Consider the following 54,800-nt stretch of genomic DNA (forward strand, 5'->3'; position numbering starts at 1 on the left):
CATTTGCCCGCAGTTCACTCACAGTCTCAGGCAGTTCTCCAACATTCGCTCACATAGTTCCAACTGCTGCATTCACACACCCCCTCAAGGAGTGGTTGTCCTGCCCTTGCTCATGTCTGCAGCTATCCTGTAACCATTTCCACATCATAATGGAGGCTAACTTGTCTGCCTTTTCACCAGGTGAAAACATACGTGAAATTCTGCAAGGGCAGCCATGCTCAGGTAACCTGCCTATCTGTATGTGGCACTTTTTTCTCGGGTTACTAGGGCACCTGTCAGGCCATCGGGCTTCTGTGGCACCCTGTGAATCTTCTCAGGTTTACATGGCACCCAGCAAGCTTTCCCAGGTATATCCAGCACCCAGTGAGCCATCTGCATGTCAGACAACTGTGACATGTGGTTACTATGTCTTCTCCAGAGCACATCACACCATCCACCCCTGGGTCCCATAGCCGCAGCAGCCAGGGGCTCTGCCTGTTTCTGCCACTTTACTCTTTCCCAAGCCAACCAATTCGACCTGGGTGTATGGGACATAGGTTGTGAATTGGGTCACCTGTGGGTTGCCTGCCAGTCTGCTTGGTCCCATAGGCTGCTCGTCTTCCACTTTCTGATGAGCAAAAGGTCACTCCAGGAGATGCACAGTCTCCCCCAACTTGCCATCAGGTTGGTCATCCCCAGTGTTGGAAGCAGGAGTGACCTGTTGCTGTACTTCAGGCTCCAGGGCAAGTAGCTGTGTTCCCAAGTCTGCTTTCTGTTGCAAATCTTCAGGCCATGTCGCTTCATGGGGTTTCCGGTCCATTTTGGCTCACAGTACAGTGAGCAACAGCCAGACCTGGTCAGCAGGAAAGCAGCCACTGGGGGCCACATGCTCAAGTGCAGCCACATTTCCTGCCACTCCCACTGGGCTTTCTGCTTCTTTACTTGCTTGGCATCCTACCCATGACACCAGTTACTGGCCTCTTTTACCTGCTTGGAATCCGACCGACAACTCTAACTGTCAGGCTAGGCCTCAGAGAACCTTCAAACCCATTGTACAGACTGGGTCACAGACCTGTCATATAAAGACTGGGTCACATAACTCTCATGTGCCAGGCTGGGTCACCAGCCCCACCCAGAGTTCACATGCAGTTCTGTTAATGGGGATGCCCTTCCATGACTTCCCTCCTGGACTGGACATTGGCACAAATCCACATACCCTGCAGTCTGACCAATTGTGAGCTTCAGCATAGGTGGCAGGCCAGGTCAGAAAGGCATTCACCATTGCTACAGGCAGGACCCTGAAAATGAGGAAGGTACAGAGATAAGACAAAAGGTTGAAAAGGCATGAGAAAAGGTAAGACTTTATCTAATGATAACATAGTTGCTGTTTGATAACATCGGCCAACAGCACGCATTGTTTGGGCACTTTCCAGGGTGGGCAGTGCCACACTTTTAACCTTTGACACTATCATTAGGTATAATATTATCGTAGCTGTGAGCCTCAACTGGAGGCCACACCAGTAACCTAATTTCTGTCCCCTTCTTAATGAGTGCCATGGGGGCTCTAGTTGTGAGGGAGGCTCCCATTTAGATAAAGAGTGGTTGAGTGTGATGCCAGAGGTAAGGTCTCCCCCAATGCAATGACAACAGCAAGACACCTGGGAGGGGGTGCCACTTTAGTTTCCAGTCTATCAAAGTGCCACCGGGTGGGACGTCCTGTGGCAAATGCAGAACCAGTCCCTCAACTGCTGGATGGAATGCAGTCCCCCTTCTTGTCCTTGCATGTTTAGAGCTGTGGTTATTGGTGTGTGTCCTGCAAGCCAGTCATCCACAGACTTGTGCACTGTGAGGCAGCATTTATGAGTCTTATGGCTTCAGTCACTTGGGAAAACATGCCCTTCTGGTCCTCTCTGGTGCCAACGTTTTCAGTGTAGTTTTCAACATCCCATTCCTACGTTCAATGAGTCCAGTGATGGTGTGGTTACAAGGCAGATGAAAAGTCCATGCTATGATGTGGGCCTCTGACGACTCTTATGCAACATGTCCAGTGAAATGACTCCTTTGATCCCTGTCTACAAGCCAGGACCCCAGATGTGTCTACCTGCCACAGAGTGACAGGTGGGTGGAACACCCAATATTCCCTGGCAGGTGTCTTGGGGACATGGTCTCAAATGACTCTGTGGAAAATCCTTGTCTTCAGCCTGAATATCTGAATGTTTTATGGGCAGAGCGGTCTCTTCTCTGTGTCCTATATTCTTTGTTGTCCCCAGTGTCTGGAATTTTGATGAGCCCAGTCAGCCACTTCAGAGGGTGTTAGCAAGTCTTATAGCAGAACAGCTGGGGCTGTAGGTAAGGCATCAGCCTCATGAGTGCACAGCAAGGTGGTTGAGGATTGAGCTGACAGTTGCCTTAAGACACCTGGGGTTGTGGCTTGAAGCAGATTCCTCATGTCCCTCCACAATTCCACACCCCAAAGAGTCTTTGAGTATTGTCCAGTTTTGTTGTTGTTTTTGTCGTGTTTTGTGGGTTTTTTTTGTTTTGTTTTGTTTTTGTTTTTGTACCACTGTGGCATCCAAGTCGTCAGACCATTCTAAACAGCATCAACTTGTGAGTCAGTGTGATCCTCACCACTTGAATTTCAGTGCACTGGCTTCTCAGTTTAGTTCTTCCTTCATACCAGATGATGCCAGAGCACAACAGGATGGCAGAGAAATGGCAGGTGAGTGGATTTCCCTGCTTCTACCATCTCCACACCAGATATCCTAGTGATGGGTGTCTACACCTTCCACCACAGAATGGAGAGGTGGAGCAAAATCTGCTAGTGTTGGGGTGGGGTCCAAATTCATGTATATAACCAGGCCCCAGCAGTGTGTATAGTTCTTCTGACAGCAGACAAGTTTTGTAAGAGTTTTAATGTCGTAATTGGAATGTCATTCCTGCAATCCACTAACATGAGCCCAGACACTCATCAGCTTCAAAAGCATGTCTTTAATCCAGCCACTCACTGGCATGGAGGTGCATACTTCCACCAGCAAGTTGATGTCAAAACTTCAGTCTGCTGCAGTGTCAGATAGTTGGCCAAGATCTGTTCTCAATAGGGCTGTGTATGGTTTTCCTACTTTTCTGTAGCGGTGTCCAGAATCCTAATGGGATGCAGTTCCCATTCTGCTTCTATCCTGGACCCCAATCAAATCCCTCTAGATAGACACTAGCATCCATTTTATATCCTACACCTGGCATCAACTTTTCTATGACCTGTACATGTTTGGCAAACAATTTAGCTTAATCAAGTGCCTCTTGTGGGCAGCATTCCTATCCTAGCTACCGACCCTCTTCACTATAGCATCGAGGGGTCTCGACATTTGTGCTAGTTTCATGTTTCCACACATGGATATCCCGATTTCCCAGCACCATTTCTTGAAGAGGCTGTCCTCTGCCCGTTTAATGTTCTTGTGATATTACTGAAGATCAGTTGGCTGTAAACATGTGGGTTGATTTCTAGGTTCTCTATTCAGTTCCATTGATCCACGTGTCTGCTTTTAAGCCAGTACCATGCTGTTCTGGTAGCCATAACTTTGTAGGATAACTTGAAGACCTGCTGGAGGACACAACAGCATCACAACAATTAAATTCTAGGGGGAAATTTAATCAAATAGGTGAAAATATGTATACTGAGCACTCTAAAGCATTGATGAAAAAAGAATGAAAATGACGGAAAAAAAAAAAACAACCAACCAAAAAACCTGTGTTCACAGATTGGAAGAATTAATGTAATTGTGAGTTTTATACTATGCCAAGCATTAAACACAATCTTTATCAAAATCGCACTTCAATTTTTTACACACAAATGAAAAGAAATTCTAAAATTTGTTTAAAACCACAGAAGACCTCAAATAGCCAAAGCAATTCTGAACTCAACAACAAAACTAAAGGCCATCCATGATTTTTACATTACAAAAAAGAATGAAAAGTTTTCTACTGAACCTTTTTGAGACTATGTTATAAGACTGTAAGTCACGTTCAACGTTACTGGGAAATATTGGTTTTACCTTTATTGCTTGTTTAGACAACCGTAATCATACTTTGCTGCAAACAGCAAGTCCTGATCTTTCTGCTGGTAACTGTCATTCTGATGTCAATTTGGTTTTCTTAGCCCTTTTGCGCACAGCTCAGGCATGATCCCTTGCACACCTCTCAGGAGGCAGCCTGGAGCCTGGACTGTGGTCTGCACCCACATTCATTCTCTGAGCCTGTGCTTCAGCTACACACCTGCAGGTCAGGAGGTGAGCCAGGTCTCCATGCAGATGCAGCGGCTTCCTCTCCACCTGCTCCTCTCCCTGCTGCTGTCTCCACTGGCTGCTTCCTAGAGGGTTCCCTTTCTGTCTTTAATTCTTCCAAGGAAGAGTTTCAATGTTGCTGGTGTATGAATTCAGCAGGGATGGAGAATTCCAGATTCTCACATCACCAGGACATGGCTGGGAGGGAAAGGGGTGCTGCCTGGTTGTTGGCACTTATGGTGTCCTGTGGACACAGCAAAAACAATTCCGATTCACAGGGACTGCGGTTATCACCTTTCTACCTTCTAGAATGTGATATATAAAGATATTTCATAACCCATCAACAGAAGGATTAAATGATCAATTAAAAATGGGCAAGGAATGGAATACACCTTAAAAGTGAATAAGAGAAATATCTGAAGAGCAAATGAAAAGATAGTCAATGTCATCAGTTATCAGGAAAATACAAATAAAAACACAAGGTAGCACTTCAGATCCACTAAAGTGGCCCCAATGTTTAAAGGAAATGAATAAGTATCCTCATGGATATGTAAACATTGGAAAAATTGCAGAGAGCTGGTGTTCAGGCAAAATGGTAGAACTACTGTGGCCACGATTCTGGCAGTTAAGTAAACAGTTTAATGCAGAATTCGCCATGACCCAGTAATTCCACTCCTATTTATATGCCAAGATAAGTGAAAAGAGGTGCCCAACAGAAATTTCCATGAATGATCACAGCAGCACTATTCACAGGAGCTAAAAAGTAAATAATTCCAAACTTTCACTCACATGTGTTGATAAAGAAATGTGGTAGAATTGGAAAGTATTCACCTATAGAAATGAATGAGGTACTGACACACGCTACAACAAGAATGAACTTTGAAAACATTACACCATGTAAAAGAAGCAGGCACAAAAGACCACATATTATATAATTCCATTTTTATGAAATATGCAGAATAGGTGCATCCATAGAGACAGAAATCATATTAGTGGTTTCTAGGGGCATTCAGAGACAGGAATGAAAAGTGACTGTGTGTAGGGTGTGGGCTTTACTGTTGAGGCAATGAAAATGTTCTGTAACTAGACACTGGTGATAGCTAACAAACCGTGTGAAAATATTGTGTCACTAGACTGTATAGTTTAATATGGTTAAAATGGTGAATGTAATTTTATATAAATTGTACCATCACATGCCTTAAAGAAAACATATATATTTTTTTTAAATTTTATTTTGTCGATATACATTGTGGCTGATTATTGCTCCCCATCACCAAAACCTCCCTCCCTTCTCCCTCCCCCCCAACAATGTCCTTTCTGTTTGCTTGTCGTATCAACTTCAAATAATTGTGGTTGTTATATCTTCTTCCCCCCCCCCCGGTTTGTGTGTGTGTGTGTGTGTGTGTGTGTGTGTGTGTGTGTGAATTTATATATTAATTTTTAGCTCCCACCAATAAGTGAGAACATGTGGTATTTCTCTTTCTGTGCCTGACTTGTTTCACTTAATATAATTCTCTCAAGGTCCATCCATGTTGTTGCAAATGGCAGTATTTCATTCGTTTTTATAGCTGAGTAGTATTCCATTGTGTAGATGTACCACATTTTCCGTATCCACTCATCCGATGATGGGCATTTGGGCTGGTTCCAACTCTTGGCTATTGTAAAGAGTGCTGCGATAAACGTTGGGAAACAGGTATACCTTCGACTTAATGATTTCCATGCCTCTGGGTATGTTCCCAACAGTGGGATAGCTGGGTCGTATGGTAGATCTATCTGCAATTGTTTGAGGAACCTCCATACCATTTTCCACAGAGGCTGCACCATTTTGCAGTCCCACCAACAATGTATGAGAGTTCCATTTTCTCCGCAGCCTCGCCAGCATTTATCGTTCATAGTCTTTTGGATTTTGGCCATCCTAACTGGGGTTAGATGGTATCTCAATGTGGTTTTGATTTGCATTTCCCGGATGCTGAGTGATGTTGAGCATTTTTTCATATGTCTGTTGGCCATTTGTATATCTTCCTTAGAGAAATGCCTACTTAGCTCTTTTGCCCATTTTTTAATTGGGTTGCTTGTTTTCTTCTTGTACAGTTGTTTGAGTTCCTTATATATTCTGGATATTAATCCTTTGTCAGATATATATTTTGCAAATATTTTCTCCCACTCTGTTGGTTGTCTTTTAACTCTTTTAATTGTTTCTTTTGCTGTGCAGAAGCTTTTTAGTTTGATATAATCCCATTTGTTTATTTTTCCTTTGGTTGCCCGTGTAAATTCAACTTGTTTTTACATTAATCGTTTTAAGGTAATAGAAACCACATTTTAAAGGAACCCACAAAGGAAATGAAAAAAATAATAATAAGAGTTCCTGAGAAAGACTTCTACTGAACAAGGACTGAAAGGAAACCCTGTTTATCTTCTGCACCTGCTCTTCAGTGGAAATTCCGTACTAAGTGTGCACTGAGCTCCTCCTACCACCAAGTCCACGCCTGTCTTCCAGCAGAGGTTTGTTTGTATCTGGGCTTGAACTGAGTTCCCCTCACTGTATTTCTTGCTCAGTAGTACATGGTGGTGTCCTGGGATCTCAGGCCACTCCTAGTTAAACAAGATTGGCTCCTGGAGGTTTCCCTCATGATGCTGACTTGGGATTTAAGAGTTGTGCTTCCACACACCTCATATCACACTGACCCACTCCAGTCCCCTTTCTGGAGGCTGGTGGATCCAGTGCCCATCACAGCTGGTTAATGAGAATCAAGAAATAGTGCAAGTGAGGAACAGGTTCTGTGAGGGCCTCACCAGGCACAGCTGTGTTTCCTGCAGCTGCGACTTGGACAGGAAACCTAGGGATAAGGAGCATCACCATCAGTCAAACACACTGGAAACCCCATGCCCAAGTCCCTTTCCTGAAGTCCCAGAGACACTCACAGCAGGGAATGGCCACCAGGCAGAGGAGCAGCCCCACGACATCCATGCTCTGATGTAGAGCTCCTGGTGGAAGGAGACTGGGTTTGCTTCTTCCAGGGCTGAGCGTTCAGCCTGACACTGGGGTCTGCTTTGCACGAGGGAGGTCTCACTGGTTATAAGTGTGGAGGTGAGAGGAGGGTGTCGACCTACCCTTCACTTGTGCAGAATGTTTTACCTTTTGCTGCTGAAAGGAAATTTGGAGGCAGAACTTCAAAGACTCTTCTTTGCCTCACTGCCTGGTCATCATCCGGTCTCCAGAAAAATATTAAGAGAAATGGAAATGGAGAATGCAGAGTTTGTCATCACAGAACATGTAGAAATGCTTCAAGTGATTTCTGGTTCCAGGAGAAGTCCGTGACCTTTTGATCCTCACATGCTCCATTCCCATGTCTGGTCTTTGAAACTGATGGTCAGTCAGTGGCCTCAGTCTCTCTGCACACACATCGCTTATGTGTGACTTCAATAAAACAGTTGTGCTTCTGGAGAATCTTGGAGTTGGTTCCCTTCAGAACAGGCAGACTTTCCTCAGATAGACAGATACGAGTATGTGCCTTTGTGGGGTGTGTGTGTATTTTAGAGAAACAGAGAGACAGAGAGACAGAGAGGCCTCTAGTACATCCTGCTTCTCAGAGACAGTTACCAAGGCAAACATGTAGACACGAATATCCCTCCACTTTTGGAACAACCACATGGGATTAGAAATATTACTGTGGAAATTTCTAGAAAACTCCATCTTCCTCAGTCTCATTCACAAATCATCTATTCACATTCCTGCCCCAACACTTCTAACGTCAGTCTTAACGGTCACATCAGACTCAGTCTTGAGGTTCATAATCTCATCACTTGCTTCTGCTCAGAGGTGACTCCTCGGTGGTGTTTTCTCCAGGGCAGATCCTCCTGCACCTGCAGACCTGTGACATGGACACGCTCTGTGCCCTGCCTCCCCTTACCCAATGTACTCTGGTGATTCATGTCCAAGATGATGACTATATCCCATCCCTTTCACCTGGGACTCAATGGATCACAGCAACTCTGAATGTCAGCTGGGCATATGGTGCCAGTGTCGGGGTTCTGGTCCATTTCTACTGTTTGGTGATGACACTGCATGACCCACGGCTTCTGTCTTTGGGATTCTAGTCCCACCATTTTTGGCACACTTTCTTTCTCAATTTGAAATTGTTTGTGTTTGCAGTTGATTATTTCTTTTAGCCCTTTTTATTTAAAAGGAACTGCAAGAAGTTGTAAGTTGTGAAATTGTATTAAAATAGATGTACAAATTGCTCCCTTATGACAGTACAAGTCATACAGCAGACGATCTTAGGTAAACACAATAGAAACAATGACTTTGAAATGGAGAAGGTGTACAAATAAAAAATAGAGACTATACATTACATCTGTGTAAATCATCAGATTCCAAATAAGAAAATGGTAAATTGATTGGAGTAAATGACCTGTTTTCTCAGAGTGTGGGGTTTAAGAAAAATTTAGACTCAAGTGTAGAATGGTGGAGTAGGTGTAAAGGCACAGATTTGCTCATTGAAATGGAAAATGCAGAAACCTACACACAAAAAAGAAAACAAACAAACAAACAAATAAGAAACAACAACAACAAAAACATGCTCACAGACTTGCTCTGCACCTGCTCCAGGTGCTGGGCCCTTTGGGCAGAGGGTCAGGAGTGCCACTCTAGATCAGTCCTGTGTCACCTTCTAGGGTTCTTGCTGCTTTCCCCAGACCAATGTTGTGGAGATTTTCCTCTGTGTTTTACTCTAATAGTGCCATAGTTTCAGGACTGAAATTTAATTATTATTCCACTTTGAGTTGATTTTTGTGTAAGGGTGCAATTTCATTCTTTTGCATGTGGATATCCAATTTTCCCAACAAAATTCTGGAAGACATTTTGCTCTTCTCATTATGTGTTCTTTCCACCTTTGTTAAAAATCACTTGAACATAAATGTTGGGTTTTATTTCTGGGCTCTCTGGACTATATGTCTGTATGTCTGTGTGTATGTCATCACTATACTGTTTTGATTATTTTAGCTTTATAATAGATTCTGAACCATGATTAACTCAGAGTTATCTCTGGGATGCAAAGACGGTTCAAAAGAAGCAAGTAAATAAATATGATAAATGTCATTACAGAATGAAGGGGAAAAACCTATAATCATCTCAACAGAGGCAGAAAAAGGATTTGACATCCTTCGATATCTTTTTAATAACAAAAATTTCAACAAATTAGTGATAGACATATTATCCTTCACTATATTAACGGTGACATAGGACAATCCCACAGCTAATGACATGCTTAACAGTGAAAGTCTGCCTTTGTTAAACATGATCAGAATAAGAACTTCTCTCACCACTTCCTTTCAACATAGAACTGGAAGTCTAGCCAGAACATTGAGGTAATAAAAATAAATAAATGTCATCCACTTATGAAAGGATAATAAAAACTGTATGTTTGCTGATAACATGATCTCATATATAAAAACCCTAAAGACTCTGCCTGTTAACTGTGAGAACCAACAAACACATTTAGTAATATTGCATCCTAAAAAATCAGCACATAGAAAGCAGTAGTGTTTCTATACACTAACAATAAACTATCTAAAAATAAATCAGTAAAACAATTCTATTTACAATAGCATCAGAAAAAATAATTAAATTCCTGGGAATAAATGTAACCAAATTGCTTAAAGATTTGAATATTGAAAACTCTAAAGCATTGATAAAAACTTGTAAGTAAAGGGCAGACACAAAAGTGCAGATCAAGGAAGCTACAGAGCACCTAACAGGATGAATCAAAGCAAAAGAAATGAAGCACAAACACGCACATGCACACGCGCACATATATACACGTACACACACATGCACACATGCACATATGTACACGTACACAAACATGCACATATGTACACGTACACACACATGCACACACGCACATATGTACACGTACACACACATGCACACACGCACATATGTACACGTACACACACATGCACACACGCACATATGTACACGTACACACACATGCACACATGCACATATGTACACGTACACACACTCATGTGCACGCACAAGCACACACACACACATACACACCCATGACCAAGATGTTAAGTGTTATAACATTAAATCCTCAGAACATACCTAACGTGGTCAGGCTAAGAAACGCTTACACATAAAAGAATAAAGGTAAGAATTACAGAGGATTTCTCGTAAGAATCAAAGCCAACAAAAATTGAGAGATTTGAAATGTTTAAAGTTTGGAAGCTTCAACCAACACCACCTGGGACTCTCAATTCAGCTAAATGATCCTCCAAGAGTGACAGAGACCAACAACTCCTCGTATCCACCTTCCATCCAGAAAGGAATAAATATTTGATATAAATTGAATAGCACAGCAACTATAGCCAATAAGAATAGATTATATATTTCAAAATAGGAAAGAGTGAATTTCAAATGTCTCACCACAAAAATAAAATGAGGTGATAAATACGTTGATCACTTTGACCTAATTATTCCACATTATATACGTTTATCAGAGCACCACATAGTTCCCCACAAATGAATACAATTATGATGTGTCATTTACGAAAACATTAATAACAAATGAGAAGGAGAAATAGCCTCTCTCAGACCACACAGTGGTGAAGGATCAAGGCGTCCCTCAGAATCACGAACGAGGTGAGCACAGCTGCCAGCACAGCTCCTATTGGACACCTTCAATGTGACAAGTGGATGTAAACAAGCAACAATCACGAGGACACACACACGCAGTCCTTGACCTTCGGGTGCGACATAAGGGGTCTGGTTTCAGGTCTTGCACATAAGAAGCTTGGACGTCATCGCTCCCATCCAGACAAGAAAATCACTGAACAGACAGAAAATCAGTGACTCTTCTTAAATATCTAAAAGAAGTGACGTTACAGGGTACACTACTGTCCCCAAATTGAAGATGCAATCAGGAAGACACAGAGGGTCACAGCTTGTCTGATCAGAAACTCATGAGCAGAAACCTGTGTGTGGTCCAGGATGAGGGAAGATACACCAGAGCTGTAGATGAAGGATTGCTGGAGACTCAGGGTGGGGAAATCTGAGAGTTGGGTCCGTCCCAAGGGGACAGTCTTAGAGATCCCAACCTTTTAAACTCCACCTCAGCGGTGCGATGAGGTTCTCAATGAAAATACCATAAAAGAACCCTCATGCTCCCTGCAGAGAAAGGGGGAAGGAGCCATTCTGAGATTCACCAGAGCAGGACGCTCATCAGAAGGTCACCTCAGGAGAAACTAATTTAGCTGATCCCAAGAGGTGATTACTTCTTCAGAGCATAATTGACCACAGAGAAGAGAAACACCCAACTCTGTCCCCTTCCCTGAGAGCCTTCCAGTCTCGCCTAAGAGCCTCATGAAGGGAGAAGCGCCTGTGAACGTCACAGCCAGGACACGGCTCACTAAAGGACAGAACTCGTCATAGGACTGTGCAGTGCTTCCCTACCACCCACACTACCCACACCCTACACACAACGTTGTGATCTGACAAGTTGTGACCTCTGTGTCCTCCTGACTGCATCTTCAATTCGGGGGACAGGAGTTCACCCTGTGAACTCACTTCTTTTACAGATATAAGAAGAGTTACTGATTTTCTGCATACTAACAGGGAAAAACCAAAACACCACATGCACCTTAGACACTATTTAAGAAGTCTCTGAAAACCTAGTCCACAGAGGAGACACAAACAAGGACACCAGGGGACATTTTATCCAGTCCGTAGCTAGCCTTGTCATCCTCTTTACAGTGACTTTACAGTGACTTTTGCAGAGACACAGTTTCTAATTAATAGCTCCAGCCTGTCAATGTTTCTTTCCTGCGTTGTGCTGTTGTCTCACCTCCATTGCATGTGGTATTTTCTCTTTTTATGAAACATTCGTAAGCCGTAGGTGCCTGCTCAGCACCACGTGAGGTCCCTACCTTCAATGATCAGCCTCATTACTGGGCCCCTCATCTGCACCTGCACAGGAGACTTGGTAAGAATTGAGCAGGGACCTTGACTCAGGGAGCTGAGTGTCTAGGGACAGATCTAGTGAGAATTTAAACAGTGGTAGACAGAGGATGGTATTAGGGCAAGTGTCCGTGATGTCTGAGGGACAGCAGAGAGTGGGCAGGGAGCAGGGCTCTGTCCAGCTGCTTCTCAATATCCTCAGGGAATCGCCCCAGGGAACCTGAGATACACAAGTTAGGACACAGTTCCCAGGGCTGCTTTGAGAGGCCCCACCCAGAATGCAGCCCAGCAGGGCCCTGGTGGGAATTTCTCTCTGTGCTTGTCACCCTGAAACCTCCACAGAGAAGTGTAAGAGCTGTGTCTGGCCCCCAGGCAGCTGCTTCTCCATCCAGGACACTGGAGGATGGACAGAGAGTGGGACAAATAATGAACATCAGTGTCCATGGTGTGGATGAGGAACCAGAGGATAAACTGCCCCAGGCAGGACACGGACCCCATGGACAGATTTCCTGAGGGATGATCATAACCATGTGGCAGCACGTGTGCTTGACTGAGGAAAAAGACCACTTAGGGACACTGTGCGCCTGGACTGAGCTAACCTTTAGGGAAAAATATTGTTGATCACGTGAAGATAAGAATCTTTACAATGATTTGTGTGTCAGGAAAGAGAACAGGTCATGTTCACACCTGAGAAATGAAAGGTCCCAGTGAGTGGAAACATCTTATCTACAAATGAGGAAAGTTACTTCAGTCTGTGTTGCCTGCAGTGAGAACATGGGAATTAGAGTCACAAACAACAAAGCAGGAAATGACCCTGAGGGACATCTGAGAGTCAGCAGAGCAGAGGAAACCTCAGATCCCAAGAGGAATCCCCACCCCCTCTCTGCACCTGCTCCATGGGGCACAGGAGCTGGGTGGACCTTGAGCGCTCCCTGCAGCCCAGACCACTCCTGTATCTTGCAGGGAGGTTTGTGTCTGGGCTCATGCTGACTTCCTGTCACTGTGTCTCTCGCACAGTAATACACGCCCGTGTCCTCATCGGTCACAGAGCTCAGCTGCAGGGAGAACTGGTTCTTGGACGTGTCTCTGGTGATGGAGGTGCGGCTCTTGACGGACGGGTTATAACCTGTGCTTCCACTATAACTGATGTATCCCATCCACTCAAGGCTCTTCCCCGTGGGCTGGTGGATCCAGTTCCAGTAGTAATCACTGGTTGTGATGGAGAATCCAGAGACTGTGCACGTGAGGGAGAGGGTCTGCGAGGGCTTCACCAGTCCTGAGCCCGACTCCTGCAGCTGCACCTCGGACAGGACACCTGGAGACAAGGAGAATCAATCACTGTCAGTCACATGCAGTCACAACCATATCGTAGACCCATGTGTGACATCTGAGACACTCACCTTGGAGAGCTGTCACCAGGCAAAGGAGAAGACCCCACAGTCTCATCTTCTGTTAGATCTCAACTCTGCCTTCCCCAGACACCTGAGCCCTGTCTGAGGACAGACCTGTGAGCTTCCACCACCCATGAGTCTACATTTACCCTAGAGCTTGAAGGAAAATTTGCATGTGGGAGAGCTCTGTCCTTATAAGCGGTAAGGAACTGAGGTGGGACTTCTGCATTTTTGATGGGCCTATATTCTATTATTTTCTGAAAATTACATGACATATAATTATCAGATGTGAAAGAACACTCCATAATGTGGCCCCAGATTTCTTAGCCCAGATCTATCTTCCTTCTGCCTTCTCTTGTGCCTTGTCTTGGGCCCAGCCCAGCTTTTCCCACAAACTCAGGCTCTGATTCGTGCTATTACAGTTCTGATCACAGCACAAACCCTGCTTCCTTTCCCTGCACCCTCTCCTGTCATGTGCTTCTCATCACACCTGAGAGCTTGTTACATTGTTACATGGTTGCTGTTCCATGTGTTCCAGGCCTGCCTTGTGCTCTGTCCACCATGTGATACAAGACACAGCACATGGGAACCCACAGGGACTCTGCAAAATACAGCATCCTGTACATGACTGAGGAAACTGATTCTCACTGTTTGGAAAAGATAAATGGACTCTTTTAAATGCGCCTTAACAAGGTAAATCCTGTGCTTCTAATGTGTTCGAATTTTCAACAGAAATTCAGTTCTCACCCTTATTATTTTAAACATTGATGTAATTCTTTCATTTAGTCCTACAATCACATCAGATATCCCCGCTTGTGAAAATATCAATCACAATGGTTAACATGCAAGCAGTAATAATATCCCTAATATGAAAGTTTAAAAACACACTTCCCTTTGATGTCGCTGCATTGGGGCCCATGACAGCCACTCCATGACTGTGGTCACTGCCCTCTGAGATGCCGCCCACCACAGAGAAAGAGGCCAGGGGCTGTGCTGGATGCTGTGCTGTGTCTACTCCTGTGAGCCCCCTCTATGTCCCAAGAGCAGGTCCATGTCATGAAGGGACAGCCCTTGAAGGCTCCTGAATGGATTATAAGTCAGGAGCTGCTGATGGACAATTCGGGGCTGATTCTTCAGTTCTTGTTAACTCATGAATTTTGCTGAGATTTTACCAAAATGGTAAAAGACCTGAAAAAAGACAAAGGAAAACAAACACACTGAAATGACAAAGCAAGTATCAGACCCAGGATATGATGTGACATAGGTTTTGGAATTATCAGAGAGGAGATTTAAAATAACTAGGTGTATGTGCAACTCTGTTTCGGTTTGTTTCTAAACCTTCAGCCGACTCTGCAGAGTCCCAGCTGCCCATGTCGATTTACCCAGGATAATTTATCAGGACGTTCTGCCTAGTGTAGCAAACACTCCAGCATCTCAGTGCAATAAAGTTTCAAGAACAAATACCTACTGTTTGCTCATTTCTACTCTAATGTGTCCAGGAGGGAAGTTGCGGTGAGAAGAGGTGTCTGATTCATAACGTCACTCAGGAACCCAGACTCCCACTAGTTTGAGACCCAGAACCTACAGCTTGTGGACTGATGCTTAATAGAAGGCAGAAGGTGAGGGAATGATGAATTTCAGGTGGACTATTTTTTAACTGTTGTAAATACACTTACCAGGAGCTCTTCTCTGTTAACACATTGTAAGTGCACAATGCGGTATTGTTAACTGTGGGTGCAGTGTTGTAGAGCAGATCCCTAGAACTTGTTCATCCTGTGCAACTGAAGCTTTGTACCTGTTGAACTTTAATTTAATTATCCAGGCTGTGACTGTGTATCTGTGTACCTTTCCTTTGGCTTAATTAATCATATGGTCCTGACTTACATCAAAAGATCAAAAACGTATGTTGTCTGACATCTCTGCATGCAAGAGGAAAACAGGTGTTTGGGGGAACTGGAGGGTAACACACTAACCATGTGTCACTTGAGTCTCTCTCTCTCTCCTGCCCCTACACACACACACACACACACACACACACACACACACACACACACACACACACACACACACACACACACACACACACACACTCACCAGTGGTGTTTTTGGAAAATCTAACTTGAGCGATGCCTCTGATTGATGCTGAGCAATTCCTCGTAACATACACAAATGTGAAATGTGAAACTTCACAGCCCTGTTCTGAAATATGTCACCGTGTAGAGGAAGACTCTCCCAAGGTATAGATTCAGCAGGACAGCCCTGTGTGTTGTGGACAGTGATTCGTCGCTGTTCCTTGTATCATAATGATCCTGCTAGTCTCATATACATGTTGCATATTAACTTGCATTAGGAGTGTTTGTGTTTTGTGGATGGATCTATTTTTTAATTATTTTAAGAAAAAATAATATTCAAATTCATTAAGCAGGACTCTCACACCAATGAAAGGATAAAATATATTCAAAAAATGTCTTATATAGAATGTCAGAAAAGGGAGAAAAAATACTAGCAGAGAGAATTTTATTATGCTTTAAACGACACAATATTAAACACAATGACTATACAAATAATAACCATAATGAGCAGTATTGATATGTTTAATGAATCAGTACGCAAATGTAAACAACAGCAAAAAAATAAATTACTAAACAGCAATGGCATTGGAGACCAACAGAGAGGTGACTTGAGGTTTTATCTCATGGATTTAGGAATTATAGGGATCAAAATTCTGAGCGTCACTAAACTTGGATAGGACACAGATTTGTACGTTATTCTCTTCTGAAACACAAATATACAAGAAAGAGAGAGAGAGAGAGACAAGGAGAGGGAAAGAGAAAACTATCACAGTGAAAAAAGGTAAAATGTTCAAGAATCAGACCTACAAGGCAAGGAAGAAAGGGGGTCATGGATTGAGAATAACCTTAGAGATCAGAAAGCAACACACCCCATCACGTCAAAATGTGCACGTAACTGTGTTAAATTTCTCTGCCATGAAAAGGAATGACGTTCCATCTTTCACAGCAACATGGATGACCTTGGAGAAAATAATGTTGAGTGAAATAAGCCAAGCAAAAGGGAAAAAATGCCGCATGTTCTCCATCATAAGTGAGAGGTAAGAGAGAATGAAGGAAGGAAAGAAAAGCCACAGGGGTGCATTGGTCTTGCAGAGGGACAGAGCAGACCTGGGGTTGTGTAATGGGGTGGAGACAAGACGGAGGGGGAAGGACATAAGGGATTAATTGTGCGGGGGACATGAGGAATAATCACAATTTGTAGTAATAGGCATGGTAATAGTACTGATCTGGCCACCACATTTTGGGCACAAGTGCCGACGGTAAGCTTTGTACCCTGTGAATATTCATAACCAATAAAATATAATAGAAAATAAAAATTATTGAATAAAAGAAGTAAAAGGCAAAATGAGAGCTTTTATTGCAAAAAGTGCATGCTTGCGGCAATATCTGCAGTGCAAGTTTGTATGTATTTGAAGGTAAGATGTTTGGGAATGCATGACCTGAAATCAGCAATGAAAATATTGTCAGAGAAAAGCTGACATAAAAACACCGATGTTATGACGAGGCTTTATTGCAGTTCAATTATGTCTGAAGATAATGCCCTAAACTGCATGGCTGTGGTACTTGGTAACAAATCAATCACCATGTTACACTTTTTCAGGGTCTTCCCATCAGACTTTCTAACATGGGATAATTCAATTCAATTTCAAATGTAACAGGGTCATGAGGAAACTAGTAAATGTTAAAAATACTCAGCAACACTTTTAATTTCCTCTTTAATTACAAAATTGAGATTGACACTGGTTGATTTTTTATTTGTATGTTATGTTGTCAGCCCTTGGAAGTTCACATTCCACTTGCCTGGTAAATTTAGAGCATGACTGTGTTTAAAGGAAAGGCACAAATGATTGTTTAAAAATGTTTCCGTTAATACTGACCCTCAATTGAAAGGATAAACGTACCCTGCTGTCCTGTGTCCAGGTTCATAAGTAGAAAACTCAGCTCATTTGCTTATGCAATTTGTTAATTTTTCCCTAAAAGTGTTTTCAGTGCAAAGTTCCTATCTCTATCGTGCTTCAGGTCTGTTCCCAAATTTTCAGGCTCAGAGATATTTGTATGTGTCCTCTGACCACTGAGGACACCAAGGATGATGGTTTTGACCAGAATACTCAGCCCGTTCCCTCTCTGTTGTCTGATGCCTGCCCCCCATGGGACTGTCCACCTCAGTGCTCTGCAGCTGCTGAGGCCATCTGGACGTCATCTGACACCAGGTGTGTGTGTTGTGAGAGGTGTCCTGGGGTCAGCAGATGCTCTGTCCTTACAGAAATACGGTGTTCTCAAGAAAGCTGCTTGATGGCTACAGACAATTTTAAGTAAATATTAGATAAATGTTTCTTTTAATCACAGATAAGTGAGAACATGTGGTATTTCTCTTTCTGTGCCTGACTCATTTCATGAAGCTAAAAATAAATAAATAAATACACAATTAAACTGTGGGGAGGAGAAGACACAAAAATTACAATCCCTTGTGAAGTTGTTACAACAAGTGAACAGATATGAGGTTGTTGGGAGTCGGTGAGGCAGGGGGAAGGCGGGTTTTGGCAATAGGCCTTAATAATCAATACATTGTATATTGATAAAATAAAACAAAATTCAAAAAATGTTTCTATGAATCAGTTCTACTTGATATAGACAAATTGTTTACTATGTTAAATCAGCACTGGTGGTGAATCTTTTCAAAGAGAGCTAATATTGCTTTGGTCATATGTAACTAGTCAACAAGATAATCCTGGGAATTTCTGAAGGTGGAACATGGCCATGAGACAAATCTCAAGGGCTCTGGACATCTGCAGGGGGATTTTCTTCAACTTCCTTCCATTCTTCAGAGGATTCAGAGGTGTTTTATTTACCACCTGCCTCTTTTCTCTATGTCTTGATCTTTTCTCTATGTCTTGATATAATCCATTGGCAAAATGTTACAGCTCTTTCAGTTGATAAAAAGCTGCTTTATTTTGTGTTTCCAACCTGTGATATGAAAAAAATTACATAAAGTGAGCTTGTCAAAATTCTAAACACAAGAGCACACACATATGAAACTCAGTCATGACTAGGAATTTTTTATTGAGGATGTGCATAATTACACATAAATTACATAAATATATTCAAGGTGAACCATGGCATGAGTCTCTAGTGATTATATAAGACAAAAATGGGCAGCCTCATTGGTGCCTTTTTATTGTTCCCATTAGGGACTTATGTCCATGTGGACACATGACACAGTTCTACGCATGGAGGCAGGAGAGATGGTCTGCTGGGGCTTTCCTGATTCTCCAGAAGGGCATTTCAGAAGAATGATCCCCTTTCTTGTATAAAACAAAATATCACCATATCTGTGTGTGACTGGAAAGTCATTCATGTCCACACTTGATAAGAGCGAACTGTGTCATAAAGCTAAATTGTGAAGCTTATTAGTGTCTAACATTGAGAAAACTAATTAACTGGATACATGAACTGTTGAAATACCTGAGTCTGGATCCATTCTCATATGTTCTTCTTGTTTCAATACCTTGTGATTTGTGTCATTGTTTAGTCAGTTCCAGTCACCTCTGTTTACTTTCTGCTGAAAGAGAGCACATAATAATCTAGAGATGTTAAGATTAAAAGGAAAATGAATAACTGACTTGAAAAATAACCTGAGTTCGAGGTGAGGTACGAATTACTTTGTTGTTAGTAATACAGGTAGAAGTTGTGAATAAATGCTATGTGCTCAAAATAGTTTTATCGTATTTATGGCAATTCCGCACATTTCTTAGATTTATTAGAGACTCACATTGAGAACCTTGAAATAATTATTTTGGGTTTATTAATTATGCCATTTAACACAACTGGTTATTTTATTAACCAGGAATTGCTATTCCAATGTTATCTTTACATTAGACTAAGATCCTCTGCCTTATGTAAAATAACTCCAGATGAGAGAAAGTATTTCACTTATTACAGCTCATAAATTAGCCAAAACAGGAATAAGCACACGTGATTTTGGAGAAGTGCGCATCTGTGAACTCTTTGCAAACAAAGGGGATTCTCACATCATCCGGAAAACGACATTAAAACAGACAAGCTCAGAAACTTTCAGAGCCGCTCCTATATCCCAATTACTTGGCTGTCCGGATGCTCTCAGGACACACACACAACTCTGGTCACCTCAGTAGAACTCAGCTCATTTGCATATTCATGAGGTGGAGTATTTTATAGTTCAATAACTAGCTCGGCCTCAGAGGAGGAGACCGATGGCACATGGGCCACGCCACAGTGAGAGGCTGCAGGTCCAGGTCCTAATCCACCTTGAGGCCATGCATCTCCTGCCTCACCCCTGAGCTCAGAGCAGGCAGAGCTCCCCTCTCTGAGGAACAAGACCCTCCAGGACACTCTTCTCACTGTAAACCCACATCTGAGTATTATGGAGACCACCTCGATCATTTATGAGCCTGTCAGTGTCGCTATTGCTGAGCTGTTGCACTGACCCCATGCTGGCCTCACCAGGCACCAGAGCAGCCTCTGTAACTCAGAGAGAGTGACCATGAGTGTCCAGCAGGACTCATGGGTGGCTGTGAGATCTATCGGGCACTTCTGAGTTTGTTTCCCTGCACCTGTCTGGGTGACCTATGATCCCAGGCTGTTCAGTAGAAAAACCCCTGATTCTCAGAATAACCATGGACTGTGTGATCCAGGGCTGGGTCCCTGATTATATTGACAAGAAGTTGAATGGGGCACTTCATAAACAAATATTTTCCAAAATATTGCTTGAAAATTCTGTTTTGAATTAATCTGAATCTTGTCCCCAACTCCTCATAATAAAATGTACACGGTATTTACATAGTTACCATTCATGCACATTGGTCCTCATATCACTAATCTATTTATGATCAACTCAGGTTCATTCATCTGCCACCATCTCTGAATCACCACTTTCCTGTCAAACACTCAGGCCAGGTAGCATCACTAGACCTGAAATCTGAATGCCCTATTACTGCGATCAGTGTGTAACCCAAAATTCTGCACCATTTGAATTAATGAAGGCACCCCTGTACTCCAGAATTTTACTAGTGAGACACCTACAAGAACTAAAAATTTCTTCTAAATATTGCTCTCCTTGCATTATCATTTCAGCTGAATGCTCCCAGTAAAATAAAATATTATAGGAACATCTTCACTGCTTTAAATATTTGCATTTATGTCAGTATGTTTGAAAGATGAAGTTCCAGGCCTTGACAGGAAGCCTCTCCTCAGCCAGCTCTGCACATGCTGGAGCCTGTGCTGTGCATGTCCTGAGCACCCCCTGCAGCCGAGTGCTGGCCCTGCAGGGGAGGCTCCTGCCTGGGCTCAGGGTGTGTTATCCACGCATCGTCTCTGCTGCAGTATTAAGGGTCTGTGCCACAGCTTCAGAGTGTTCTTTCAGGAACACCATACGCTTTTGTCAGCATTTCTTAAGATAGTGAATTAGTCTCACTAAACCCAAATGCTCTGTAGAGAAAAAACAAGTGAATGTTTTATAACACTACCTGGGAGCCTGTTCCCTGGAGCTGGCAGATGCAGTGACATAGCTGACGCTCATGGTGAGTCCAGAAATTCTCGGGGGTGTGGGCGAGTCTCTTATCTCCTCCAGAATTATCTTGCAGAAGGTCATAGCAGTGAACACCTGAGTCTAAAGAATTATGGAGCTCAGAGCCCACTCAACAGCTAATAATGCAAGTAAATGCACACACACACACACACACTCACACACACACACACAAACACACACACACGGGCTAGTGTTAATGGTAATGAGCAGGAAATATGTACTTCTTGTCTGTTTTTTACATGTAGGTAGTGCCTCTACACTGACCCTGGGCCTAGGATTGTGACTCGCTTTGTCAAACAGAACAAAAGTAAACACAATACCAGTGTAGACTTGGGAAGTGCACACATTGTGGGATTTCCTGCTCTCCCATCACACAGGAACTCTTGAGATGCCTGTGAGATGGGGCCAGGGTCTCCCCGAGGAGGGCCAGACATACAAAGCCATGCCCAGTCAGTGCAACCACACTGAGCCGCCTGACATGGTGAAGTGGGATTCTTCCAAAGATGCAAGGATGGTTCAATATACTCAATTAATAAACATGATTCATTACTTCAAAAATTTAAAAAATATCAAGAACAAGAATCATATGGTCATCTCAAGAGACCTAGAATAAGCATTTGATAAAATACGCAATCCCTTCATGATAAAGACTCTTCACAAATTAGGTATAGCAGGAAAAAATAAAAATTAATAAAAACTAGTAAAAGCCAAACATGACAAACCTACCAAAAACATCATCCTGAATAGAGAAAAAACAAAAGTTTTTGTTTGTTTGTTTGTTTTTCTTTAAGAGCAGGGAGAAGACAAGGATGGCCACTGTCACCTCTCCTATGTAACATAGTATCAGAAGAGCTGGCCAAAGCATTCAGAGAGGACTAAGAAGTAAAGGGAAACCCAATTGGCCAAAACAAAGTCGAATTGTTCCCTTTTGCAGATGACATGATCTTATATAAAGAGAAACCTAAAGAATCTAGTAAAGAACTCTTAGAAGTGACAAGCAAATTCCATAAATTAGTCTGAAACAAAATCAATATATGTAAAATACAGTAGTGTTTTAATACACCAAGAACAAACTATCAGAAAAGAGATTGAAAAAGCAATCCCATTTACAATACTCACCCCAAAATAAAATACCTAGAAATATATTTAACCAAGGAAGTGAAAGATCTCTACAATGAGAACTACAAAACAATGCTGAAAGAAATTAAATAGGACACCAAAAGACGGAACGCCATGTCATTTACATGGTTTGGAAGTGTTAATGTGAAAATGTCCATACCACCCAAAGGTATATACAGTTTCAATGCAATTGCATTCTTCAGAGAAATAGAAAAAAAATCCTCACATTCAAATGGAACAACAAAAGACATCAAATAGAATCAAAAGGAAAAACAAACAAATGGGATTATATCATACTAAAATCTTCTGCATTGCAATGGGAACATTCAACAGAATGAAAAGATGACTTACAGATACGGAAAAAATTACAAAATATTCATCCGACAAGGACTAATATCCAGAATATACAAGGAATTCAAACAACTTCACAGTAAAATACATATGTACATATATATGTAAAGTACACACATATATATATGTACATACATATTTTAAAAATTGACAAAGGTGCTGAAAATGCATTTGTCAAAAAAGACATAGAAATGGCCAACAGTCATGAAAAAATGCTCAACATCACTAAGCATCAGGGAAATGCAAATGAAAACCACATTGTGACATCACCTCACTCCAGTTCCACTGGCTAAAATCAAAAAGACACAGAATAACAAACGCTGGTGAGGATGCAGACAAATGGGAACACTTCTAGACTTCCCGTGGAACTGTTAGTTAGTTCAGCTGTTATGGAAAACAGAGTGGCCATTTCTCAAACAATGAGAAGTTACAGTGGGGTTGTTTGAGATCCTTACACATTCTGGATATAAATCCCTTGCCAGGTGTATATTTTGTAAGTACTTTCTCTCATTCTGTAGGTTGTCTTTCTGCTCTGTTTGTTTCCGTTGCTGAGCAGAAGGATTTTTATTTTCACATAGTCCCATTTGTTTAATTTTCTTTTGTGGCTTCGTTCTTTTAATGTACTGAATTACATTTATCCATTGCGTGTGTTGAACGATCTTTGCATCCAGCATTAAAGTGAACTTGATCTTGCTGAATAATATTTGCAATAAATTTAATCTTTGTAAATATGTTAAGACTATTTTAGTGGCCTAACATATTATCTGTCCTGAATAATTTTTCATGTGGGCTTCAGAAGAATGTGCGCTCTGCCCCTGATGGATGGAACGTTCTGTTCACTGTTTTTAGGTCCATTTGGCCTTAGATGTAGTTCAAGTCTGATGTTTCTTCATTGAACTTCTGATTGAATGATCTGTTTTTGAAAGTAGGGCATTCCACACCCACTGTGACGATTGCTGTATATTTCCCTCCAGGTCTGTTAATATTTATTTACATATTTATGTCTGCATATTTAATATATTAATTTATATACTCTCTATGTATGTACTTATGTACACATACGTATTTGAGTTGTTAAATGTTCTTGATGAATGAACTGCTTTATTATTCTGATAGCTTTTTAATCTCTTTTTACAATTTCAGACTTAAACTCTATTTGGTCTTAAATAAGTGTAGCTGCCCCTCCTATCTTTCAGATTCTCCTTCCTTACATCCCCTTTATTCCTTTCACTGTGAACATTTTGCGTGCTATTCTGCTAATCTATGTCTTTGACTGAAGCGTTAATCCATTTACATTCAATGTATATATTGATAGGTGAGGACTTACTATAGCCTTTTCATTTATTTATTTTTCGGATTTCTCTGATGATCCTGTGATTCTGTCTTTCTCTCCTGCGGTCTTCCTTTCTGACTTGATGAGATGCAGCATCAGTATGCTTTGATTCCTTTCTGCTTCACGTTCGTGTGTCCCCTATAGCTTCTTGCTTTGTGGTTAGCATGAGGTTCATACACAACATGCAGTAGTTATCAAAGTTCCTTTGGTTGCAATAACAAGTTACTTTTGATTGAGAAGAACCCAGCAATTAACTCCCCTCAGACACATTTTATGTTTTTGATGTCCCAATAGATATTTTACCTCGTGCATTCCTTAGCACATTATATCTCCATAAAATACAGTTTTTTTTTTCAGAATGTGTGCTCTTTTGCACGATGGAAAAGTTGAGAAATCTTAAGTTGAATCATCATAAGTCAGAGACTGTGCATCTTTCCACATGCTGCTAGACTGCACATTTTCTGTGAGAAATATACAGAAAAATTACTATTTATTTAAATCTAATTTAAATTCACATTGCTTTAACATCTCTGAAATAAGAAGTTCACACTTGCCACTGTACTTTTTCATTGTTATATATGACATTGTTAAAATTTTAAATGTGTTAGTTAATTTAGTTAACATTGCATCAGACATTCAAGGTCACCGATGCCCTTATCATGAAACTAACATGCAGGTAAGAGCCACCATGCACTGAAGAAGAATTTAAAAGGGCTGTTTTTTTGTGTTGAATTTTATGAATTTTTCATATATCTTGTGTACTAAGAGTTATAGCCTTGTGCGCGTGTGTGTGTGTGCGTGTGTGCGTGTGTGCGTGTGTGCGTGTGTGTGTGTGTGTGTGTGTGTGTGTGTGTGTGTGTGTGTGTGTGTGTGTGTGTGTGTGTGTGTGTGAGAGAGAGAGAGAGAGACTGGCTATTACAGGGACCCAACCATGTGACATTTGTGTTATAAGGCTACACTCTAACCAAATCAGCTCAGTGGCAGCCCCTGGATTCAGTTATAATACACATTCCCCACCTTTCTCTACATTCGTACAAAGAATGCACGTTTCATTTGAATTCAGGATACATTAATTTCCTCCAAGAGCATTCACTGTTATGGATTGCTCTCTCAGCCCTTCTTCATATCTAATCCACATCATTGGAAATCATAGGTATTTGACTGCATGTATGTCACCTGGTCATTGGGGACATTGGTTATATACATTTTGGGTGTACAATTGATACATTTTGATATATGCATACATTGTAAAATGATACACCAATGTGAGTACTAAAGTATCTATCACTTCATACACTTATCACTTGTATGTGTATCTCGAGAACAGTTCACATATACCCTCTTAGAAGTTATCAAGTATAAAATACACCATTAGTAACTAATGTCACAAGGGTGTACATCAGATCTCCAGAAGTCATTCATCCTGTTAAATAAAAGCTTTACGACCTTTTCCAGTATCTCTCTATTCCTACAACTCCAATTCTCTGAAAACCACCGTTCTGCCCTGTGAATTTCACTGCATATATGGGGTCTGCTCATTGGGGACATTGCTTACATTAAGGGTCACAAGCCTGTCTGGTCCATTACCTAATCACTGTGTGACACTAGCGTCTCTTGGTCTTGTCCACCAGGTGCTGTGAAGCTGGTGGATCCATCTGGACATGCTCTGCCATAAATTGTGTGACTTGTTATAGGTGGCCTGGCACCACCAGCCACATGTTCCCCTCACAAGATGCAAGCCTGTCCTGCACTAGCGCCTGAATTGCCTGGTTACATGTCTGAAAGTCACAAGGGCTCACTTTCATAGGTAAGGAAGGTTCAGCTGACCGGCCTGTCACCTGTTCAGGCCTCCGTAGATAGATGAACACACCATATGGGCATTAGGGGACTGAGTGGGGTTGAGTTCATCGATGGACAAACCTTTATTCAAATCCGCAAGGGGCAGAGTTGTGCGTATCTGAGGTAAGGAGATCATGTATGAACAAACGGTGTTTGTCAGAGGTCAAAGAATGTGAGCTTAGAACACACAGCCAATGGGCCTTTTTTTTTTTTTTTTTTTTTTTTTTAGTTAAATTATTTCCAGTCAAGAATGATGAGAATCTTCCGGAAGATCTGCTTGTCATGAATGAAACATGAGTCATAGAAATTCGGTGAAGGAAAAGACCTTAGTGACTGCTCAAATCTCATTTTCAAAAAACATCGTCAGTTTCTCCGTCGTTAACCAAGAGAGGATGTGAGGAGTTCAAAACACAAAGAAAAAGGCATGAAGTGTCTCAGGAGACACCTCCGACCTTGGAGAGGACACGAAACCGTTGATGTCTTTAGGAAACACCTCAGTGTCCTCTGCACCTGCCACTGGCACGAGGCCCCTGAGCTCAGTGTGTCCTGAGCGCCCCCTGGTGGTCCCGTGTGTCCCTGCAGTAGGTTCTTGTCTGGGCTCCCACTGACGTCCCCTCACTGTGTCTCTCGCACAGTAATACGTGGCCGTGTCCTCAGCTCTCGCATTTTCAGTTTGCAGATACAGTGTGTTCTTGGCGTTTTCCCTGGAGATGGTGAATCGGCCCTTCACGGAGTCTGCGTAGTATGTGCTACCACCGTTCCAGCTAATGGCTGAGACCCACTCCAGCCCCTTCCCTGGAGCCTGGCGGACCCAGCTCATGGCATAGTCATCAAAGGTGAATCCAGAGGCGACACAGGTGAGTCTCAGAGACCCTCCAGGCTTCACCAAGCCTCCCCCGGACTCCACCAGCTGCACCTCACACTGGACACCTGCAAACACAGAGACACCCTGGTCAAAAAACTCTCACACGAATCCACTATTTCTCCCACCCATAACCACACACATTCCCAATGTCTGTATTTCGCCTTAATATGACCTTTTAATACAGCAAGAAGGAAAACGCAGCTCAGTCCAAACTCCATGGTGACTCGTCTGTGTTCAGTCCTGATCACCGAGTTGGAGCACCTGGGGATCTGGGGCTGGTTCTCGTCTCCCAGAGCTGCAGGGTCAGGGCTGGGCTGCTTTACATCAGCAGAGGGAGGCCCTATTTGCATGTCCTCCTGCTACATAGCAGGCTCTGTGGTGGGAGCCTATGAAGAGGGCAGAGTCCAGAGCAGATGTGAGGGCTCCAGGGGAGTTTGGTGGCAATAACTATATTTGTGACAATATGTTTTTTATTATACTATTATAACTTGATAGATACTTATAATTCATCTACATTGTTTTTGCACAGAAACACAAAGTATTTGAGGCACTTATGAATACTAATTCTTTATATAGATGTACAGTTATAAACAAAATCATCAAAGGATTATACAGTTAACCAAGTGCTCATCTTTGGGCAGAGGGAGCCTCAGTTTCTGGGTCTGTGCTCCACACCATGGATCCAACCCCAGGACAGAGCTGGGCCTGCCTAGTGACATTTGCCTAGTTAGGTTCTCCTTCCTGTAATCACACTTTGTGATTTTGGTGTGTTCTGCCTTTTATTCACATTATACTTAGAGAACCAGAGTTCATGCAGATGCAACTTAAAGGATCTCTGAAATTATATGTTCCAGTATTTCCTTATCTCTCTCTATTGACATCTGCTTTTATTTGTAACCATCATAAGAAGCTATAATAGACAGAACAAACTGCACCTATTCAAAGTGTGCACTTGATGAGTGCTGACATACATGTGCACCTGCACAGTCACCACCACAATGGAAATAGTGCACAAATATTTCATCCCAAAGCATTTCCTGCTGTTCTTCTGATTTCTCTTCCCACTGCTTCCTTCCTCTCTCCGTATGTCCAGGCAGCTCGTGAACTTCTTTATGTTACTTCACAGTATTTTTTTCTCATCTTCAATTGAAGTAAATGTAATATACAGTCAGTGCTTGGGATTCCTTGCTATACTTCATTCTGATCTTTTTTTCAAAATGTGTGACTTAAGCACTCATGACTTTTAATACGGTGTAGTATCCCGATGTATGAAAATGCTTCTTTTATTCAGTTTACCTGCTAATGGGAATTTGGATCATGCTCAGATTCTGGATATTATAAAGTAAGCTGCTGTTAGAATACAAATGTAGAGAAGGAGTAAAAGAGTTTTTTCTTATTGTTTCAAGAAACACAATAACACTAGCAAGCCCATTGGATAAGTGGCAAATTAGTGCATTTTCTTAAAGAAATCAAAGAGTGAAGTGAACAAGACAAAGAGCAAACCTGAAATCTGGACAGAGTAGTTTTCAGGAAAAACAGGACCAAACCTTAGCTCACCTGGGTCAGAGATCACTAGATGGCAAACACACTAGAGTAAAGATGAAACTAGAAATAGTTCATGAATTTCCAAATGTCCAGTGTGCTAAAGCATCAGAGTGTGAATCTGCCGGGATGCACACATCTGCAGGGATCCTAACTTCTTTCTGGCTTCTCCAGGGTTGGGGAGAATCACTCAGCTCCCGCCTCCTGGGGTGGTGCTCAAGGGGGAGAGGAGGAGCCCCCTGCCTAGTGCTCCAGCACCTCCTCCAGCTCCTCCACACAACAAGTTATCAATGTGCACGGGAGGCAGCAAAGCCAATATTTATGCTTTACATTTTGAGAAACTGCTGAACAGTTTTTCAAAGTGCATATAAATTTTATGTTCTCACCAGCATTTTATGAACAAACTGATTTCTCCACATCCTCATCAATAGCTCTTATTATTCCTCATTTTTATCATATTCATACAACGTGGCACAAAACAGAAACCTAAAACATAAAAGAACCTGAATACTGAACACTGCATATTATTAATTCCACCGATGAAAATTATCCAGAATAGGCATGCGTGGAGACAGAAATTAGGTTAGTTGTCACTGGACCAGGATAAACAGGAGAAAGGGAGGACTGGAACGTGACACTGAAGATATGTGTTCATTTTGGGATATTCAAATAATCTAAAATTAAATTCTGGTGGTGTTTCCACAAATTTTGTTAATTATTTTGTGAGTAACATTTACTGAAGTCTTCTAAACTGTACACTTTTATAGGTAGATTTTATCATAAGTAAAATATATTTCAATAATTTATAAAAAAAATCTATCATTAACTTTCATCAATTAATACAGTTGTACAATTTTTTACAGTTTATAACCCATATGAAACATACTTTTGTGAAACAAACAACAAACATATTGTGATGTCAGTAATTTAGAGTATATGAGTGCATTGTCTATTTTCTCTTTTGTTCTCTGTGCTTTCTGGCTCATGTCCATAGAGTCTGCGCACACACCTAGTTCCTGAATTGTTTCACCTATATTTTGCCTTAGTAATTTTTCAGTTTCAGGTCTTATACTTAAGTCTTTAATCCACTTTGCGTTGAATTTGTATACGGTGTGAGGTAAATACCTAGTGTCATCCTTCTGCTTATGGACATCCAGTTTTCCCTACATCACTTGCTGAGAGGAAGTCTTGTCCCCAATGTAGATTTTTGTTGCCTTTGTCCCATATCAGATGGCTGTGAGCCTGAGGGGTGATTTCTGTATTCTCAATTCTGCTCCACTGGTCTGAGTGTCTATAGTCAGTACTAATAGTTTCTATAGTCAGTAATAATATATTTCAAAATAGCAAGGAGAGTAAGTTTCAAATGTCTTCCCCCCAAAATTCTAAGTTGATGCGATGGATATATTGACCAGCTTGAGCTTATAAATCTACACAACTCTTCCAGTTGTCGAGAAGGCAAAACATCACTAGACAAAAAGTCTCATTAGATTAGTTATACTATGTTTCCATTTGTATTGTCAGGGCTAGTGCTCAGACCCTTCAAACCCATTGTACAAGCTGCATCACAAACCCCTCACATGCCAGGCTCGGTCAACAGACACTTCACACACAGGTCCACGCTAGGTAATTGGAAAGATCCCGGTATCATTGGCAGATGACATGAGCTCCATCTTCAGCAACAGCAGCAGCAGCTTTCAGGTCCAGCAGCTGACAAGTCTGGTGGTGGCAGAGGTGGTGGTGGCAGCGGCCTTGCAGAGGGTTCCAGTGGCACTGGCACCAACAGCTTGGTCAACACCCTCCAGAAGCAGTAGAGGCTTCCCATAGCCCCTGTGGACCTCCCAGGGGTGGGGAGAGCACCGTGGGTCAGACCCACTCATCCTTTATACTTCAGTCCATAACCCAGGAAACCTGGGTGCACATGCGCAATTACATTAGACAATAACCAAGGAACACCTGGGCGCACGTGCATATTTAGATCAAATGCTCAGACATATTTTGAACATCTGAGGCGCCCTGAACATTTTCCTATATTTTCCCAACAGATATAATTATTCTGCATTATATACGTTTTTCAAAACGTCACTCTGTTCCTCATAAATGAATACAATTATGATTTATCACATAAGATGATATTAATAAATAGAGAAGGAGATATAGCCTCTCTCAGACAACAAAGTGGTAAAGGATCAAGGCGTCCCTCAGAAATCCCGAATGAGCTGAGGACAGCGGCCAGCACAGCTCCTATTCGACACCTTCAATGTGACAAGTGGAAGTAAACAAGCAGCAACCAGAAGGAAACATCAACACAGCCCTTTTCTCCAGGTGACACGAGGAGCTCTGGGTTCAGGTCTCAGAATAAGAACCTTGGGTGTCATCACTCCCATCCAGAAAAAAGTAAAAACTCTGAACAAAATGAAAATTGGTGACAATTCTTATATCTGTAGAAGAATTTATGTCACCGGGTGAACGGCTGTCCCCAAAACTGAAGATGCAGCCAGGAAGACACACAGGGTCATAACCTGTCAGATTAGAAATTCATGAGCAGAAACCTCCATGGGACCCAGGACTGGGGGAGATAAACCAGAGCTGCAGCTGAAGAATTGCTGAAGACTCAGAGCTGGGAAGTCTGAGAGTTGGGTGCAGCCCAGTGCAATGGTCTCAGGGATCCCCAACACTTTAAACTCTACCTCACGGGCCCAACCGTGTTCTCCAAGAAAATATCAGAGAAGAATCCTGATGTTCAGAGCAGAGAAAGGGAGGAAGGAGCAGTTCTGAAATACCCCAGAGCATGACCTTCTCTGTAAGACGCCTTGACCTTAGGAGAAGCGAGTTTAGCTGATCCTAATGGACTGCAGATTCATCAGAGCATCATTGACCTGAGAGAAGAGAAAAAATGAGTCCCCTCCCCCTCCCGCAAGAGACTTGCAGTGTCCCCTAAGGGAGGGTAAAGGGAGAAGCACTTGGGAAGGTCCCACCCAGGACACAGCTCACTACAGGACAGAACTCATCCTAGGACTGTGCACTGCTTCCCTACCCCACACCTTACCCACATCCACAGGGCTCCTGTATCATGACAGAGAGAAACTAAAGCACCACATGCACCTTAGACACTATTTAAGAAGTCTCTATGAAAATGTAGTCCACAGAGGAGACAAAAGCATGAACATCAGGGGACATTTTCTGCAATCTGTTGCTTTTCTTGTCATCCTGTCAGGCTCTTGTCTCTGAGAGATCCAGCCCAAATTCAACCCAGCAGGGCGCTGCTGGATTTATATCTCTGTGCTTGTCACCCTGAATCCTCCACATGGAAATAGAAGAGCTGTGTCTGGCCATGAGGCATCTGCTTCTCCATCCAGGACACTGAGGAATGGGTGGAGAGGGTGACAAATCCTAAACATCAATGTCCACAGTGTGGATGAGGATCCAGAGGCTAAACTGCCACATTGAGGATAGAGACGCCATGGGCAGGGGTCCAGTAGGATGATAATAACCACGTGGGTGCAGCTGCACTTTATTTAGGGAAAAATGCTGATTTAGAGACAGGGTGCTCCTGGACAGATGTAATGTTTGGGGAAAATAATAATAGATCATAAAGATTTGTGTGTCAGGAAAAATAAGGTAAAAAAAAAGAAACTCAAGGAAGGAAAGTCCCCAGTGAAAAGAACCTTCTCATCTGCACATGAGGAAAGTTCCTTCACTCTGTGTTGCCCGCAGTGAGAATGTGAGAAATTAGAGTCACAAAAAATAAAGCAGGACATGACCCTGAGGGGCATCTGGGAGTCAGCAGAGCAGAGGAAACCTCAGATCCCAAGAGGAACCCCCATCCTCTCTCTGCACCTGCTCCATGGGGCACAGGAGCTGGGTGGGCCTTGAGCGCCCCCTGCAGCCCAGACCCCTCCTGTATCCTGCAGGGAGGTTTGTGTCTGGGCTCACGCTGACTTCCTGTCACTGTGTCTCTCACACAGTAATACACGCCTGTGTCCTCGTCGGTCACAGAGCTCAGCTGCAGGAAGAACAGGTTCTTGGAAGTGTCTCTGGTGATGGAGGTGTGGCTCTTGACGGACGGGTTATAAGCTGTGCCTCCATCATAAGCAATTATTCCCATCCACTCAAGGCTCTTCCCCGTGGGCTGGCGGATCCAGCTCCAACCATAACCACTGGTTGTGATGGAGTCACCAGACACTGTGCACGTGAGGGAGAGGGTCTGCGAGGGCTTCACCAGTCCTTGGCCCGACTCCTGCAGCTGCACCTCGGATAGGACACCTGGAGACAAGGAGAATCAGAACGTGTCAGTCATATTCAATCACAAACATCCCAGAATCCATGTGTGACATCTGAGACCCTCACCTTGGGAAGCTGTCACCAGACAAAGGAGAAGACCCCACAGTCTCATCTTCTGTTAGATCTCAACTCTGCCTTCCCCGGAGACCTGAGCCCTGTCTGCGGACAGACCTGTGAGCTTCCACCACCCATGAGTCCACATTTACCCTAGAGCCTGAAGGAAAATTTGCATGTGGGGGAGCTCTGTCCTTATAAGTGCTGAGGAACTGAGGTGGAAACTATTGTATTTTTTGAAATGCTTATATGTTTTTTTTTTTTTTTTTGTAATTATTTGACATGTATTTATGGTATGGGAGGGAACTTGGTGAGCTACATGGCATAATGTGGACCCATCTTTCTGAGCCCAGATGTACCTTCTTTCAACCCCTGTCTTCTGTGCTGACGTGTACCCAGGCAAACAATCCCACATAAACTCAGGCTCTGGGTCTTGCTTCTACAGTTCTGATCCCAGCACAAACCTCATTTCTTTCCCTGGACCCTCTCCTGTGATGTGGTTCTCATCACACCTGAGAGCTTGTTACTTGTAATATTGTTGTTGTTACATGAGTTTCATGCCTGTCTTGTGTTTTCCATCCTCCATACAAGACACAGCACATCAGAACCACAGAGACTGTGCAGAAAATGGTGCCCAGGAGATTACTGAGGACCCTGATCCTCAATGTCTGGGAAAGATAAAAATCTCAAATGCCTCCATTCCATGCTCATTCCTGTCCACCTCATATGTACACATGTTCAACTTCAATTCACTTCTCACCCACAGTGTATGGATTTGAATCCTTCATTTAATCCACCCATCTCATCAGACACCAAGAAATAACATCAATTACAACGGTTGCTGTGAAACACTTAATACCATCCCTATTACTAAACTTTCAAAAACACACTTTCCCTTGATGTGCACCTGTCTGTGGGCATGAGAGCCAGTCCATGTCTGTGGCATCACTCTCCGGATGACTGCCCACCACAGAGAGAGAGGCCAGGGGCCGGGCTGGATGCTGTGATTTGTCTGCCCCTGTGAGCTCCAGTTCAGTCCCAAAGACAGCTGCATGTCAAGGAGGGACAGCCCTTCAAGAGTCCTGAATGAATGACAAGACAGGAGCTGCTGATGGGCGATTTGGGGATGATTCTTCAGGTCCTGTTGACTCCGACATTATGTTGGAGTTTTATCAAAATGTTAAAACACCTGGGAAAACGTGATGCAAAACTAACACTCTGAAATGATAACACAAGTATTACAACCAGAATCAGATATGACACAGATTCTAGAATTACCAGAGAGGAGATTTGAAATAACTCTGTGTATGTGCATCTATGTTTCAGTTTTTTTTTCAAACCTTCAGTTGAATGTACAGAATCCTAGTTGCCCACCTGTGTTTGTCCAGGAGAACTTAACAGGATGCTCCGACTCATGGAGAATCAGCCCAGCATCTCAGTAGAATAAGGTACAAGAACAAAGATCTGCATCTTGCACGTTTCTATTCAAACATGATCAGGAGAGAAGTTGCAGTGTGAAGATTGTCTGATTCATAAAGTCACTCAGGAACCCAGACTCCACTGATTTCAGAACCAGAATCTGCAACTTGTGGACAGACATTTAACAGAAATCAGAAGGTGAGGGAATGGTGAATTTCCGGGGGAATGTTTTTTAGCTGCTGTAAAGACACTCAATATGAGATCTCCTTAGTAACACAATTCAAGTGCTTGACACAGGATTGTTAACCACAAATGCAGTGTTGTAGAGCAGATCTCTGGACCTCGTTCATCCTGCATAACTGGAACTTTCCTCCTGTAGAACATTAAGTTAGTTAGCCAGGCTATGAGGGTGTATGTGATACCTGTGTACATTTCCTTTGGTATAATTAGTTGTATGGTACTGACTTAGATCAAAAGATAAAAAGCTTGTGTTATCTGCTATTTCAGGGTAAATGAGAACAACAGATGTGTGTGTGTGGACTGGAGCCTGACACACTGAGCCTGTGTCACCTCTGTCTCTGTCTCCGTCACTTTGTCTCTGTTTCTGTCTCTGTTTCTCTGTCTCTCTCTGTCTCTGTTTCTCTGTCTCTCACTGTCTCTGTCTCTTTATCTGTCTGTCTCTGTCTCTGACTCTCTATCTCTGTCTCTCTCTCTACACACACAGACAGACAGACACACACACACACAAACTCACACACACATACCCCACTGTTTTTTTTTAAATCTACCCAGAACTGTCCATTTGATTGATGCTGAACAATTCCTTGTAATAGAAAAAAAAAATGTGAAACTTCACAGTCCTATTCTGTAACAATTCACCATGTGTAGGAAGAACTTCCCACAGTACAAAGTGACAGGATGGCCCTGTGAGATTGAGAGTCAGTGCATCACACCCTGTTTCTTCGTATCATAATTGTCCTGCAGGCCTCATGCACATGCTGATTTCTAAGTTGGAATGAGTGTTGTGTTTTAAGGATAGATCTACTGTAAAAAAGTATTTTAAGATAATTATAGTATTGAAAATTCATTAAGAGTCACACACCACTGAAAAGAAAAAATATGTTCATAAAAAATGGTCTTAGATGGAATGTCAGAAAAGTGGGAAAAGTACTAGCTAAGAAAAATTCAAATGTCCTTTAAATAAATTTAAAAATATTAAAACAATTATTATGTCATTAATTCTAATTAATATTATTGGTATTTTTAGTGAATCCCTAAGAAAAAATAATTAAAAAAATAAAAAATCACCAAAACCTACGTCATTAGAACCCAGCAGAGAGATGAACTGAGGAGGTAATCTATATATATATGGAATCATCAATGTAGAAGAAATAGAGAGATAAAGAAAACTATATACATGAAAAAAGAGGAGAGATTTAAGAACAGACCTATCAGGCAGAGAAGAAAGGGGGAGTATGAATCCAGAATAACCTTAGAGGTCAAACTGTGACCCACCACAGCACCTCAAAATGTGCCTGTAATTGGATGAAGTTTCAATAGACTGAAATGTGAAAGAAAAGGCAAAATAGGAGATTTCATTACAAAAAAAGTGCATGCTTTTTGCAATATTTGCTGTGCAATTGTGTAAGTACATGAAGACAAGATGGTTGGGAGTGCAGGACCGGAACTCAACAATAAAAATACCTACCAGAGCAATGCTGATTTTAAAAATTGGATGTTATGGCATTGGCTTTATTGAAGTTCAATTATGTCTGAAGATAACGCTATAAACTGCACATTCTTGATACGTGGTAACAAACCAATCACCACGTCACACTTTGTTCACAGTCTTCCTATCAGACTTTCTAACACAGACTAAAGCAGTTCAACTTCAAATGTAACAGTGTCTTGAGGAAATTAGTCAATGTTAACTAAAATACTCTGAATCACTTTCAATTTCCCCTTTAAATACAAAAGTGAGCATGACACTGGTTGATTTGCTATTTACATGTTAAGTTGTCAGCCCTTTGAGGTTCACATTTGATCTTTATGGTAATATTTGAGACTGTGACTGTATGTAAAGGAAAGCCACAAGTAATTGTTTTATAATGTTTCTACTAAAAATCATGCTCAGTTGAAATATAGAAACACCCTCTGCTGCCCTGTGTCCAGGTTCCAAATTAGAAAACTGAGCTCATTTGCTAATGTGATTTGGTAATTTTCCACTAAAAGTGTTTTCTGAGGAACATGTCTGTCTCCATCCTGCTTCAGGTCTGTTTTCAGACTTTGGGGGCTCTGATATTTGGCTGTATTTGTGGCATCTGGTGATTGCAGTCACCACGGTTGATGGAGTTGACCACACTATTCAGCCCATTCCCTGACTGTTGTCTGAACCCAGCCTCCCATGGGCTTGTCCCCCTCAGTGCTCTGCAGCTGGTGGCGCTGTCTGCATGTCCTCTGACATAAGGTGTGTGAGTTGTGAGAGGTGTCCTGGGGTCAGCAGCTGCTGTGTCCTCACAGGTAATCTGTGCTTTGAAGAAAACTGCTTGCCTTCTGTAGTTTGTATTTGTGCTGCGTTGATTGTCTCTTTTGATGGGCAGAAGATTTTTATTTTGATATAATCACATTTGTATATTTTTTATTTTTTTGCTTGTGATTTCAGGTCTTATTCACAAAGTCTTTGCCTAGACATCTGACAAGGGATTAATATACAGAATATGTAAGGTTCCCAAACACCTATACAGTAAAATAAAACAAATAATCCAATTAAAATATGTGCAATGGAGATGAGTAGACATTTTCAAAGGGAGATATGCAAATGGCTAACATATAAATGAAAAAATGTTCAGCATCAGTAATCGTCAGGAAAATGCAAATCAAAAACACATTGAGATATCATCTCAACCCACATAGACTGGCCATCATTAAAAAGACCGTGAATAACAAATGCTGGTGAGGATGTGGAGAAATTGGAAAACTCCTGCTATGTTGGTAGGATTGTAAATTAGTAAAGCCAGTATGGAGGTTTCTCAATCGACTACAGACAGAAGTATCATAAGATCCAGCAGTGCTACTGCTGGATTTATATCCAAAGGAATGGAAACCTTCATGTCAAAGGGTCACCTGCACTCCCATGTTAATAACAACTCTATTTCCAATAGTCAATATATGGAGCTAACGTAAATGTCCCTGGACAAACTATTGGATAAGGAAAATGTGGTTTATATACACAATGGAATACTACTAAGTCATAAAAAAGAATGAAATTCTGCCATTTGAAGCAATAAGGATGAGTCTGGAGAAAATTATATTATATGAATAAGCCAAAAAGGAAAGAGAAATACTGCATATTCTCACTCATAACTGCATGCTATGAAAGAAGAAAAGAAAGAAAGAAAGAGAGAGAGAGAGAGAGAGAAAGAAAGAGAGAGAGAGAGAGAGAGACTACAATAACACATTCAACTTTCAAAAGGCGGGAACAACCCTAAGGCCACTAGAGGCAGGGGAAGGGAGGGAGGGTGGATGGGAGCGACAAGGCAGGTCAAGGGCATAAAGAAAAATTGTGATTTGTAATAATGAGTTTGCTAATAATAAAAACTAAAAATAAATAAATATAACTGCTTGATGGCTGCAGATGATTTCTAATTAATATTAGTTAGATATTTATATTAATCAGCTCTACATGATATAGATGAATTGGTTCCTGTCTTAAATCAGCATTCGTCAGACTTCACAAACAGTACTAGGTTTTTTTCATCATATGTAACCAGTAAACAATAAAATTCTGGGGATTCTCTAAAGGTGGAACATGGGCATGAAACAAGCCTCAAAGACTCTTTGGACATTCCCTGGTGGATTTTCTTCAGCTTCCATTCATCAGAGGATTTTAATATGTTTTGTTTATTGTCTTCCAATTTTTTCAATTTCTTGGATTAGTTTATTGGGAAAACGACACAGCTGTTTCCGTTGATAAAATGATGCTTTATTTCGTGTTTCCAACTTGTATTATGACAACATTTACATCAAGTGAGCTTGTCAAAATTCGATACACAAGAGCACACACACACAGATACACACAGAAGTTATGCTTTTGGAATTGTACATGACAAATAGATACTTTGCAAAAAAAGGTCAGTGATGTTCTTCACAGAAATTGTAAAATCTATCCTAACAGTCACATCAAGTAACAAGACACCACACAGCCAAAGCAATCCAGAGAAAGAAAAATAATAATAAAGCTGGAGACGTTACACTACCTGACTTTAAGTTCCACTACAAATCTATAGTAAGAGAAACAGCATGGAACCGGCATAAAAACAGACACCAAAACCAATGCAACAGAACAGAGAACCCAGAAAACAAACCACATACTTACAGCCAACTGGTCTTTGACAAAGGCACCAAGAGCACACATCAGTGAAAAGGCTGTCTCTTCAATACATGGTGCTGGAGAACCTTGAAAACCATGTGTAGAAAAGTAAAACTAGACCTGTATCTTCCATCATATTTGAAAATCAACTCAAAATGCATTAAAGACTTAAATATAAATCTTGATACCTTACAGCTCCTAAAATAAAACACAAGTGAAACACTTCAGTAAGTAGGACTGATGAAAAACTTCATGAAAATGAACCCAAAGCAAAGGCAACAAAAGAAAAAAAAATGAACCAAAGGGATTATATCAAACTGAACACCTTCTACATAGCCAAGGAAAACATTAACCAAACAAAAATTCAACTTATGGAATGGGAATAAATATTGGTAAATTGTGGGTCCAGTAAGGGGTTATTGTCCCAAATATACAAGGAACTCAGAAAACATCACTATAAGAATAAATAAAGTGAACCGGATTAAAAAATGGACAAAGGAGCCTAATAGACATTTCTCAAAAGAAGATATACAAATGACCAACAGACACATTAAATAATTCTCAACATCACTAAACATCAGGTAAATACAAATCAAAACCACGCTCATATATCATCTCATTCAGATAGACGGGCCGTTATCCAGAAGACAGAGTAAGAGAAGTTGGGCAGGATTCTGAGAAAGTGAAACCCTCCTACACTGTTGGTGGGATTGTAAATCAAGGCAATTATTATGGAGAACAGTATGGAAGTTCCTCAAACAATTACAGATATATCAACCATATGATCCAGGAATCCTACTGCTGGGTATATACCTATAGGAATGGAAATCATCATGTTGAATGCTACTTGCATTCCCATGTTTAACACAGCTCTATTTACAGTAGCCAAGATTTTCACCCAACTTACATGCCCCGTGGTGGACGTCTGGATAAGTAAAGTTTGGTATGTATACCAATGTAATACTACTGGCCAAATAAATAAATAACAAAATTCTGCAATTTGCAGCAACATGGATGAACTTAGGGAAAATTATGTTAAGTGAGATGAGCTGGGCACAGAAATACCACATGTCCTCACTCATAGGAGATTAAAAAAGAAGAAGAAGAAGAAGAAAAAAGGTGCAATAATTCGTTGAAGTTTCAAAAGAAGAGATCATATTTAGGCCACCAGAGGTGTCAAATGAGGAGGTGTTTTGGTTTAGCAAAGAACTGCTAAAGGACCCCTGTTACACTTTCCTCTGTGTAACTGAGACAGAGAAAAGAGAAAGAAAGAATTTGCTCAAAATACAATCAATGAGGCCTGGAGGGACTGCCACCCATCAGGGGAGCAGCCCCCATCCAAAATCAGCCGTTCTTTTTATTGACAAGACAAGGAAGTTTCACAAGAAAAATCAGTGGATACGATCATCAAAGAAGAACATGAGGACATAGGCAATGTTACAGTAGTTATCCATGGCTAAGTAAAGCTTAACAACGGAAACTAGTAATATCAGTAAATTAAAGTGACATTTCAAAGTACAATTAGTAAAGAGCTAAATTGGTCAAACTGGCTCATTATCTAAACTATGACCTCTTCATAAACAAAAGTTACACTCATGATAAAATCTAAATACAATTATCTCTAAAGTTTCCCCCAACAGACAGCTTGCCCCTAGCAAACATTATTTCCACAACTTTCCCTTCAGCAATTCTTAAAATCTTTTAAGAGGAGCAGTATGACAACCACCTGTAATCTCTAAAATAATTAAAGTATACAATCCCATACCTAACCAGTGATTAAGAGCTGATGAGATGGGCTTTGGCCGCAATACCTATGGGCTGTGGCCCCCTGTCTGAGGGCTTTTGCCCCATGCATGCATTTACCTAAAAACCTTATTCTGAAATCAAGTGAGAATCACGATTCTAACCCACTACATCTCCCCCCTTATTATCATTATAAAAATTGGAAGCGATGAGGGAGTCAGAGTCAAAGGTGTCCGGATGAATAACAGTCAGCATTACTTCAGCTGGACAGGTCCACTGGAACATGGAACATAACAGTGTAATCACTATAAGAAAACATAAGATACATAAGACACCGATTCCAGCAATAATCCAAATTCTTGTATTTAAACCAGAAAACCACTCGGGAGGATTAAGCCAATGGCCCAAATCATTTAAATGATTAGTAGTAATCTTTTGAGCTTCTTCTTGAAGCTGTGTCATTTGTTGCTGAAGTTTGATTGTTAAGTTTTGAATATCTCCATGTAAATCAGAATGAAAAGCTCCATGTAAAAGTTTTTGTACATCTTTCCATGCAGTGGCGGAATTAAAAGGAATAGAAGTTACACACATAGAGTGATATCCTGCATCACAACTAAGCTGACTGCATGTCCAGAGAGCCTGTTGGTGTTCGCCAATCCAGGTGACAGCTGCCTCCAAGGCATCTAATCATTGTAAGATTTCTTGGTCAATTTTAGTTTGAGACAGAAATTCAGAAGTTACATTTTGAAAATAATCATTTATTGTTTGTGCTGTTTTCATAGAATGAGTTAAGGCCACGACTGCAGTAGCTGCGGTAGCATCCACAGCCATTACTGCTAGTATGGAAGCTTTAGAATGCCCAAGACTCTTTAACACGTACTTTCTCTGGAGCAGAGGTGACTTTCTCCAGGGCAGAATTTCCCATCCACTGTCGTATAAGGTTTACAGGTAGCCAAGCTTCTGCTCTTTGTTTTGTATGGAAATATAAGACATATTAAAAGTAGTAACAGTAAGTTGAGTAACGCAGGGAGTAAACCAAGCAGAATTAGCTGGGAGAGTGATATTAAATTCAGAATTAAAAGAGAAAGAGAAGTTTGTAGATAACACAGCAAATATGTGAGGATGAGAGGTACAAATCATAACCGATTCAATATTATCCTGTGTCATCCATTTTAATTTAAAGTTTGTCATTTGTATAATTATGAGGGGGAAAAATGAGATGGCAAGACACCAAATTGTTCTTTTAAGGGGAGAGTAATAAGAATTATATTTTAATCTCAAATGGGACCAGCCTAACCGGGATTCCAGTTATAAGGGGATCAAGAATAATTAAAAGGAAGAGCATAATTCCAAGTGGTGTTGCAATGAAATATTAATAAATTTTGTGGTCCTCAATTTTCTAGTGTAATATTATTAAGCAATGTTTTTTTTCCGTAAAACTTACAGAATGGCAAGAGACCCAGTTTAAGTGTCTGCCATCTTCTATGGAAGTCCAGGGATGGGAACAGATGGGAATATCAGACTTAGAGTGATCTTTTCCAATACGAAAAACTCCTGGAACTCCAGCAGTTGAAACAAACAGTTGATGTTTTAATGCTAAAAGTCGGTTTGGATTTTTTATTATATAATTTATATACCATCGAGGAGAGAAAGGAACACATAAGTTACTATTTGTCCAACTGGGTGTGATGCAGATGGGTAAATGGTCAGTGAGGAAGTACCATCGTGGGCAAGCGTATGCCGTCCCGCATTGTATCCTGAATTAGAGCAGGACTGTCCACGATCTTCAAGAGGGCCTGAGGGAGGGAGCCAGGTGCCTCCAGGGTGAGCAGGTTCATTTGGGTTGGAGTGGAGTTGGTTGCCGGGCATCATCACACTGGTGGTCTGATGCAGGCCATTTCTGGAGGGATGCACTGAGGTGAGATGGTGACGTGTTGAAACTCTGGGATCGGGTCCTTCGTTAGATCTGGGGTTCCACATGAGAAGGTTTGACAGCTTTAGAGGGAATCCACACCGGTCCTGTGGGAGACAAAATGGAAGCACACCCTCTTCCCCATGTTAACAATTCCGCAGCTCCCAACCATTGCGGTCCCTTCAGCAGGTGTTGGTATAAAACCAAGGGTTTAGGCTTCTTTCAGGAGGGATAAAGTGCCGTTCTGTGGTGCTTAAATTTTGTGAGTTGCAGTTTAAAAAATCGAGATTTAAGAAGGTCATTAGCCCTTTCAACAATTGCCTGACCAGTGAGGTTATATGGGATTCCCGTGACATGTTTAATGTTCCACTTGAGCTGGAATTCCCATGGCAGCAAAGGCAGAGAGACAATGTCTTTTGACACGTTTAACAGCTTCTCCTGTTTGGGCAGTAGCATGAATAAAACCAGAATAAGTATTAACAGTAACATGTAAATATTTAAGATGTCCAAACAGAGAGTAACATCCATCTACCAAATTTCATTACTTTTTATTCCTTGGGGATTAACCCTCCCAGGAAAACTAGATTTAGAAAATCTTTGACAATCAGGGCAAGCATGAACAATGTCTTGAGCTTGTTTGTAAGAAATTTGATGCACCTTAGCTAAGGCTCACACCCCTTGAGGAAAAAATTGATGAGAATCAATAGCCTTTTGTAAAGCATTATTATACATGACAAAGTGATCAGCCATATTATTTCCAGTTGTTAAAGGACCAGGGAGACCAGAATGAGAGCATATGTGAGTTATATAGAAAGGGTGATGTCTCTTTTGAATAAGTTTTTGTAAGTGTCAAAACATCTCAGATAAAAGAAAATCATTTCCCTCATGGATGGAGGCACTTTGAGTAACTTGTAAGGCTCCTGCTACATATGCAGAGTCAGCCACTAAGTTAAGGGGCTGAGTGGAAAAATGTCAAGCTGCAATAGCAGCAGCCAGTTTGGCCCTTTGAGTGGGTTTATGATGAATAGTAACAAAATGTTTCCAGATTCCTTGTTCCTGCCATGTTATAGACCCCTTTCCTGATTTACCAGAACTGTCAATGAACACAGTTAGTGCTTGAGGAACAGGAACAGGGGATAAGCAGGATTTTAATTGCATAGGTAACAATTGGAGTCCTTGTAAGATTTTATCATGTGGAGATGAGAATTGTAGCTTACCAACAAAACCAGCCATAGCTGTCTGTAAGGACTCTGATTGCTCACGGGCAGTGTAGAAGTCAGTTTTAGAAAGACCAGGGTTGATAGAATCAGGACATATCTGTAAGGACTCTGATTGCTCACGGGCAGTGTAGAAGTCAGTTTTAGAAAGACCAGGGTTGATAGAATCAGGACATATCCAGTAAGCATTTGACAACGGTGCCTTCCCCTAGTGAGTGAATGAATGTGCTCTTCTAATTTAGTATATAATTTCTTTTTTTGCTGTTGATGGGGTAAGAAAATCCATTCAATGACTCCTATTTGAGGAATAAATTGACAAAGTAAATGTGTAGGACTATGTGGGGTATTTAAGACAATGAAATGAATGGCTTGAGAATTGTCTGGAATGCAAAAAGGATTCAATTTGTTTTAGTTCTAATTTTGCTTGTTCAGACAAACAACATGGGAGGACAGATCAGGGTCTCCCTTTAAGGTATTAAACAAATGTTGTAATTGATAAGTAGGAACACCCATGGAAGGGTGGAGCCAATTAATTTGGCCAAGTAGTTTTTGTAAATCATTGAGAGTAAGGGGCTCCTGAACATGGAAAGATATATTTTGTGGCCATATGTTTCTCTGAGTGGTCAGAAAACCAAGGTATTTCCAAGGCTCCGTTTTTTGAATTTTATCTGGAGCTATTTGTAAACTGGCATTATTAATTTGTTTGATTAAATGTAAATAAACTTGTGATAATAGGTCTGGATCATCATGAGCAATAAGAATATCATCCATATGAAGATAAATAAGAGCAGCTGAAAATTTTTCACGAGTCGGTCGAATAGCTCGATCCACGAAGTCCTGACAAATAGCAGAGCTATTAATCATTCCTTGCAGGAGAACTTTCCATTGATATGTTTGAGCAGGCGCTCCTGCATTAATGCTAGGAAGGGAGAAAGCAAACTTTTCTTTGTCCTCCGAGTGCAAAGGTATGGTAAAAAAGCAATCTTTTAGGTCTATGATGATTAAATGATAATTGTTAGGAATGAGGGCTTGGTTAGGGAGCCCAGGCTGTAGGGCCCCCATGGGAAGAATGCAGGCATTAATTTTTCTAAAATCATGTAATAATCTCCATTTGCCTGATTTTTTAGAAATGCAAAATATAGGAGTTTTCCAGGGACTATATGATGGCTACAAATGTCCCAATTGTAACTGTTGTTTGACAATTAAAGTGGCTTGATTTAATTTCTCCCCTTTAAGAGGCCACTGCTCCACCCAAACCTCAGGACTGGGGGTCCATTGAAGTTTGAATGGGAGGAGTGTGGCAGTGGCCGTCATGATAAATTTGAAGATGTCCCAATATAAACATCCCACTGAGGAAGGAGGTCTCAGCCCCATAAAGTTTGAGGGAATTATAGAACATGAGGCATAATGGAGGCAGTTTGTCCCTCTGGGCTGGTACACAGTAAAGGATTTTTACTCTGACAAGGGGACTTGGACCCGCCTGGTCCAGTAAGTGTAACTGGGGAAGAAGTTATGGTCCATAATGGAGTCCAATCCTTTTTTGCAATTATAGTAATGTCAGCCCCCGAGTGTACCAACCCTGTAATTAACTTTTGTTCAGCAGGTGATGTTAACAGTGGCTGAGCATTATTTAACTTTTGTAACCAGAAAGCATCAGGAGAAGCAGGAGACTGAGGTTCAGATTTTGTTTCAGAAAACAAAGAGGACAAGAGAACAAGTTGAGCTATTTGAGTCCCTTTCGGAATTACATGATATCCTAAACTAGTTATCCTAACATGAATTGGTCCCAGCTTATCAGGTGGAATTAACTCTGGAATAATTTGGACACTATAATAATTTATAGTGTATTTTGGATTGCCCAGTATAATACCATGGGTGGTAGAAGGGAATGGACCAGAGAAATTTGTTGTCCCTGACTTCACTTGTCCTGCTTCTTCTAAAATAACATCTTTTGTTACAGTCAAATTGGCAATGGTTTGATCATTTATTTGAAGTCTGGGAGAGGAAGATTGTCCTGAGGTTGAGTCCAGGTCTGAGCCTGAGCATTGAGAATTTGACCCCCTTTGTTTATTGGGGTGCGGGATCTGGCGCCCCTTCCTCATTTCCCCACATAGGATTGCCTCCTATATCAAATTTAGATCTGCACTGATTTGACCAATGAAATCCTCTTTTACATTTAGGACATTTTTGTTTTGCTTTAGTCTGTTCCACCTCTCTTAGTCTGCAATCTTTCTGAAAATGACCTTCCCTTCCGCATTTAAAACATGTTTATATTGGAGAGCTTCTGCAAGAATTTGGGCTTTATGGGTTCCAATGCCCACATTCTGGCAGACTTTGATTATATCAGCAAGAGTGGAATTTTTATTTTTCATTGAAAGGAGGACATTTTGGCAGTCCTCATTAGCATTGTCAAAAGCCAATTGCAGTGAAAGTACTTGGGCTGCCTCAGCGTTGTCAATTTGTCTAGTTATGGCATCCTGAAGATGATTAATAAAATCTATATAAGGCTCAGAGGGGCTCTGTCTAACAGTAGTGAAAGATTTAGTGAGAGTCTTTGTTTCAGGAATTCTGTTCCAAGCTTTCACGGCTGTACGAGTTGTCTGGTCAAGTACTAGTTGAAGAAGTAAAGCTTCTGCCTGAGGTGTTATAAAATCTCCTTCCCCAAATAACATATTACTATCAATTTGAACATTATTTCATAAATTTTCCAGTAAAATGTTATGTAAGGCTTCGTGATATTCTTGCAGCCATACAGTGTATTGAGCAGTAGCTAAAACAGTTTTTCCAAGTGTCTTCCAATCCCAAAGGGTCATATTGTACCCAGCAGCAATTGATTCTAAGTACCCCTTAGTAAAAGTACTATGTAAGCCATTTTGTATTACGCTCTTTCTAAATTTTTGAAGAAAGGAAAATGAGAGGTTTTTGTGTCTGGGCTGAGTCCCAGTTCTCACCACAGGAAAGACGTGTCAAGTATCAGTTTCCATGTTGTGTCCTTCTTTAATACAATGCTCCATCCAGGGACTGGCTGAATTGTTCACCTCTGAAGGTGGGGGGGGAGGAGGAGGGGGCGAGGATTGTTTCTTATCCTCCTAAGTGACAGAAACATGTTATTGCTTTTTGTTAGGGTCCTGAATAGATCTTAAAGCAACTCGACATAGACTCCAAACCATTAGATGAGAAACCTTAACTGGACTTATTGCATTTTTTAATCATCAGCCAATTTGTTCTCAACCCTCAATATCAAGATTCACTTCTTAAGGTACTGAGGGCAATGCCGTCTAATAACAAATAATAATTCAGTTAGTTGATGCTTAGTTACCTTATACCCTGCTGCCTTAAGGAGACATCGAAGTTTGGACCTATATTGAACTTCCTTTGTACACAACGAGTTACCCATAGCTGGAAGAATAGATAGAGAATTGAAAGAGAGAGAAAGCAAACCCTCCAGGTGAAGCCCTAGTTAGACATGGCCACAGGCGAGCAGTCGCTAATCGAAAGCCACCTGCGATTCTCTTACTGAGATGAGTTTCCCTTCAATGGGACCCCCTTGCTGGGATGAATCAGATGTCCTATTCCTCTCCAGTGCTTGGCAGGTCAGTCTCTGATCTGCGGGGAATTCCTCACATGGGGCACCCGAAAGGGTGATGGAATTTGTGTTGGGTGGAGAAGAGGCCCCAGTGGGAGTAAAGGACAGCAGAAATGTGTGTGCTGGACAGTGGGTCTTCCACTGTGTTCATCTACGGATGGCCCAGATTGCTGAAGGCAGGACATCCCCTGTTGTGAAATAATGAAGTAAAGCAGATTTCTATTCAAACTGACCCATATCAGATTTAAATAATATGCCAATGCCGGAAACGTAGGTTTTTCATTAAAAAAAGACATCTTCCTTAAAATCTTCCCTCAAATGAAGGTATTTCAGATAAAGATTATGTCACTTTCTTCCTTTTTACATTTTCCTCACTATGGACACATCGTTAATGTCATGAATATGTCAGGAAATCTCCCAAACCCACAACAGAGACAAACATAAGAATGAGGAAACTACAAAACTGTGAATTCAAATGTGCAGAAGGCAGAGAAGATTTCAGGTAAACCATCTCTGGAATTAATATCCTGAGATGGGAAAATAATAGATAAACAGGAGGTATCTCTTCTATTAATGGTAATAGAATTCTACTAACCAGAAGGTATGAAAAGAAGAGAAACTAACCTTGGGATTCTGAATAAAGTGCAGATTTGAATAAAAGCTATAGAATATTAATTAGTAATAAATGTACAGAATATAGAGCCAAAAGATACAAAGAAAAGATTATTTCTTTTGTATATGAAGTGATCACAAATTGAACCATTGCTTGGCTGCACCGCAGCTTGTTTATCCATTCAAGCACTGAAGGACATCGAGGTCGTTTGTGGCTTTTGGCAATTGTGAATGAGGCATCTGCACACATCTGAGTGTAGGCTTTTCCATGAACATTGTTTTCAAGTCTGTTTGGTAAATACCCGAGGGTGCACGTGGTGGGCGTGTTGAAAGCTGGGATCTGCTCTGCCGCTGACTGCACTGTCTCCACCGTGGTTATCCATGGATTTCCAGCACTAGGAATCTGGTGTTTCATCTGGATCCTCAACAGCAGTGAATGAGCGTTTCTCATGCTGTGTCCCCTCATCATAAGTAGATATCTTAGTTAAAAAAAAAAAAAACATTTTTGCATTTTTAAAACTGTGGAATATCTTTGTTGGCATAACTGGCAATTTCGTGTTGGGAAATGATGTTTCACAGATTTTCCTGTCTGCTGCTTTGCTGCCCACGTATCTTCCTTGGTAAGGAATTTGTTCAGATTTCCAGGCTAAGTGCACATAGCACAGCATATGCGTATTCACCACGTTTAGTGTCCTGCTCTGTGGCATTCACACATTACCACTGCTGCACAACCGTGTCCACCGTCCATCTCCAGAGCATCTTCATGGTGTGAAACCGACACTCTCTATCCATGATAAACAACTCCCCAGTCCCCCCTTCCCCAGCCCTTGGGAACATCACGCACTTCTGTGTGCACAGATCTGGGTCTTCCAGGTGTCTCACTTGCGTGGACTCACACCCACTTGTCCTTGTGTGTGCCGCTCACCCCACTTATCACAATGCTTTCAAACCTCATCCATGCTGTAACATGTGTGAGAATTTCATTTATTTATTTGTTTATTGAAACATAACTGATTGTGCATATTTGGAGGTAGAGACTCGAATATCAATGCCAGTGTGCAATACCTCATCATCAAATCAGGAGAGCTGGAATATTCATCTTTACAAAAGGTCATTACTGTTTGTGTCCATTAACCAATTTCTCCCTAACACCCTCCCCTCCCCCTCCCATGTCTGTTGACCAAAGCTCTGTTCTGTCCCTTTGAGAGTTCAATGTATTATTGATATTGTTCGATCTTTCTCTCTTTCTGTCTTTCACTTCTTTATTTTGCCATTACACAATGTGACCTTTTTTGTGGCTCTTCACCAGTTTCTCCCTGACCCCCTCCCTCCCACTTTCCTACCTCTGGTGGTCTCAGTTCCACTCTCTCCTTTTGAAAGTTCGAGAAATTATTCTGACTGTTTTATCTTATTTTCTTTTTTCTTTTTGTTTTTTTTTTATTATTTCTGCTCCTACTTATGAGTGAGGACACGTGGAATTTCTCTCTCTGCATCTGCCTTATTTCACTTAACATAATTTTCTCTAAGTTTATCCATGTTGGTGTGAATGGCAGAATTTCATTCCTTTCATGGCAGAGTAGTATTCCATTGTGTAAATATGCCACATTTTCCTTATCCTGTCATTGGCCGGTGGACATTTACGTTGGTTCCAACTCTTGGCTGTTGTAAATAAAGCTGTGATAAACACGGGGGTGCAGGTATTTCTTTGACCTGATGGTTTCCATTCCTTTGGGTTTATACCCAGCAGTGGGATTGCTGGATCACATGACAGCTCTATCTACAGTGGTTTGAAAATCCTCCACACTAATTTCCATCGTGGATGTACCAATTGACAGTCCCACAAACAGTGTGTGACAATTCCCCTTTCTGTACATGCTCCCCAGCATTTGTTATTCTCTGTCCTTTTGACACTGGCCAGTCTAACTGGAGTGAGATGATTTCTCAGTTTTGTTCTGATTTGCGATTCACTGTTGCAGAGTGATGTTGAGCATTTTTTCAGGTGTCTGGGGCCATTTTTATATCTTTCTTTGAGAAATTCCTATTTTGATATTTTGCCCATTTTTTAATCACGTTTCTTATTTTTTTACTGGTAAGTTTTTTTCAGTTCTTCGTATATTCTGGATATTAATCCTCTGTCAGATGCATAGATTGTGGATATTTTGTACCATTCTGTTGGTTGTCTTTTCAGTCTGTTAACTATCTCTCTTGCTGTGCAGAAGCTTTTTAGTTTGATATAATCCCATTTGTTTATAATATTCTTTTGTCGCTTGTGCTCTGGGGTCTTATTCATAAAGTCCTTACTCAGTCCTAATTCCTGGAGTGTTTACCATATGTTTTCTTTTAGAACTTTCATAGTTTCACATCTTACATGAAAGTCTTTAATCCATTTTGAATTGATTTTGTTATATGGTGAGAGGGACAGGTCTAGAATGATTTTGGTATATATGGATGTCCAGTTTTCCAAGCACCATTTTTTGAAGAGGCTGTCATTTCCCCAATGTATGCTCCTCTTGCCCTTGTCAAATACCAGTTGGCTGTAAGCACGTGGTTGATTTGGGAGTTCTCTATTCTGTTCCATCAGTGCAAGGGTCTGTTTTATGACACTATCATGCTGTTTGGTTACTATAGCTGTATAGTATCATTTGAAGTCATGTAGTGATGTGCTTGTAGCTTTATTTTGCTTATTTATTTTTTTGCACAGAGTTGCATTGGCTATTGGGGGTCTTTTGTGGTTCCATATGAATGTTAGGATTTTTGTTTCTATATCTGCCAAAAATGTCATTGGTATTTTCATGGGGATTGCAATGAATCTTTCGATCACTTGGAGAAGGATGGACATTTTCACAGCATTAAATCTTCTAAGCCATAACATGGAATGTCTTTCCATACTTTGATGTCTTTATAACATTTTCCAGCAATGTTTGGTATATCTCATTGTAAAGATCTTTCACCTCCTTGGTTAAATTGATTTTTAGGTATTTTAATTTTTTCAAGGAGCTATTTGAGATGGCCTTGCTTTTTTGATTTCTTTCTCTGCTAGGTTTCTTAGTGTATAAGAACACTACTGACTTTTCTGTCTTAATTTTGTATCCTGCTGCTTTACTAAATTCATTTACCATCTCTAGGATTTTTTTGGTGGTGTCCTTAGGTTTTTCTGTATATAAGAAGGTGGTATATGCAAACAGGGACAGTTTACTTTCATGATTTCCAGTCTGGATGCCCTTTATTTTTTCTCTTTCCTGAGTGCTGTGGTTAGTACTTCCAAGACCATGTTAAATAAGATTAGTGAGGGTGATTATTTTTGTATTCTTCCTGTTCTCAAAGGAAAGGCTTTCAGATTTCCTCACTCAGGATGATGTAGATGGCAGGTTTGTCATAAATAGTTTTATCGTATTCAGATACTTTCCTTCTAAACAGCATGTGTTGAAAGTCATTACCGTGAAGGGATATCAAATTTTGTGTAATGCTTTTTCTGCATGTGTTGAGATGGTTATATCTTTTACATGTTTGATTAACTCACAACTGATAATGCCTGAATATTGAATATCAAAAAATACTGTGCCACTTCCCTTTGGATTCCATGGTATCGGGTGAGAAATATACTGATGTTTAAGCTGGTGTCCACTGTAGATAATGCCTCATTTCTCTCTGGCAGCTCAGTGCTGTCACAGGGGCAGGGTACTGATGGCATTCAACAGAGTGACAAGGGTGGACATGTATGTGACAACTCATGATGATGTTGAGCAGATGAGCAGGGTGGGGAGTGAAGGGGGACCAGTTAGAATGAGTCTGTTGTGTGCCTGTTTAGTAAAGGACTTGCAAGAGCACGACTGAATGCTGATCACAGTGGTGTGGTGGAGAGGAGCTCAGAACGATACAGGGAGGGACATAGATGCATTTGGGACAAATACAAATGCACTGGATTCTATTTATAAAATCTATAAACTTATTAGAGTTAGTTTGTAGATTACCACAGTAAAAGTGATATGTTTTCAATGATATGTGATCCAACAGCACCTGCCACTGACTACACAGAGCAGAATGAACGGACCACCACAGCCCTACTGGGTCCTCATCAGGCTGGGAGTCCAGGCGGGGCCTGACTGTGACAGACACATCTGCAGCTGTCTCCTCAAATCAGCCCAGGTCATTGATCAGTTCCAAATCCTTGAGCTGCAATCCACTGAGACCCTAATCAGATCACTTTCCCCCTCCTGACCTCCACCCTGGTCCATCATTACTGACAGTGCGAGGTTTGTGGAACCTCAAAGTTCAAAGTAAAGGCTTTAAACCTTTGAAAAAACGTTCTTAAAACATGTGAAACTCTTTATGCCCAAATTAAACTGCCAATTTTAACATATCACCTGAGCAAGTTTCAAAGTGTTGTTGAATTCAGTTTCATTGCAAAATGTTGACAATTTTTAACATCTGAATTTGGAGGCAAATGTACCTAAAAGGAGAAATAAAGTAGCAAAGCCTCACTCATCCACATTCACCTTTTATCAAGTCCCAATATGCAAATCAAAGCAACTATTTCACCTGAGGTCGTGGAGTCTTCTCCATGAATGACTTACCCATGGACATTTGCCCTCTCTGGAGGCTCTTGCTTGTTTCTGCCTCTGTGAAGTCACAGCCAGAGTCGACTTTCTGAACCTCTGAAACCCTCACACACAATGCGGGGCTGAACAGAACTTGTTCCCTCTCGCCAAAGAGCAGCATGACCCCAGGTGACAATTGTCAGTGAAGAGACACACAGTGGCGTTGAGGTGACAAAGGTTATAAAACATTGGAAGAACTCCTTTGTGATTACTAATCATCCATTTTGTCAGTGAAAGACACATTGTTAAAAGTCCGAAGAAAATTCCCATCTTGGAAAGTATTAATTTGGGGAGAAATGATCAGAAAACATATTCTTTATTTTTATTTTTTTAATTGAAAGATAACTGATTATATATATATATGTATTTTGGGGGGGTGGTAAATAATAAAGAATGGAATATTACAAATGCGGAGACAATGTGGTGATCAAATCAGGATCATTAGTAGAATCACGTTTGCATAAAGTCACCAGTCCCCGTGGTCCTTAACTATTTCCTCACTGTCCCCCCTCCCACTCCCATTCCAGGCTCTAATAACGAGACCTTTGTTCTCTCTCTTTTATTATTATTTTTTTTTTTTGTGGAAAGTTCAGTGTGGTGCTGTGATTATTTATTTCTTTATTTGTTAATAGCAAACATATTACTAAGCCTTTGTTTATACGCTCTTAGGTTTCTAAATATGAGATTTTTGGAAAGTTCTCTCCAGTTATAAAGACGGTCGGCTGATTTAAGAAGGGTTTGTAGTAGCAGAGAAAGTGCAAACCATTTCAATTGATGTGACTTTGTTGAAATCTCAGTGCCCAAGACTTCACTGAAAATCCATGCATGATGCTGTTTTTAACCTGGGGAGACACTACATGTAGGTATTGCAGGCGGCTGGTGCAGAGAACATCTGCCCATTGGCTGAATTTCCTTCTGGAGACTTCTCACAGCATTTTCAACTCTCCGTCAGCACCAGATATTGCTATTTTCATGGTCTGCCATCTTTGTAAATATTTTACACATCATAATTTATGTATATCTCATCACAGTTGTATTAGGAGATGTAACTACCCACCTTTTCATTGATGTGTTTCCATTTCTGGCCAGTCTGCTTCTGTTCCATAATCTACACATCTATCCTTTTGCCAAAACAAAACCAAGGTTCTCTTGACTCCTAAATTATTTGAGTTTTCCTGTAAGGTTTCTAACACGTTCTTAAATTTCTATAAAGTAAAAATTCCGTTCAGATTTTGATTTTGAATGCACTGAATCTGTAGAATGATTTGAAGAAAATTGTTACATTAAAAATATGAAGTCTCCCAACACATGAATAAATTCTCTGTTTGTTCAGGTCTTTACAAATCTCTCTAAATAGTGCTTTATAGCTTTCAGTATAAAAGTCTTTGCCAGTCTTTGTTAGATTTACTCTTCTTATTTTAGTGTAGGGTAATGGCATTGCTTTTTAAAAATTTTCGTGGATAAGTTTTGTTGCTTGGTAAATAGAAATATATAGCATTGTTAAAAACAGAATTTATATCTTTAGAGCAGTTTTATGTTAAGTGCTAAATTAAGCAAAAGATTCAGAGAGTTCCCATATGTCCCCTTCCCCACATGCACAGCCTCCCCCACCAGTGTGGCACATTATTTACAACCGATATTTGTGAATTTGCCTTCAATCAAATAGCTTTCCCTAGTTGACTTTTTTTTTGTAGCTTTATTATTTTTTTTTGTAGATTCCTTCCAATTTTTTTACCAGCATAATCATGTTATTGGTGAATAAAGAGTTTTAGTTTTTCCTTTCCAAAATTTATTCTTCTTTATTTCTCATCTTGTTGGGCTCTCTAGTTTCTCCAGGACAACGATGAGCACAGGGGACAGATTTCAACAACTTAACATTAATGTGCTGACAGCTGCCACATTCTTACATGCTTTTACCAGACACAGGAACTTAATTTCCAAATTTATTTAGCAGAGAGGTGTCATGAGAATGTGCTCAAGTTTATCAACTTATTTTTTCTTCTTTTATTTACCAAGCAGGTAACATGTTTTTTTCTTCTTTAGTCTACTAACGTGTTGATTTACAGTAGCTGATGTTTTACAGAAGTGAACTCACACAGTATTGAAGTAACCGCCATCAAGCACACAATTCTGCAGCATTTTGTGCATTCACTGTCATGCAGCTGCCACCTCCATGTCATGACCTTCAATCCTGGAACCGCTCCCAATAGGTATTCTGGTCATGATATTGCACGCATCTCACACATTGTTATATTCCATTCCCAGAGCTGTTTAGGACTTTTGCTTCTATTTTCATGAGAGATATTGACCTGTAATTTTTTTTCATGTAATATTACAGTTTTTTATCTTAGAATTACACAAGTTACATAGAACTAGTTAGTACATGTGCCCTATTTCTTTATTCTGTGAAAGAATGTGTGCAAGATGGTATTTGTTTCTCAGATATTCATGGGTTACAAGGCTAAATATTATATAAAGAGGTAAATTTCCACATTTGCACAAACTGAGCTGTGCTTGCAGAGAAGCACCAATAAAAACCTCAAAATGTATATTTTATTTTGGTTGTTGTTGAAGTTTACAACCAGATACCAAATGTTTGTGAGAATTAGAAGGGCCCCCAAACAGGCAGGGTGATCTGAAGAAGGTAAATGGGTTAGTAGGATTTGACTACTTGACGCCAGGCCTTGTCATGAACATGTGTAATTCAGGCAGTTT

At 41.0% G+C, this 54,800-nt stretch overlaps 3 gene segments (V, D, J or C); all 3 read right to left on the minus strand.

Moving 5' to 3' along the window:
- Nucleotides 1-7,004: 7,004 nt before the first annotated feature.
- LOC134372878 (Ig heavy chain V region 3-6-like) lies at nt 7,005-13,665 on the minus strand. The segment is given in 3 exon segments: nt 7,005-7,093; nt 13,109-13,534; nt 13,620-13,665. Coding segments are annotated over 3 exon segments (561 nt in total).
- Nucleotides 13,666-26,290: 12,625 nt separating this feature from the next.
- On the minus strand, nt 26,291-27,009 carry LOC134372879 (immunoglobulin heavy variable 3-23-like). The segment is given in 2 exon segments: nt 26,291-26,817; nt 26,925-27,009. Coding segments are annotated over 2 exon segments (573 nt in total).
- Nucleotides 27,010-31,580: 4,571 nt separating this feature from the next.
- LOC134372881 (Ig heavy chain V region 1B43-like) lies at nt 31,581-32,687 on the minus strand. The segment is given in 3 exon segments: nt 31,581-31,654; nt 32,132-32,557; nt 32,642-32,687. Coding segments are annotated over 3 exon segments (546 nt in total).
- Between the last annotated feature and the right edge of the window lie 22,113 nt (nt 32,688-54,800).

This window comes from Cynocephalus volans, chromosome 3, assembly GCF_027409185.1.
Source record: "Cynocephalus volans isolate mCynVol1 chromosome 3, mCynVol1.pri, whole genome shotgun sequence".
Taxonomy (NCBI): domain Eukaryota; kingdom Metazoa; phylum Chordata; class Mammalia; order Dermoptera; family Cynocephalidae; genus Cynocephalus; species Cynocephalus volans.